The 62582-nt window shown below is 36.9% G+C and overlaps 1 protein-coding gene across 2 annotated transcripts; it reads right to left on the bottom strand.

The window, feature by feature from the left end:
• Positions 1-3807: 3807 nt before the first annotated feature.
• Positions 3808-22358, bottom strand: LOC117333732 (phosphoenolpyruvate phosphomutase). Of its 2 annotated transcripts, XR_004533993.1 has the most exons (10): positions 22145-22358; positions 21247-21305; positions 20359-20455; positions 17834-18046; positions 17105-17205; positions 16775-16892; positions 9553-9632; positions 8132-8308; positions 5160-7068; positions 3808-5107 (listed from the first exon to the last, which is right to left on the bottom strand). XR_004533993.1 is itself a non-coding variant. In XM_033893157.1 (9 exons), the coding sequence occupies exons 1-9, from the start codon at positions 22194-22196 to the stop codon at positions 6985-6987; spliced, it is 981 nt and encodes a 326-aa protein (XP_033749048.1). In that variant the 5' UTR covers positions 22197-22358; the 3' UTR covers positions 3808-6984. The 2 variants fall into 2 exon arrangements, 1 of the variants encoding a protein (XP_033749048.1); XM_033893157.1 differs by having other exon boundaries at positions 3808-7068.
• Positions 22359-62582: the final 40224 nt, after the last annotated feature.

Genomic DNA, 62582 nt, shown 5'->3' on the forward strand with positions numbered 1-62582 from the left:
TGATATACATCAGCTTTGACAGCTTAAGAGGTACCAATCTATATGTCATCTTGTATTTTTTAACCCGACATATACATCATCAGATGATAGGATTTTCTAATCTCCCCAAGTCAATATTGGTCTATGGTCCAAAAATATCCAACACAGCACCAGCAGCAGGAAGCAGTAGAGAGCCATGGCCATTTAGTACTTACTGTCAAGTCTTATCAATCCTACAGCCAGCACACGTCCACGGCACTTTTACGAGGGCGTTGTGCAAAGTGTAGAAAGGAGAATCCAACTGATGATGGGGCAGACCAGCATTACATTCCTCCATAGTGCACTGTATTTTCAAAATTATGACCTTTGACCCTGAAACCTTGTCTGGTGATTACCAAACATAATTGGATATAGAAATTTATAATGGGATTCTTTACTTTGAATGTGAACTTGTCGTGTTCAAAAGGGATTTCACTGTAATACAAAATATTTCTCTAAGGCCAAAACCTGGCACCTCCTTAAATGACCCTGGCTGTTAATAGGAATATAAACAAAAATAAAATAAAACAATAAATGATTACCAAATGTAATCGGATATAGAATTTGATGATGCAATCCTTTTGATGTGAACTTAGCTTGTTCAAAAGGAATTGCACTGCAATACAAAATTTCTTGTACTCTGGCTTTTTATAGGCCACACCATTTTACTGTGATCTGTTGCTGTCTGCACAACTTTTAACTATGATGACTCGCTATGAATGACATTTACGATTCTATAAATTGTCCATCTCTCTACCTGTAGTTTCTATCATACAACTCGTATGAACTTAAAGCTATTTCATTTAAGTACAACATCATTGTCGGTTAAGCACAGATGTCTAAATGTCTGAAAATTAAGACCTCCGTCATCTTCAGTGTAATAAATGCATGATGCACTTTAAGTCTTACATAAATAGAAAATAGAAAGGGGTGATCTTGAATATGTTTGGTTTATTTTGTTTAACGTCATATTAACAGTCTGGCTCATTTAAGAACATGCCACGTTTTGGAGATGTAGGAAAGCCGGAATACCCGGAGAAAAACCATCGACCTACGGTCAGTACCTGGTAACCGCCCACCATTGATTTCGAACTCACAACCCAGAGGTGGAGGGCTAGTGATACAGTGTCGGGACACCTTAACCACGCGGCTCCTTGATCTTTAATAAAACCAGTTTTCAGACAATGTTTCCATAGTAAATGAAGGTTTAGATATCTATATTGCCTCTCTTAGTATATAATTTTCTAAAGAATAATCAGAGTCTATATTGAAATATCTGTAAGGATGTTCACCTCTTTGACAGTGTCGTTTGTTTATAGATTGCTCTGTCATACGTCATGTCGTAAAGCAAATCAAAGTTCGCAAGAAATAATAGTAACTACCAGGTATTATAATAAGTCATTCTTAACAAGTTCTATTATGTTTTATTTTTTATTCTTTATCTATATGAAAATATATCTCCAAATTTTTGATGAACATTAATTTTACAACATTTCAGTTTGTCAAATGAGTTACCTCCCCTGACAGACTCATTTACACTGACAACTGTATGTACATGTAATGGACTTTGTACACGTCTTTGCTAAATGAAAAAGGGTGATGGTGTCCTATTAGGGATAGGTGCACTTACATGTAGGTTGAATACTTTAACTCTATCAAATAAAACACAACCACAAAAGGATGAAATTCCCAAATAATTTTATTTTACCTTCATCCAATGTCAATATGCAAGTCACCATGGTACACACTCTTCCTTCTACATGTAAATGTGAATTTCAGAAATTTAAGAGAAAAAAAAAAGAAAAGTTGTACCATATCATTACATTCATTACCACTCAATGTATTTTGCCAAACTGTCTGTGAACATTGATAACCAGGGTTGATTGTTTTTGGAGTGTCTTAATTTCTTAAATAAAGTTGGATAAATTCAATCAAACATTCACATAAATAAAAGTTGGTTGCTGAAAACACATGTACAATCACATTAGATAAATTGGAAATTGGAAACACTTATTTTCTCATTGTATAAGGTTAAATTGAAGACCTGGACAACCATAATTTTAACATAATAACCTGCAGAAAGAAATTTGTATATTGAAATGTCATTAAGGTAGGAACCAAGGGTCATGTTTTGCCAATTAAAACTCATTTTGAAATAAAATAATACATGAAAATAGAGTTCACAAAAAATGAGTAGTGTACAGTATGTAAGTACTGAGAACTTCCAATATACAAAATGTAATACACATCTAATAATAACTAAATACAGCTACAACAAATAAAAGACACATCAAACTTTGGTATAGACCGGGCAAGTTTATTAATTTCCCTCAAAAATATATATAATGCTGTAAAAAAAACTATTCAAAAAGCAAAAACTGGCTTAAAGTGAATATGTAAAAACTTCTAAAAATTAAGGAAGCTATAAGTTCAAATATCTATCTACTAAAGAGTAAAAGAAATCTCAGCAGTGCAAAATGTAAAGTGTCCACGTGTCCGTTTTATCTGGCAATAAGCTCATTGATTGGTTAACCCTACGCACCATGTGACATCGAGTCAAGCAGCTATATATTTTGGCTTTGATCCCTGCCAAGACTTATTAAAGGACAAATATGGAGCATTTGATCAAGTTAGCTAGCATAAAAGTAATATATATATATATATATAACTGATAATTGACAAAAGAAGACGTTACATTATATAGGTTATATATATATTTATAACAGATCTTGTTAAAAAAAGCAAAAATGAGTTTTATTAACATTTCAAATATTTGATTAATATGTCGTGTAATTATTTTGTCATCTTATTCCTCCATCAAGCTCCTGTTTCTCTTGCCTAATTAGCTTCTACAAATGTATTACATTTTCGACAATTTCTGTTTAAAATCATTGTATCAAATTACAACCATATTATTGGAAAAGACAACACAAAGCAAGGAAAAAATTAGCACCTAACACAGAAAAGTATACTTTTACTTTTTTGAGTACTGAAAATCAAGGTTGAAAGGAAGTTGAGTACTTTTGTAGGTAGCATATATCCTTAAGTTAATCCCAAGGTTTCTGATCGTTTAAAAAAATGGTATTTTTAAAAGGCTGATAAACCATCAGAAACCTTCAGATTCCATAAGTACCACTGGATATACATGTAGATATAAAATGTATATTGTACATGTATCATATTTATAAACTTTTATAAATTGTCAGTAACACGTGAACATGTATAACATTTAGATAATTTGTAGGAAAATAATAATAATGAAAAAAAAGATGTTGAACAAAGGCAGATCTAGATCTAGCCCGAGTTTCCTCTGGCCCTGAAACCATGTGTGGTGTAGGACAATTGGTTTGTTTGTTTTTGTTTAACGTCCTATTAACAGCCAGGGTCATTTAAGGACGTGCCAGGTTTTGGAGGTGGAGGAAAGCTGGAGTACCCGGAGAAAAACCACCGGCCTACGGTCAGTACCTGGCAACTGCCCCACGTAGGTTTCGAACTCGCAACCCAGAGGTGGAGGGCTAGTGTTAAAGTGTCGGTACACCTTAACCACTCGGCCACCGCGGCCCCGGTGTAGGACATGGTGACGGGGCCAGAGGAAACTCGGGCTAATCTAGATCCAGGATATATCCGAACAAAAAGGTGGCCTTTGGTTTGTTTGTTTACTCTGATCTCTAGTTGAGGGTTTAAATGAAGTTGAAGGGATGATTTTCTGAAGCCAATATTGTTGTAACGTGTACATCATCTCAGATATTTGAAATAAAAATTAAAAAAAAAAAAAAAAATACATATAACATAACAATTAATTAACTATATCTTGATTATCTTGATATCAATATATAATTATATGTAATATATATTATAACAATTCTGTATCAAAAACACAAATAAAGATAACAAAACACATACAAGAATTCTTCAAAGCACTAAATACGTTATTGTCAATGTCACAATGTTTTACGGATATGTATGGTCATGAACAGCTGTGTATATTAAAATAATACCTGGTACGTCCTTGCTGAAGCGTACGTCATAGCCATATGTAAGCTTTCTCAATCTCTTTAGCAGAACACAATGGATGATACAAAATTTCTCACAAATTCATATGTGAAATTTTTTTTCATGAAATACAATGGAAACAATACAATAGAATATTTTTCTAACAAATTAATATGTAAATTAGTTTGCGCAGACCTTTATGATGACACAATGGAAATGATACCATTGTATTTCTCAAAAGAATTCATATGTAAATTATAGTTTTCTCAGATCTTTAAACAAAAACGTTGACATCAGAAAATAATAGCTATAAAAGAGAGTGAGTTAAAAAAAAGAAAAACTTTGTTCATATCTCAAATAATCAAAAAAACATAAAGTAAAATTATGTTTCACAAAAAATATAGCAAAACTATCTGCACAGTTGTAAACCTGGACAAACTAAGCAGATGTTTATCAGTTAGAATATTAACTACTATAACATTTCCATGGAGACTATATCCTGATTATAGGCAAAAATATTAATTATTTGGTTCTCAGGCCTTATCTCATTTGCTCCAAGGGCTATTCCATTAAAATATCTACCGGACCCCAGGACTCCACATTAAATCACTTCTATCCATGGTTGGATTGCCTTCCTATTACTTCTATGTAATTTATTAGATAAATTCTATGGGTGGTACCCCTTAACCAAACCTGGAGTCCTGGGGTGGGGTAGATGTTTTACTGGAAAAACCCTGGAATGAAAAAAGTCCTCATCTCATATATTTTCCTGGTTCAATAATAAAAATCTTGCTTAATTTTCTTTGGGAGAAGAATGTGGGGAAAAAAGCATCACCAGCAAACCTTTCACCTGTGATATATCCAACATGTTCATTAATGTGAAACAAAGACGAAAAGTCATGATAAATCATGGTTTCCCACATTTTGAAGCAGTATATTATGAAAATGGATAATATTTGTTTTGAAAAAAAACATACCCTCATCTTTTTCTTCACCAATAAAATGATAAAACAATTAACTCTCTCACTCATCTCTTTTTAGAAAAATTTGCCTGAGAACCAAGTAATTAATTATATTTAGCCTTCATATAATATACCTTGGCCTGAGAACCCAAGTAATTAATTATATTTAGCCTTCATATAATATACCAAGGCAAAGATCAGGAAGGAAGAAAAACTTTTCTGAAAATCAATATCTTCCACACACAAAGTCACACATGACAGATATTCTTTTAAAACTTCAATATTTATATCAAGTTCGACAATATCTTTGTGAATTTTTATCGAGGCCTGTGTTTTTTCCTGAATTAAACCCCGACTCATTTGTAGCGATTTTGTGTCACAATGTAATAAAACCATGTTGTATATACATTGCATGAACATGCATGTAAAATTATGCAAAGAATTCAGGTGGAAGAGCCAACTCTGTTCGTTTTGGTTGGGTGGGTATTAGGTTCCTGAACTCAGCTGGATAGCCAAAGGAATGCAGGGCGATTGAGCAATAGAGATCATTAGGTTAAGTATATGTAACATAATATATTCAAGAACATCTACTCTGCTGGTTTTATGATTGATAAACATACAAAAATATTGTGTGAAATGTAAAAAGAAATTAAAAAAAATTAAAAGTGAAAAAAAAAAGAGAGAAAAATTATAAACTGCTATTAGTATACTATGTACATTAAGAATATAATTTTTCTTTTTTTTTCTTTTTTACCACAACCTCACTTTAATTCATTAAACCCAATATTGAGTTGAATCAAATTCAAGTTCTGACTTAATTAACACAATTCTCTCAAATTCCATTTCAATCTACAAACCTCAACAATACCCAATGTATTTTCATGACATATAAGAATCCTATCCTTCTACGTCATTAGCACTTAAATAAATGATGTAAAACATATGTAATAGCACTATTGTGGCATCATAAGTAATTATGATGTCGTAATAAATATATAACGTCGCACAATTGATTTTCTTTGTAGAGAAAAACATATGGTTCAGGTCAAAAATCCTGTCTTACATAGAGAATAATTTGAGAGTTTTACTATCAAATATTCTAATACATACAATAAGAGTTCTGTGATTTTAAACATAATTTCACGCACCTTATGTCATATGGAGTTGATCAAACTAATTCAATGATTTGATTTGCCGCTCCCCAGAATGCTCGTGGCATATCAAATGACTGAACTCTTTCAATAAATTCCATATTACATAGCCATTCATGTAAGATCCTCGAGCTGAAATATCACTTTAAGCTTGTTTTCAAATCCTATATGATTTGTATTTTGATGTTGTGTGTAAGTACTTGATTATTAATAAAACATCATTTAAACTAAAAATATCACTCGCAATCTATCTAAATGGACCCCATTGATAAAATACCTGGCGAAAACCCCACACATTTAGTCCACATATCAAAAACATGTTTACCACACTTTACTACAAGATATTAATGACCTTAGCTTTTAAAAAGCATATCATAAATTTAAACAATGATTAATATCTGATAAATACAATTTGTATTCAATATATTCATTAGAAAATACATAGTTTTGATTAAAGAACTGCAGCAGTCTTAGAGAATGAGAAAGCTAAATACCAAAATCCCTTCATAACGTAATGTTGTCTGCAAATGCTACATCTCCGACAAAGAGTAATGAGGATCGATTGAAAACGAGAATAGGCTGCTGAATATTTTTACGAACCCAAAACTTATATACTTAAACCTATATTACCACCATCCAAAAATTCATTGCATCATGACGAAATTCTTTCATATGCTTCACCTATATTTTGAAGATATCTTCCGGTCTTATATTCACGATCACTGTCTGGACGAAGAAACTTTTTCTTCATTTGTTAGTCTTGACATGATATTTTTCTTTACCATGGGTGCTATTTTATGTTTTTTATCGACGATGTAGCATCTTAAAGTCGGCCTTGTGATGTTCTGTGGACATGGCTATCACTTCTGTGGAAGGTACTTGTTTTCTGCCTGTACCAGCTCGTCATCCTGTTGCAGTCGGAACACTTCCTTCACCGTCACAATCTATTGGCAAATGTATAAAAATATGAATTGAACAATTTTGACCAAAAAGTTATACTGGTCAAAATATGATTTCAATAAAGAAAATGTAACTTTTTAAAGGGCATTCCTTCATTTGGATATCAGAAACATGCACAATTTTTATTGATGAAATATATGTCGATCGGAACAATGATTATATAAGTGTTCATGCCTACAAGTAATGAAATTAACCCTGAAATGTACAGGAAAAAGGCATATTGTAGACAAATACAACATGTCTTTGTGTTAATTAGTGTTACTTCGGGTCAAATTAAAAAAAATCAGGACTTATTACTTGAAGAACTTTGGTTTATTTTGAGAGTAAAACTGCCTTATTAATGTAAAGATTATAACTTTTACTGCTTGGAAAAAAAACCCATATTTTCCACTAACTTTAATTTTGACAACCTAAACTTTATTCAAATGAAGGAATACTTAAGTATAAGAAAACAAAACAAAGCATAGCTATGCCCAGTACAGACATTTTTTTGTTTGTTTCATAGCAGAAGTGTCAATTTTCAGGAATTATTAGAAAACTTGATTCATATAACATGACCAAACTCATGGGCCTTAATGGTCACCTTATTTTATCACTCAATTTGGCCAATTTTAGCCCCGCTCATCAGCATCTGAGGGTCATTAAAGGTCAATATGAGTATAACCTCAAACCCTAATCCCTTACTGATAATTCTAAACAAATTTTAATTATTTCCAATAGCAATTCAACAAATGACACTAAAAAATGTGATTTCTCCATATAAACTTTAGCAAAATTGAACCCCCTCCCGAGGGGTAAGTGTGATCGAGACCCCAGGTTTACAAAATTCACAATTTTAGTAAATTCCTGTAAAACTGTTTCATCTATGCAATGTATTTGATACTAAAATATCTGAGTCTTGAGAAGATGATTAAAATTTCATTAAATCTCAGGTGACCCAATAAAAAAAAAGTTTCATTTTACAAATGAGTTTTCACGCTCGAAAATCTGGATAAGAATTAATATTCCCTGTGTAGTGGGCTAAGTTGATGAAAGGCAATAACTCACCTTTTTCTCAACATTTTCAAGGGACTGATCTTTGTAGATTTGTGCTGTTGTCTGTTGCATGGCTGACACAGCGGCTCGCAGGTTATGGTTGGCCCAGATCACCATGGAAACGCCCATATCTCTGAACGTCTGTGTTGGGGTCGTGTAGTATTTTGTTGGTACTATTACCACTGGACCCTGCAATTTATGTCATCATGTGTTTAAAAAAAAGTTAATTTTAGTAATATACAGTATTTCAGGCCTCACCTTAAATAATCAAATTAATATAGCTGTATAAAAGCAAAAGCTAGTAGCAGGCCTAGCAAACATACATGTGATTATGTACAGTACTTACTAGTGATGGCAATTGGTTTCATTTTAAGAATTAATAATTCAAAACTTAAAATTGATCGATTAATGATAATATTGGTTTTCTGAATTTTCCACAGAATTGCCATTTTGTAGAAAATGTATGTACATCTTAAGAACACTTATCATACGTCTTAGCTTTTTTTATGAATATTTCTGATACGGAACATAAAGTATTTATCGCTTGTTAATAAAATCTTAATTGCATGTAACCAACAAATGAGTATGTCAGTTAAAGATCAACTACTTCTTGGTTAGATAACATTACACAAATATGCCAAGCTGAAGAATTACGGACACTTCAAGAAATGTCTGATTAATTGACTTTTCAAAATTGTCACCGACAATCTTTCCTTTTTTTTTTAACAAATTTTTATTATTTTCAATCATCCACCCATGTAATAAATGTACTTGAAATGAACATACATTTTCTACACACGGGCAATTCTGTGCTAAATTTAGAAAACTGATTATAATTGAATATCGATTCTGAAAGTGAAACCGATTCCCTTCACTAATACGTCCTGCGCCCTCCAAGTCTGTCAATCTTCTCCACAGTGAAACGTGGACACACTGCCACCATTCCTTGACTACATGTAAATGTACATGTGGTTAACATCAACAAACAAAACTAAAGAGATGTAATGACAAGCTACAATATGCAAATTCCAAGGTTCTAGAATGTAAAAATCATTTGACATGCCAATTATAGTTCTATGTGACACTTTCGTTGAACACCCAAGTATACATGCTTTCTTCTGATATGTGATACGAATTAATTTAATTAACATACCTGATATGTGATATGAATTAGTTTTAATTAACATACCTGATATTTGATGAATTATAAGTTTTAATTAACATACCTGATATTTGATGAATTATTAGTTTTAATTAACATACCGGATATTTTATGAATTATTAATTTTAATTAACATACCTGATATTTGATGAATTATTAGTTTTAATTAACATACTTGATATTTGATGAATTATAAGTTTTAATTGAATGAATTATAAGTTTTAATTGACACACCTGATATGTGATAAATTAAAAGTTCTAATTAACATACCTGATTATTCCAAGCTTTCATAAATGCCTCAATATCAGACGGATCCGACTTTTTACTGTGCATCAAAATTGCATCAGCTCCTGTAAAGAAAATATATATATCGTTAGTAAAGAAAGCAAATTAAATTGGCCCTTATGCACAAATAAGCCCCTGTCCACATATTACATGAATATGCATGCCAAAGTCATGCGTCAAATTAAATTTTGCTGTGTCATTAACCTGAGGTCTCAGGTTAATGGATGCCCTGAAGGCTGGATATAGGCTTTTGTCAACAAATATGCCCTTGTACCCAAAAAATTATAAGCCCCTGTCCACAAATAAGCCCTCGTCCTCATTTTGCTGAATCATCAATTTTGCCAAAAAATAAAGTTATACTTGGATACTAAACTTTTATACTAGTGGATACGGCTTAATTGAGGATAGATATGGTGTTTCAAACAAGAACTGCTTCTGTAATATCGGTTGTCTTATAACAACAGAGCTTATTTCCATAATCTTGGTAATTTTTCAGCTATCAATGCAGTCAGAAGTATGTAAAACAAGTAGCCGACCATAATAACATAAACGTATGACATGGATGTACAAAACTTTCTAACATGGTTTCAGCCATGAATAACAGAAGGAGTTGCCTATATATTCCGGCATACTTCAAAGTGGTACCATGTTTTTCTAGAGAAGAGATCCTGCACAGAGTCTTTCCCTTGCCTGTGACAGAGAAATATCTAGTCTGAGGGGTGATATGGTTAGTTTTCTATCCTAAGTCAGACAGAGAAGTATCTAGTCTGAGGGGTGATATGGTTAGTTTTCTATCCTAACTCTGACAGAGAAATATCTTGTCTGAGGGGTGATATGGTTAGTTTTCTATCCTAACTCTGACAGAGAAATATCTAGTCTGAGGGGTGATATGGTTAGTTTTCTATCCTAACTCTGACAGAGAAGTATCTAGTCTGAGGGGTGATATGGTTAGTTTTCTATCCTAACTCTGACAGAGAAATATCTTGTCTGAGGGGTGATATGGTTAGTTTTCTATCCTAAGTCAGACAGAGAAATATCTAGTCTGAGGGGTGATATGGTTAGTTTTCTATCCTAACTCTGACAGAGAAATATCTTGTCTGAGGGGTGATATGGTTAGTTTTCTATCCTAAGTCAGACAGAGAAATCTCTAGTCTGAGGGGTGATATGGTTAGTTTTCTATCCTAAGTCAGACAGAGAAATATCTAGTCTGAGGGGTGATATGGTTAGTTTTCTATCCTAAGTCAGACAGAGAAATCTCTAGTCTGAGGGGTGATATGGTTAGTTTTCTATCCTAACTCTGACAGAGAAATATCTAGTCTGAGGGGTGATATGGTTAGTTTTCTATCCTAAGTCTGACAGAGAAGTATCTTGTCTGAGGGGTGATATGGTTAGTTTTCTATCCTAACTCTGACAGAGAAATATCTAGTCTGAGGGGTGATATGGTTAGTTTTCTATCCTAAGGCTGTGACAGAGAAATATCTAGTCTGAGGGGTGATATAGTTAGTTTTCTATCCTAACTCTGACAGAGAAATATCTAGTCTGAGGGGTGATATGGTTAGTTTTCTATCCTAACTCTGACAGAGAAATATCTTGTCTGAGGGGTGATATGGTTAGTTTTCTATCCTAAGTCAGACAGAGAAATATCTAGTCTGAGGGGTGATATGGTTAGTTTTCTATCCTAACTCTGACAGAGAAGTATCTAGTCTGAGGGGTGATATGGTTAGTTTTCTATCCTAAGTCAGACAGAGAAATATCTAGTCTGAGGGGTGATATGGTTAGTTTTCTATCCTAAGTCTGACAGAGAAATATCTAGTCTGAGGGGTGATATGGTTAGTTTTCTATCCTAAGTCAGACAGAGAAATATCTTGTCTGAGGGGTGATATGGTTAGTTTTCTATCCTAAGGCTGTGACAGAGAAATATCTAGTCTGAGGGGTGATATAGTTAGCCTCTATCCTAAGTCTGACAGAGAAATATCTTGTCTGAGGGGTGATATGGTTAGTTTTCTATCCTAAGGCTGTGACAGAAATATCTTGTCTGAGGGGTGATATGGTTAGTTTTCTATCCTAAGTCAGACAGAGAAATATCTAGTCTGAGGGGTGATATGGTTAGTTTTCTATCCTAAGTCAGACAGAGAAATATCTAGTCTGAGGGGTGATATGGTTGGTTTTCTTTCCTAACTCTGACAGAGAAATATCTAGTCTGAGGGGTGGTATGGTTAGTTTTCTATCCTTAGTCAGACAGAGAAATATCTTGTCTGAGGGGTGATATGGTTAGTTTTCTATCCTAAGTCAGACAGAGAAATATCTAGTCTGAGGGGTGATATGGTTAGTTTTCTATCCTAAGGCTGTGACAGAAATATCTAGTCTGAGGGGTGATATGGTTAGTTTTCTATCCTAAGGCTGTGACAGAAATATCTTGTCTGAGGGGTGATATGGTTAGTTTTCTATCCTAAGTCTGACAGAGAAATATCTAGTCTGAGGGGTGATATGGTTAGTTTTCTATCCTAAGTCAGACAGAGAAATCTCTAGTTTGAGGGGTGATATGGTTAGTTTTCTATCCTAAGTCAGACAGAGAAATATCTAGTCTGAGGGGTGATATAGTTAGTTTTCTATCCTAAGGCTGTGACAGAGAAATATCTTGTCTGAGGGGTGATATGGTTAGTTTTCTATCCTAAGTCAGACAGAGAAATATCTAGTCTGAGGGGTGATATGGTTAGTTTTCTATCCTAAGTCAGACAGAGAAATATCTAGTCTGAGGGGTGATATGGTTAGTTTTCTATCCTAAGTCAGACAGAGAAATATCTAGTCTGAGGGGTGATATGGTTAGTTTTCTATCCTAAGTCAGACAGAGAAATATCTAGTCTGAGGGGTGATATGGTTAGTTTTCTATCCTAAGGCTGTGACAGAGAAATATCTAGTCTGAGGGGTGATATGGTTAGTTTTCTATCCTAAGTCAGACAGAGAAATATCTAGTCTGAGGGGTGATATGGTTAGTTTTCTATCCTAAGGCTGTGACAGAGAAATATCTAGTCTGAGGGGTGATATAGTTAGCCTCTATCCTAAGTCTGACAGAGAAATATCTTGTCTGAGGGGTGATATGGTTAGTTTTCTATCCTAAGTCAGACAGAGAAATATCTAGTCTGAGGGGTGATATGGTTAGTTTTCTATCCTAAGGCTGTGACAGAGAAATATCTAGTCTGAGGGGTGATATGGTTAGTTTTCTATCCTAAGTCAGACAGAGAAATATCTAGTCTGAGGGGTGGTATGGTTAGTTTTCTATCCTAAGGCTGTGACAGAGAAATATCTAGTCTGAGGGGTGATATGGTTAGTTTTCTATCCTAAGTCAGACAGAGAAATCTCTAGTCTGAGGGGTGATATGGTTAGTTTTCTATCCTAAGTCAGACAGAGAAATATCTAGTGTGAGGGGTGATATAGTTAGTTTTCTATCCTAACTCTGACAGAGAAATATCTAGTCTGAGGGGTGATATGGTTAGTTTTCTATCCTAAGTCAGACAGAGAAATATCTAGTCTGAGGGGTGATATGGTTAGTTTTCTATCCTAAGTCAGACAGAGAAATATCTAGTCTGAGGGGTGATATGGTTAGTTTTCTATCCTAAGTCAGACAGAGAAATATCTTGTCTGAGGGGTGGTATGGTTAGTTTTCTATCCTAAGTCAGACAGAGAAATATCTAGTCTGAGGGGTGATATGGTTAGTTTTCTATCCTAAGTCAGACAGAGAAATATCTTGTCTGAGGGGTGATATGGTTAGTTTTCTATCCTAAGTCAGACAGAGAAATATCTAGTCTGAGGGGTGATATGGTTAGTTTTCTATCCTAAGTCTCTGACAGAGAAATCTCTAGTCTGAGGGGTGATATGGTTAGTTTTCTATCCTAAGTCAGACAGAGAAATATCTAGTCTGAGGGGTGATATGGTTAGTTTTCTATCCTAAGTCAGACAGAGAAATATCTTGTCTGAGGGGTGATATGGTTAGTTTTCTATCCTAAGTCTGACAGAGAAATATCTAGTCTGAGGGGTGATATGGTTAGTTTTCTATCCTAACTCTGACAGAGAAATATCTTGTCTGAGGGGTGATATGGTTAGTTTTCTATCCTAAGTCTGACAGAGAAATATCTAGTCTGAGGGGTGATATGGTTAGTTTTCTATCCTAAGTCAGACAGAGAAATCTCTAGACTGAGGGGTGATATGGTTAGTTTTCTATCCTAACTCTGACAGAGAAATATCTTGTCTGAGGGGTGATATGGTTGGTTTTCTATCCTGTCAGACAGAGAAGTATCTAGTCTGAGGGGTGATATGGTTAGTTTTCTATCCTAAGGCTGTGACAGAGAAATATCTAGTCTGAGGGGTGATATGGTTAGCCTCTATCCTAAGTCTGACAGAGAAATATCTTGTCTGAGGGGTGATATGGTTAGTTTTCTATCCTAACTCTGACAGAGAAATATCTTGTCTGAGGGGTGATATGGTTAGTTTTCTATCCTAAGTCAGACAGAGAAATATCTAGTCTGAGGGGTGATATGGTTAGTTTTCTATCCTAACTCTGACAGAGAAATATCTAGTCTGAGGGGTGATATGGTTAGTTTTCTATCCTAAGGCTGTGACAGAGAAATCTCTAGTCTGAGGGGTGATATGGTTAGTTTTCTATCCTAAGGCTGTGACAGAGAAATATCTTGTCTGAGGGGTGATATGGTTAGTTTTCTATCCTAACTCTGACAGAGAAATATCTAGTCTGAGGGGTGATATGGTTAGTTTTCTATCCTAACTCTGACAGAGAAATATCTTGTCTGAGGGGTGATATGGTTGGTTTTCTATCCTAAGTCAGACATTGAAGTATCTAGTCTGAGGGGTGATATGGTTAGTTTTCTATCCTAAGTCAGACAGAGAAGTATCTAGTCTGAGGGGTGATATGGTTAGTTTTCTATCCTAAGTCAGACAGAGAAATATCTAGTCTGAGGGGTGATATGGTTAGTTTTCTATCCTAAGGCTGTGACAGAGAAATATCTAGTCTGAGGGGTGATATGGTTAGTTTTCTATCCTAAGTCTGACAGAGAAATATCTTGTCTGAGGGGTGATATGGTTAGTTTTCTATCCTAACTCTGACAGAGAAATATCTAGTCTGAGGGGTGATATGGTTAGTTTTCTATCCTAAGTCTGACAGAGAAATATCTAGTCTGAGGGGTGATATGGTTAGTTTTCTATCCTAAGGCTGTGACAGAGAAATATCTAGTCTGAGGGGGGATATGGTTAGTTTTCTATCCTAAGTCAGACAGAGAAGTATCTAGTCTGAGGGGTGATATGGTTAGTTTTCTATCCTAAGTCAGACAGAGAAATATCTTGTCTGAGGGGTGATATGGTTAGTTTTCTATCCTAAGTCTGACAGAGAAATATCTAGTCTGAGGGGTGATATGGTTAGTTTTCTATCCTAAGTCTGACAGAGAAATATCTAGTCTGAGGGGTGATATGGTTAGTTTTCTATCCTAAGTCTGACAGAGAAATATCTAGTCTGAGGGGTGATATGGTTAGTTTTCTATCCTAAGTCTGACAGAGAAATATCTTGTCTGAGGGGTGATATGGTTAGTTTTCTATCCTAAGTCAGACAGAGAAATATCTAGTCTGAGGGGTGATATGGTTAGTTTTCTATCCTAAGGCTGTGACAGAGAAATATCTAATGTTGAGGGGTGATAGGTTATTTCTATCCTAAAGGCTGGACAGAGAAATATCTAGTCTGAGGGGTGATATGGTTAGTTTTCTATCCTAAGGCTGTGACAGAGAAATATCTAATTGGAGGGGTCATCAGGTTAATTTTCTAAGGCTGTGACAGAGAAATATCTAACCGGAGGGGTCATCAGGTTAATTTTCTAAGGCTGTGACAGAGAAATATCTAACCGGAGGGGTCATCAGGTTAATTTTCTAAGGCTGTGACAGAGAAATATCTAATTGGAGGGGTCATCAGGTTAATTTTCTAAGGCTGTGACAGAGAAATATCTAATCAGAGGGGTCATCAGGTTAATTTTCTAAGGCTGTGACAGAGAAATATCTAACCGGAGGGGTCATAAGGTTAATTTTCTAAGGCTGTGACAGAGAAATATCTAACCGGAGGGGTCATAAGGTTAATTTTCTAACCTAAGGCTGTGACAGAGAAATATCTAACCGGAGGGGTCATAAGGTTAATTTTCTAAGGCTGTGACAGAGAAATATCTAATCGGAGGGGTCATCAGGTTAATTTTCTAACCTAAGGCTGTGAGAGAGAAATGTCTAACCGGAGGGGTCATAAGGTTAATTTTCTAAGGCTGTGACAGAGAAATATCTATTTGGAGGGGTCATAAGATTAATTTTCTAAGGCTGTGACAGAGAAATATCTAATCAGAGGGGTCATAAGGTTAATTTTCTAAGGCTGTGACAGAGAAATATCTAATTGGAGGGGTCATAAGATTAATTTTCTAAGGCTGTGACAGAGAAATATCTAACCGGAGGGGTCATAAGATTAATTTTCTAACCTAAGGCTGTGACAGAGAAATCTCTTACCAAAGAGGTTGTTAACGTCAGTTTTCTAAGCTAAGACAGATGAGAAAAAATAATCAATCAACCCCTAGGAGTGCAAATGAGGATCTGCATCCTTGGGGCAAGATTCTTAGCTGCCAAACACTATACAATGAAATACAAACAAGACTATTAACAGTTATAGTGTATTTTTTTCTTAATTTCTAAAATTTTTGATTGAACATTAAATCTTTCATCCCCTTGGGTTTACAACAAGGGAATAGCAACCCGAGGGGAAGATTCTTAAGTTACAAAACACCTGGCTTGCCGAGTATTTGGCAGCTTAAATATAATTTTACCCTGAGGGTTACCCGTTTCATACCCAAGGGGGAGAATGATTATTATTCTCTTACCCTGTTTACCCTCTTATTTATCTAATATGGACGTTACATCAACGCAATGAAATATTGGCATTATCTCGTGATTGAATTGCTGATGTGACTTCATTGTATTGTCGCCGTGATGTCATGGAATTATTGATGTGACGAAATACAATTGTTGCAGCTATAAGGCCAGACAAGAAAATCTCACACTGGTAAAACTGTGGATATCCCTGTCCAGGGTAAGGGAATGTGTTATCACATCCAACTACCCTTTTATATTCTTTGACAAATTGCCAACAGTGGCTATACCTTATTTATGTGTAACTAACCTGCGTTTCTGTAAGCTTCTGCCCGTTTCAGTGCCTCATCGAGTCCCCATCCAGCGATGAAGGCTTCCACTCGGGCCACAATACAAAAGTCTGGATCTGTCTGTGTGTCCTTACAGGCCTACGAAGCAAGGTGTGTAAGATATAGGAACTTTTGTTTCAAATTTGTAAAATTTTTGTAAAAGTTTTCAGTAATATTAAAGCACAGCTTTGTAGAAGTTATACTGTACATGTGCAGTTCATACTGTAGTTAACAAAATCATGTATGTTAATTTCAATCTGACATAGTGCTAAAACTTGTCAGTACTCCAGATTAAATAATTCAACTCTAACCTTAATCTTCAAACAGAACTCTTCAATATCAGCTAATGGTTGTGCCCTCCCATCATGGAGTGAGTTTGTCTTTGGGAACAGCTTGTCTTCCATACAGGCTCCTAGGGAGAAAAATGTAACAGCTTTTCTATTTGACACAACAAAGCTGGTTGACAACAAACCTTATATTTATAAACATGATGGACAACACTTTGGGCAAAAAATCAGCATTAACAGCAAAACTTTTATTGTACAACAAATGTTGACATTTTGCAAAACAAATTTTAACTGCAAACAAATTAAAACAATTTTCAACCAGGGAGATATTCTGCTTTGCTCTCAATATTTAATGAAGGTCAAACAAAAATATTTATGATTCCTGTAAAATTGATCGGAAATAAGTATCAATTGCTTCATCTTAAAAGAATTTTTTCTGCACATTTAGAGAGTAGCTTAAATTTTTATGAAAATCTTGAATCTTAGGGTTCACTTGAGTAAATGCTGGCATTCAAAACTTTGAGGGAATATACATATATAGAAACCTGGAGTTTTGAAGCTCAATTTGAACTCGAATGCATTGTGTGTTTTACCTATAGTTAATTAAGCCTGGTAAAATCACACTGTGTTTGAAGTAATGTGCTATTTATAGCAATTATGACCTCTTAAAGTGACTGACAGTCCTATCCTTATAATTTTAATTTGATTATTTAAATATCAAACCAATTTTTGTATTTTGTGAAATACAATTACCTGCAATTCCTCTATCCTCTAATTTACGGACCAGTCGCCTCGCATTATTGAAATTTCCATAACCTGTGTCTGCATCAAGCAGGATCGGTATGTCTGTAGCGTCGCTCATGAACTCTACAACTTCCACGACTTGTGTCCATGATGCTTCGTTACTGTCGCGTACACCAAGCTGGGCAGACACAGACAGCCCACTGCCCCATATACCTTTGAATCCTGTACACATAAATATATATGCAAGTCTTTATGTAAATTTAAAATTACTTATTGATCTTACAACAAGCACGAAACAAGTTATATCAACTTATACTGATAAAAAAAATTGCTGGTTGAAAGTGAAAAGTTCCTGTAAATACTCTGAGCTGTTCCTTTTATTACCTTGTACATTTTGTATGTGTACATCAAAATCTTGAACTGTGATAGGTAGCCAATGCATTAATTACAAGAGATCCCAGAGGGATCTTGGCGCCCACCACTGAACGATCTTTATAGGTTCCATGTCAGATTGATCATTTCTCTATTTTTCCCTTCCTTTCACTAATCTGTGTAAATTGAGAAACATCCCTCTAGTACTTTTCAAACAAGGCAAAGCTATTTATGAAATTTGAGAAAGATACCTTCAGTACTTTCTGAGAAATAGCGCTAACAATCTTCAATCGTCAAAATCCAAGATTGCTGCCTGTCGGCCATGTTGTTTTCCAATTGGTCTCAAAATGCAAAATGCATAACTAGGCACCAAGGGGAGCCTACATATGAAATTTGAGAAAGATTCCTTTAGTACTTTTTGAGAAATAGCGATAACAATCTTCAATTGTCAAAATCAAAGATGGCTGCCTGTCGGCCATGTTGTTTTCCAAATGGTCTCAAAATGCAATATGCATAACTAGGCACCAAGGGGAACCTACACATGAAATTTGAGAAAGGTCCCTTCAGTACTTTCTGAGAAATAGCGATAACAAGAATTGTTTACGGACGGACGGAGGGACGGAGGGACGGAGGGACCACGGACGCAGGGCGATTTGAATAGCCCACCATCTGATGATGGTGGGCTAAAAACACTGGTGTGATGTGCGGTGGCCGAGCGGTTAAGGTGTCCCAACACTTTATCACTAGCCCTCCACCTCTGGGTTGCGAGTTCGAAACCTACATGGGGCAGTTGCCAGGTACTGACTGTTGGCCGGTGGTTTTTCTCCGGCTTCCTTTCCACCTCCAAAACCTGGCATGTCCTTAAATGACCCTGGCTGTTAACAAACAAACAAGTGATGTGCTCCCTCTTTCAAGTACCGTAAACCAGACATGCTGAGCACTGTGTTCTGCACCCTCTGCAGGTAGTAAGTCACGCTCGTTAGTCTGGATGGAAGAGCATGAGGATTCTTACTGTGGGAGTAAACAAGATTCCCCACAGAAAACCCATGTAGTCGGGCAGTTGACCTCATCCTTTTTCATATTCGAAAGGCATGTGAGTTACTATTGTAACACTCTGCCACCCAACCACCCTAGTCTTTTGTAGCTCTGTAATGGAGGTCATTATATTTAGATATTTTAATTCAATGTCCCCACTTGGGATCAAATGAAGGGCATTTAGTTGTCTAACCCTCTACTGATTGAGCTAAATCAGGAATACTGTCCACAACCAAGTAGGAAGAGGCTAGGATGTTCCTAGGAAATTTAAATTACTAGTCCTAGCTGGGTTTTCCATAGGTAACATTCTGCACGCAACAATGTTTGTGAAGAAAAAATAGAGTATTTTTGTGATAATATTTCCTGTAATCCCTACATGGCTGCCAATGAAGAAGAGGTCCAATGCCTCTGCTAGAGATCAAAGTTGGGACCATTGGCTTACTTGTCTGAAGCACTAACTGAACTGAAGATGATTAAATAATGTATTCGCTCTGGAAAGTATAACCTGTGTGTGTTCTTTGTGTTCTTGTCATCCTGATGTCAAACTCTCAGATAATTCCTTTTCCTCCCAGTGAATTTTCTTTTTCATTTATCTTTCCCCTTAGTTCTGTTAATTATACACTTACCCCCTTAGTGCTGTTAATTATACACTTACCCCCTTAGTACTGTTAATTATACACTTACCCCCTTAGTACTGTTAATTATACACTTACCCCCTTAGAGCTGTTAATTACATATATATACACTTACCCCCTCAGTACTGTTAATTATACACTTACCCCCTCAGTGCTGTTAATTATACACTTACCCCCTTAGTGCTGTTAATTATACACTTACCCCCTTAGTGCTGTTAATTATACACTTACCCCCTTAGTACTGTTAATTATACACTTACCCCCTTAGTGCTGTTAATTATACACTTACCCCCTTAGTGCTGTTAATTATACACTTACCCCCTTAGTGATGTTAATTATACACTTACCCTCTTAGTACTGTTAATTATACACTTACCCCCTTAGTACTGTTAATTGTACACTTACCCCCTTAGTACTGTTAATTATACACTTACCCCCTTAGTACTGTTAATTGTACACTTACCCCCTTAGTGCTGATAATTATACACTTACCTGCCTCCTGGACTATCCTGGCACTTAGACCATTGTGAGCTTCCATAATAAACTCCAATTCATTTGAGTTCAACATTTCCTTCAGCTGGGTGGTCTTCTATAAAAGAATAAAATAAAATGTTTTAAGTTAAGAATAAAAGAATCTTTCACTCCCTTGGGGGTAGACGGGGGATCCATCTCATTCCAAGAGTTAACTATCAGGAGGCTTGCTTAGTGTTATGCAGCTTAAGAATCTTGTCCCATGGGTTGAGATTCTGCCCGTCTCTTTCCCAAGGGGGTTTAATGGCCAACCCTGTTTTTCCTTCAAGAATGCATACATAATAGATATTACATCAGTGGAAGACAATATTGATGTGACATTATTGTCGATGTGATGTTATGGTTTTTTTACCATGATGTCATTTATTCCTTTTGAATTAAAAGGGAATCTGCAACCCACCATCTCAACCCTTGAAATTAAAGATAGAAACTTTTTAAAGTTCAGATACTCTCAGGACTTTTTTGCCCGCTGCTTTGGGACAATCAGGTGGCTTTTTTGGGGGCCTTTTCGTCTCATTTATGGGGGGAAAATGCAAATTTGAAAAGATTTTTTTCATGAGAAAACTGCAAATTTTGGGAAATGGGCCGAAATATGATATAATTTTAATTGGGAATGGGGCCCATCATCTGCAGTCCAGTATTTCTGCTTCACAAATGCAGTTATATTATGATCATGACCTGTGATTTTCTCATCTTAAACTGGCATATCATAGTACAATGCAATAGGTATGCATGTCCTGCTCCATTTTTAATTGTTTCATGCACAATAATAATCGTCAATATGTTAATTAATGTCTCGGGTTACTCAATACAATTAAAATTTAATGTTGCTATATTATAACAACTTACCCTTTTGGTTGAACCTGAAGACTGCCTTTTCTGTGAACACATAGCTGACATTTTTGAACCTGTGAAAAAATGTTGAATGGGGTCTACTGAAATGTTTTGAAGCAATATAGACAGTAATGCATGTACATGTACATGTAGGAAATGAAACAGTAATTGTAGCTCATTGATAATTCATTACACAAGACAAGTGTGTTTATTTGACATATAAAAGTGAGCTTGGTAATTTTTTCACTAGTACAAGCATTGGAATTTCACAGCTAGGCTGGGGCCTGTTCGTTTATGCAGATGAAACGGTTCATCAGTATTTAATTATAATATTTTAAACATATATCTTGACGCAGCTGCAAATAATAATACGGGCCTTGGAAGTCTTTGTCAAGGCTCATTTGAAAACAATATAAAATTCTAAGGTCTGTCTTTTATTACATAAACGAACACACCAGTCCAAACTAGTCTCATCGTATGTACTGTTCGGAACCTTCCAACTATACCTCGTTCAGTATTCCTCAGATTTTATAAACGTTATATACACTGCAGCAGTGAGAAAGTTGAACTTGTACTTTCACGACCACCTCCAATTAAACATACATGTAAAATATTTTTATGTCAGAGTCTTTTTATGTCCATAGATCTAGATAATTTCGTCAAAAGACGGAAAGTTCACGTTACCACAGGCGTCTGAAGTTCTGACAGTAAACCGAGATATAATATATACCATATAAAAAATAAGAGTATCTACTATAAAATAGATACTCTTATTTTTTATATGGTATTATATCTCAGTTTACTGTCAGAACTTCAGACGCCTGTGACGTTACTGAGAAAAAAACCCATCTAAGGATGTAAGTCTAGTTTCTGTAACTTTTACACGTAGCCACGAGCACCTGTTTCTTCTTACCATGACTCATCATTATATTCCTCAAAATTCTTCCAGTATTTTGCAGTGCCATTTCAAGTTAAGACAAATTGTGCAGTCCGTGAATCTTTGTCTATCTGGTCCCTTCACCTTCGCAATACTTGTTTGGCGTCCTTACCTAGCTAGCTTAGATGCAAGAGCTATCACGCCAAATGTTACCGGCGACACGACACACTTTTCAGGCAAACGGAAGTAAGCCGCAGTTTCGTACTCTTGTTTCACTTTCGATTATATCGACCGGGATTCATCATTCGGGCACCATCGGTACTTTCCGTAAACGAGATTTTTTCTGTTTTTATTAAAAAGGAAAGTGCCCATGTATAAAGTTCGGGTACTCACATGTCGAGTGCGGGAAGGACAGCAAAACTCACAGGTGCACGAACGAACATGAAGTCACGTGACAAGACATGTCTGGTATAAATAGATAAAGGCAGATAAATAAAAAAAAAAATAATTAGAGCAAGATATGTTTCAAAATATACCAACTTGAAAGGATAATATTTTAGATATATTCTTCTAAACAAACCCTCGCTTAGGCTTGTCCAGAGACTTGTATACGTCTCTGGCTTGTCACCATCAAACCAAAACGTTTCATCAGACCACGATTTTTTTTTCTGGAATTGAAACCTGCCTGACGTATCTTTATCTTTTTAGTTAAGCTGACTGGGCCACCTTTAGAACTGAGATTATAACATTATCTTTCCTGCATCAAACAACAATAAAATGTATTATCTTATATAAGATTTGTTATCACGATAATATGCCGAAACACAACTAATACAACATAGAATTATAATTTAACTCATTCCCTTATAACAATTATACACAACGAGAATTTTTTTTTTTTTAATATGTGTGTGTGTATTTCGTCACAAATTGCATGAAACTTGAAGGAAAAATAATCTGATACTTTCTCAATTAAGAAAAGTAAAATAAGCGCCTATATCATCTATTGTTAAACGTACATGTAGCGAATGAGCGAATAGTGAAAATTTGAGATAATATCTCATGTACATATTTATATTGCTCATTTAAATATGATTTAAAATTTGGGCATGGTAACATTTAATTTTTTTCTGGGGTCTGATCTAGCCCACCATGCTCCCTTTGGTGCCATTCCTATAAAGGACTACTTACAACCGGAAACCAGGGTAAAGTCTGATTTACATATTTATTACTGTTAATCTTAAAATGAATTATAAAGCATTAACCAAAATAACAGGTCCGGAGTTATATATATGCATTGGAATTTTCCTCACTACATGACAGTTGGTAAGATGCAGAAATGAATCAATACTTTTAAGGAAATCGTTTGCTTTCAAACGTTAGGTGAACGTTACTATACGTATGCTTAGGAATGTTATTGAATATAATGAAACACAGCTTTCTGAACGCAGATGTACAGATTTTGATATTATATATGAACCCTTTGTCTGATCTTCAATGAAATTAGTAAATCAATGTATTTTTAAATCATTAGGTTTGCACACCAACGCTGTCAGGAATGTTTTGCCTTATATATAAAGGCTGCTAAATAGTGGGATTAACGTCTCCAAACGAGACCAAGTGTGGTTTTCCTGGCTTGCCTGGGTTGTCACATGAACACAGTTCCCTGGTAGTTAAGCTTCTGAACTCTGACCCCTATCTGAGAGAGTGTCCAAGGCTCGGCTATATAACCGGAACAAGGACATTAATCCTCGTCAATCAACCCCTATCTGAGTATAATGATAATCGTTATAATTCCAACTTTTAACTTAACTCTAGAACACATGTCGTGCTATGTTATGACCACCGGTACAGTTGAAAGATTCATTTATATTAAATTCAATTCGACTTTACTGGAACTTTTATAACTGCAACTGTATCTTTATATATAAAAAAAATATATGTATGTATATGTATTTATGTATATATATGTGTGTTTGTGTACATAGGTGTGATCAATTTTCATCTTGTTTCTGGCTGGGGAGTTAGTATACTATTGTGTTTTTTTTTTGTTGATGAGAAATACCATTATACGTGTAAATTAACTGTGTGTATTATCATTATATTTATATGTTTGTTTTCTCTTTATTCATATTTGTTCTTCCAATAAGGTTTTTACCTCATCAATTAGGATTAAACATTTCTATCTTTTTATTAGATATTAAATTTCATGTACATTTGTAGGGTATTTAGGATTTGGATACATTTGTCGTGCTATTATGTGTTATGAATACTTATAGTCAATAGACATCTATGTTTTTCTCCTTTTTCATCTGAGCATTATTATTGTTACATTCTTTACACTATTATAGTGTCGCCCCGACCCGGGTCGACGCGAACACATATCGGATCCTCATGCATCTTCTCTTATATTTCCTCCAAATATCTTTTTCCAGTCGACCTGGTTTTTCCTTTGTTCTTTTTCTGTTCCTAATATATCTTTGCTTTTCTCTTTTCTCAAATTTCTGTTATCTCTCTATCTCTTCCTACCCAACAAAACTGATTAATCGGATGGTGCATTACCCTTATGAATATGTAGCTACCTCTGGCCACCTTCACACGTATTTCTCTAGTTATTATTTTTATCCTCCTTAGTGGGTTGTTGCACTGATACGTGGAGGTGTTCCATTGGTACCTTTTACTGTAAAACACATGGTATTGATAAACGGTTATACTTTACCGGCAAGTGTGATTCTTTTTTGATTTGTTTAAAACAGCTGTGTATTCAAGTGCACTTTTCATTTATCTAGCATGTATGCAAGTCTTTGTGAAGCAGAACAGTATAGTAATCAAGAAATGTCTTTTAATATTAATTCTGAAATATGAAAATAAATTAACGAACGAAAGCGTTTTATCACGAATAACAAAACTATATCAGTTTGAATCATTTTTGTTAATAATAAGACTGCATTTAAATCAGGAATATGAATTTAATAATGTGTCATTTAAAAAGATAATCTACTTTTTCAGCTTGCATTCAATCTTATCTTTGTTTCGTATTTAACCGTACATCTGCATTTTGCATTTACCGCATACAATCTTATCTTTGTTTCGTTTTTAACTGCTTACATCTGCATTTTGCATTTACCGCTACATTGACCAATCACATAATTCATCTTGACCAGTAACGCCACCTGTCACGTCATATCCGGGACCAAAAGAAAATTAAACGGCTATGCCGAAAAAATCAAATCTTGCTTCTGAAATTCCAGGATTTGATGCTAAATATAAGGGGACTTGGGACACAAATGAATAGGTCGGGGGGTCAGGGGGGTCAGGGGGCTGTTTAGGCCGGCCCCAGCAGCTTTTGAAGCGATGGCACAAATCATGTGACTACATGTATATGTGTGAATATCAATTTCGATCGCACGTGACTTACATGTACGGAGAAAACAATAACAAGATATGACAGGCAATGTTATGATTTCTTTGTATTGTAGCGGTATCCCCACAGAAGTTATCAAAACTGAGTTTTCATTATGACAGAGTTGAGAAATGATATACAATGTAAATGTATTTGATATGTTAAGAGACAGCTAGGACAGGATTGGAAATTTAACGTTGCTTATAGGCATCAATTATTTTATTCCCGGGGAGCGGACCTGGAATTTTGTGTCAAAAAAAAAAATAAAAAAATAAAACTAAACGTTTTACACAGATCTTTATTTCGATGTGTGATGCATTGACGGTTTTACGATTAACAATTACGAACGAGAGAAGCGGAATATGGTCTCGATCGTGAGATCTGGGAGGGAAGGATAGTAACCGGAGAAAGATAAACTCCATCATACCAAACGATGGGGACATTTTTGTTTGCATCCTCGTTATTTGTTTTTGTTAGTTATTTGGTATGAACATCAACTTTTGATGTCAAACCATGAAGTTTCCATTCTTCAACATGAATTGTTACAAATGGCCAATCACCCGTAGAACCTCGTGGATATAACAGCTCATCACATTGTTTTATTTAGACGTTTAACCGGTTATTTGGCATAGCCGTATAATTATCTTTTGGCCCCGGATATGACGCGACAGGTGGCGTTACTAGTCAAGATGAAGTATGTAGCGGTAAATGCAAAATGCAGATATGCAGTTAAAAACGAAACAAAGATAAGATTGAATGCAAGCTGAAAAAGTAGATTATCTTTTTAAATGACACATTATTAAAATCATATTCCTGATTCAAAAGCAGTCTTATTATTAACAAAAATGATTCAAGCTGATATAGTTTTGTTATTCGTGCTAAAACGCTTTAGTTCGTTTATTTATTTCACCATCAGTTTTACATTTTAACCACCAGCATTAAAACTTTGCCGTTTATCTTTTTTAAAGATATTTATTGTTTAACATGTTCTGGAAAGACCAAATATCTCGCCATATTCCTTGGTAGTACGGAGTCTCGCTTTCCGCGCGTAAGTTTCGAATGTATCGAGTGGATTAACGAGGTGTTATATGATTAAATGATGATAAAAAATCTGCCGTCTGAAACTGCACTGCCGTGATGGTAGATCCTACATTTTTTTCACATTGTTTATTGGTACAATACAACAGTGTCAATAACAAACAGCATTGAGTACCGTCTAGTGCGTCCGCCACGAATTAGCACAGGGGCTTGGCACGATTTTCCAAATGATGGTGAATATATATATGTATTATAGTGTCAAAGCAGCTGCGTTATCTTAATGTTGTAAGGTTTGGTTTGGTTTATTTTGTTTAACGTCCTATTAACAGCTAAGGTCATTCAAGGACGGCCTCCCGTGCGTGCGACATGTATGCGTGTGGTGAGTGCGTATGTGTGTTATGAGAGGCTGCGGTATGTTCGCGTTAAGTCTCCTTGTGATAGGACGGAACTTTTGCCGATTTATAGTGCTACCTCACTGAAGCATACTGCCGAAGACACCCAGCAGGACACCCCATCCGGTCACATTATACTGACAACAGTCGAACCAGTCGTTCCACTACAAATATGCTGAGCGCTAAGCAGGAGTAGCAACTACCATTTTTAGCCCACCATCATCAGATGGTGGGCTAATCAAATCGCCCTGCGTCCGTGGTCCGTGGTCCGTCCGTCCGTAAACAATTCTTGTTATCGCTAATCCTCAGAAAGTACTGAAGGAATCTTTCTCAAATTTCATATGTAAGTTCCCCTTGGTGCCTAGTTATGCATATTGCATTTTGAGACCAATCGAAAAACAACATGGCCGACAGGCAGCCATCTTGGATTTTGACAATTGAAGATTGTTATCGTTATTTCTCAGAGAGTACTGAAGAGATCTTTCTCAAATTTAATATGTAAGTTCCCCTTGGTGCCTAGTTATGCATATTGCATTTTGAGACCAATCGTAAAACAACATGGCCGACAGGCAGCCATCTTGGATTTTTGACAATTGAAGATTGTTATCGCTATTTCTCAGACAGTAATGAAGGAATCTTTCTCAAATTTAATATGTAAGTTTCCCTTGGTGCTTAGTTATGCATATTGCATTTTGAGACCAATCGAAAAACAACATGGCCGAAAGGCAACCATCTTGGATTTTGACAATTGAAGTTTGTTACCGCTATTTCTCAGAAAGTACTGAAGGTATCTTTCCCAAATTTCATATGAATATTCCCCTTGGTGCCTAGTTATGCATATTGCATTTTGAGACCAATTGGAAAACAACATGGCCGACAGGCAGCCATCTTGGATTTCGACAATTGAAGTTTGTTACCGCTTTTTCTGAGAAAGTACTGAAGGGATCTTTCTCAAATTTCATATGTAAGTTTCCCTTGGTGCCTAGTTATGCATATTGCATTTTTGAGACCAATCGAAAAACAACATGGCCGACAGGCAACCATCCTGGATTTTGACAATTGAAGATTGTTACCGCTATTTCTGAGAAAGTACTGAAGGTATCTTTCTCAAATTTCATATGAATGTTCCCCTTGGTGCCTAGTTATGCATATTGAATTAAGAGACCAATCGGAAAACAACATGGCCGACAGGCAGCCATCTTGGATTTTGATAATTGAAGTTTGTTATCGCTATTTCTCAGAAAGAAGTGAAGGGATCTTTCTGAAATTTCATATGTAAGTTCCCCTTGGTGCCTAGTTATGCATATTGCATTTTGAGATCAATCGGAAAACAACATGGCCGACAGGCAGCCATCTTGGATTTTGACAATTGAAGTTTGTTATCGCTCTTTCTGAGAAAGTATTGAAGGAATCTTTCTCAAATTTAATATGTATGTTCCCCTTGGTGCCTAGTTATGCATATTGCATTTTGAGACCAATCGTAATACATCATGGCCGACAGGCAGCCATCTTGGATTTTTGACAATTGAAGATTGTTATCGCTATTTCTCAGACGGTAATGAAGGAATCTTTCTCAAATTTCATATGTATGTTCCCCATGGTGCCTAGTTATGCATATTGTATTTTGAGACCAATCGGAAAACAACATGGCCGACAGGCAGCCATCTTGGATTTTGACAATTGAAGTTTATCGCTATTTCTCAGAAAGTACTGAAGGGATCTTTCTCAAATTTAATATGTAAGTTCCCCTTGGTGCCTAAATGTAGTTATGCATATTGCCGACAGGCAGCCATCTTGGAATTTTGACAATTGAAGATTGTTATCGCTATTTCTCAGACAGTAATGAAGGAATCTTTCTGAAATTTCATATGTATGTTTCCCTTTGTGCCTAGTTATGCATATTGCATTTTGAGACCAATCGGAAAACAGCATGGCCGACAGGCAGCCATCTTTGATTTTGACAATTGAAGTTTATCACTTTTTCTCAGAAAGTACTGAAGGGATCTTTCTCAAATTTGATATGTAAGATCCCCTTGGTGCCTAGTTATGCATATTGCATTTTGAGACCAATCGGAAAACAGCATGGCCGACAGGCAGCCATCTTGGATTTTGATAATTGAAATTTGTTATCGCTTTTTCTCAGAAACAACTGAAGGGATCTTTCTGAAATTTCATATGTGGGTTCCCCTTGGTGCTTAATTATGCATATTGCATTTTGAGACCAATTGGAAAACAACATGGCCGACAGGCAGCCATCTTGGATTTTGACAATTGAAGATTGTTACCGCTATTTCTCAGAAAGTACTAAAGGGATCTTTCTCAAATGTCATATGTAGGTTCTACTTGGTGCCTTGGTGCGCATATTGCATTTTGAGACCAATCGGAAAACATCATGGCCGACAGGCAGCCATCTTGGATTTCGACAATTGAAGATTGTTATCGCTATTTCTCAGAAAGTATTGAAGGGATCTTTCTCAAATTTAATATGTAAGTTCCCCTTGGTGCCTAGTTATGCATATTGCATTTTGAGACCAATCGTAAAACAACATGGCCGACAGGCAGCCATCTTGGTTTTTTTGACAATTGAAGATTGTTATCGCTATTTCTCAGACAGTAATGAAGGAATCTTTCTGAAATTTCATATGTATGTTCCCCTTTGTGCCTAGTTATGCCTATTGCATTTTGAGACCAAACGGAAAACAACATGGCCGACAGGCAGCCATCTTGGATTTTGACAATTGAAGTTTATCGCTATTTCTCAAAAAGTACTGAAGGGATCTTTCTCAAATTTAATATGTAAGTTCCCCTTGGTGCCTGGTTATGCATATTGCATTTTGAGACCAATCGGGAAACAACATGGCCGACAGGCAGCCATCTTGGATTTTGATAATTGAAGTTTGTTAGCGCTTTTTCTCAGAAACAACTGAAGGGATCTTTCTGAAATTTCATATGTGGGTTCCCCTTGGTGCCTAATTATGCATATTTCATTTTGAGACCAATTGGAAAACAACATGGCCGACAGGCAGCCATCTTGGATTTTGACAATTGAAGTTTGTTACCGCTATTTCTGAGAAAGTACTGAAGGGATCTTTCTCAAATGTCATATGTAGGTTCCCCTTGGTGCCTTGGTGCGCATATTGCATTTTGAGATAAATCGGAAAACATCATGGCCGACAGGCAGCCATCTTGGATTTCGACAATTGAAGTTTGTTACCGCTATTTCTGAGAAAGTGCTGAAGGGATCTTTCTCGAATTTAATATGTAAGTTCCCCTTGGTGCCTAGTTATGCAAATTGAATTTTGAGACCAATCGTAAAACAACATGGCCGACAGGCAGCCATCTTGGATTTTTGACAATTGAAGATTGTTATCGCTATTTCTCAGACAGTAATGAAGGAATCTTTCTGAAATTTCATATGTATGTTCCCCTTGGTGCCTTGTTATGCATATTGCATTTTGAGACCAATCGGAAAACAACATGGCCGACTGGCAGGCATCTTGTATTTTGACAATTGAAGTTTATCGCTATTTCTCAGAAAGTACTGAAGGGATCTTTCTCAAATTTAATATGTAAGTTCCCCTTGGTGCCTAGTTATGCATATTGCATTTTGAGACCAATCGAAAACAACATGGCCGACAGGCAGCCATCTTGGATTTTGATAATTGAAATTTGTTATCGCTTTTTCCCAGAAAGAACTGAAGGGATCTTTCTGAAATTTCATATGTGGGTTCCCCTTGGTGCTTAATTATGCATATTTCATTTTGAGACCAATTGGAAAACAACATGGCCGACAGGCAGCCATCTTGGATTTTGACAATTGAAGTTTGTTACCGCTATTTCTGAGAAAGTACTGAAGGGATCTTTCTCAAATTTCATATGCATGTTCCCCTTGGTGCCCAGATATGCATATTGCATTTTGAGACCAATCAAAAAAAAACATGGCCGACAGGCAGCCATCTTGGATTTTGATAATTGAGGATTGTTATCGCTATTTCTCAGAAAGTACTGAAGGTATCTTTCTCAAATTTAATATGAATGTTCCCCTTGGTGCTTAATTATGCATATTGCATTTTGAGACCAATTGGAAAACAGCATGGCCGACAGGCAGCCATCTTGGATTTCGACAATTGAAGTTTGTTACCGCTATTTCTGAGAAAGTACTGAAGGGATCTTTCTTGAATTTAATATGTAAGTTCCCCTTGGCGCCTAGTTATGCATATTGCATTTTGAGATCAATCGGAAAACAACATGGCCGACAGGCAACCATCTTGGATTTTGACAATTGAAGTTTGTTATCGCTATTTCTGAGAAAGTATTGAATGGATCGTTCTCAAATTTAATATGTATGTTCCCCTTGGTGCTTAGTTATGCATATTGCATTTTGAGACCAATCGTAATACATCATGGCCGACAGGCAGCCATCTTGGATTTTTGACAATTGACGATTATTATCGCTATTTCTCAGACAGTAATGAAGGAATCTTTCTGAAATTTCATATGTATGTTCCCCTTGGTGCCTAGTTATGCGTATTGTATTTTGAGACCAATCGGAAAACAACATGGCCGACAGGCAGCCATCTTGGATTTTTGACAATTGAAGATTGTTATCGCTATTTCTCAGACAGTAATGAAGGGATCGTTCTCAAATGTCATATGTAGGTTCCCCTTGGTGCCTTGGTGCGCATATTGCATTTTGAGACCAATCGGAAAACAACATGGCCGACAGGCAGCCATCTTGGAATTTGACAATTGAAGTTTATCGCTATTTCTCAAAAAGGACTGAAGGGATCTTTCTCAAATTTAATATGTAAGTTCCCCTTGGTGCCTGGTTATGCATATTGCATTTTGAGACCAATCGGGAAACAACATGGCCGACAGGCAGCCATCTTGGATTTTGATAATTGAAGTTTGTTATCCGCTTTTTCTCAGAAACAACTGAAGGGATCTTTCTGAAATTTCATATGTGGGTTCCCCTTGGTGCTTAATTATGCATATTTCATTTTGAGACCAATTGGAAAACAACATGGCCGACAGGCAGCCATCTTGGATTTTGACAATTGAAGTTTGTTACCGCTATTTCTGAGAAAGTACTGAAGGGATCTTTCTCAAATGTCATATGTAGGTTCCCCTTGGTGCCTTAGTGCGCATATTGCATTTTGAGACCAATCGGAAAACATCATGGCCGACAGGCAGCCATCTTGGATTTCGACAATTGAAGTTTGTTACCGCTATTTCTGAGAAAGTACTGAAGGGATCTTTCTCGAATTTAATATGTAAGTTCCCCTTGGTGCCTAGTTATGCATATTGCATTTTGAGACCAATCGTAAAACAACATGGCCGACAGGCAGCCATCTTGGAGTTTTGACAATTGAAGATTGTTATCGCTATTTCTCAGACAGTAATGAAGGAATCTTTCTGAAATTTCATATGTATGTTCCCCTTGGTGCCTAGTTATGCATATTGCATTTTGAGACCAATCGGAAAACAACATGGCCGACTGGCAGGCATCTTGTATTTTGACAATTGAAGTTTATCGCTATTTCTCAGAAAGTACTGAAGGGATCTTTCTCAAATTTAATATGTAAGTTTCCCCTGGTGCCTAGTTATGCATATTGCATTTTGAGACCAATCGAAAAACAACATGGCCGACAGGCAACCATCTTGGATTTTGACAACTGAAGTTTGTTATCGCTATTTCTGAGAAAGTATTGAAGGGATCTTTCTCAAATTTAATATGTATGTTCCCCTTGGTGCTTAGTTATGCATATTGCATTTTGAGACCAATCGTAATACATCATGGCCGACAGGCAGCCATCTTGGATTTTGATAATTGAGGATTGTTATCGCTATTTCTCAGAAAGTACTGAAGGTATCTTTCTCAAATTTAATATGAATGTTCCCCTTGGTGCTTAATTATGCATATTGCATTTTGAGACCAATTGGAAAACAGCATGGCCGACAGGCAGCCATCTTGGATTTCGACAATTGAAGTTTGTTACCGCTATTTCTGAGAAAGTACTGAAGGGATCTTTCTTGAATTTAATATGTAAGTTCCCCTTGGCGCCTAGTTATGCATATTGCATTTTGAGATCAATCGGAAAACAACATGGCCGACAGGCAACCATCTTGGATTTTGACAATTGAAGTTTGTTATCGCTATTTCTGAGAAAGTATTGAATGGATCGTTCTCAAATTTAATATGTATGTTCCCCTTGGTGCTTAGTTATGCATATTGCATTTTGAGACCAATCGTAATACATCATGGCCGACAGGCAGCCATCTTGGATTTTTGACAATTGAAGATTATTATCGCTATTTCTCAGACAGTAATGAAGGAATCTTTCTGAAATTTCATATGTATGTTCCCCTTGGTGCATTATTATGCGTATTGTATTTTGAGACCAATCGGAAAACAACATGGCCGACAGGCAGCCATCTTGGATTTTTGACAATTGAAGATTGTTATCGCTATTTCTCAGACAGTAATGAAGGGATCGTTCTCAAATGTCATATGTAGGTTCCCCTTGGTGCCTTGGTGCGCATATTGCATTTTGAGACCAATCGGAAAACCACAACTCCAAACCATTTTGATTTGCTTTTTTTGCTATTTAAAAGGCAAGGAAAAATTTTTTAAAGCCCCCTTTTTTTGCATTTTTTTTAAAAAAAAACCCATAAAAGGACCTTTTAGAAAATTGTTTTTTCGTTTTTCCAAAAATAAAATTTTCTAAACTTTGGGGCCCCTTTAATTTGCAATTATTTTGCATTAAAAAAAGGGAAGGACCCTTATTTGAAATTGGTTTTTTAAAGCTTTTTAAAAAAATCAAAAATTTTTCCAAAGAAATTTAGGCCCTTTGGGGTTTTGGTTTGGTTTAAGGGGTCGGGCACAGGAGTTTTGGGGGTTTTTTTAAATTTTGTTACCCTTTTTGGGTCTGGGGATTTTCTTTTTTAAAATTAAAACCCCGGGGCCTGTTTGAATTGAATTTTATTTTTTAAAAAATCCGAAGGACCTCTTGATTTTCAATTAAATTGTTTTTTTCCCCAAAGGAATTTTTAAAATTAATTATTCCCCGGGGCCTGGTTTGAAAATTGATTTTAAACCAATAAAAAATCCAGGGGGATTTTTCTTTTATTTTGAAATTTTTGCTATTTTAAAAACTGGGGGTTTTTTTCAATTTAAAATTTCCGGGGCAAGATCTTGATTTTAAAACCCAATGAAAAAAAAGGCCAACAGGCAAAGTTTTTTTAAATAATTTTGTTCCTTTTGGAAAGTATAAAGGGGTTTTTCCAAAAAAAATTTGCCCTGGGCTTATTTTTGTTTTTTGGCCCCATCGAAATTATCCGAAGGACTTTTTTTAAATTAAATTTTTTGTTTAGTATGGGAATTTAAAATTTCATATGACCCCTGGGCCTGACTTTGATTTTAAATGGGAAAAAAACATCCCGGGAGTTTGGTTTTTCAATTAAATTGTTTCCTTTTCTAGAAAGAATGGGGATTTTAAATTTTAAAAAAAACCCCCCCCTTTTGATTTGCCGAGGAACGGGAATTTGAAATTGAAGTTTTCCATTTCTAAAAAATTTGGGTTTTTTTTAAAATTCAATTGTTTTTCCTTTGGAAACATAGCGGAGCCATTGGAAAAAAAAAAGGAAAAGCATTTGAAAATTTAAATTTTTATCTTTTTTCCAAAAAAGGGGCTTTTAAAATTTTTTTAATTCCCTTTGGGCCTTTTTTAAATTGATTTTGCCCAAAATCAAACAAATGGGAAAATCTTTGGATTTTAAAATTTAAAAGTTTTTTGCTTTTTCAAAAACAATGGGGGACTTTCGAAAAAAATTTTTGGGGCCCTTGGGCTTATTTGAAATTTATTTTAACCAATTAAAAAACTGGGACCCCAAATTTGGTTTTCTTGGGTTTTGTTAGCATTTTGAAAAAGTACGAAATTTTTCCAAAACCAATTGGTTTTTGGGGTCGCTTTTTTTGGCTCAAAACTACCGAGGACCTCCGGGTTTTTAAAGGTTTGACTTTTTTTGGGAAAATTGGGTTTTCCAAATTTAAAATTTCAGCCCCGGTGCCTATTTTGGATATTGCTTTTGGCCCTGAAAAAAATTTTTTCCCGGAAAGTTTTGGATTTTTAAATTAAGATTTTTTCCTTTTCCCCTTAAAAAAATTTTTTTTTAATTTAATTTTTCCCCGGGGGCCCTTTTTTTTTTGAAAATTTGAAACCTCCAAAGGAGGGGCTTTTTTGTTTTTTTAAATTAAATTTTTTGTTTTTTAAAAAGTTTTGGGGGCTTTTTTTTTTTTAAAATTTCCCGGGCCAGAGGATTTTTTTAAAAAAAAAAATCCGAGGGGGAAATTTTGGGATTTCAATTAAGTTTTTTTTTTTTTTGGGAAAATTTTGAAGGGTCTTTTTTTAAAAGGGGGCTGGAAAAAAAAGGGAAAAAGGGGCCCCAAAAAATGGGGGAAAAAAAAGGAAAAAAAAAATTTTTTTTTTTTTTTTTGGGGGAAAGGGAAAAAAGGGAAATAAAAGGAAGGGGTTTTTTGGGTTTAAGTTTTAAAAATGAGGGGTTTTCTCTTTTTTTTCCCCTTTTGGGCTTGTTATGTATTGTTTTGAGACCAATCGTAAACATCAGGGACGGGCCAGCCATCTTGGATTTTTGAAAATTTTAAAAGGTTTTATGCTATTTCTCAGACAGAATGAAGAATCTTTTCAAATTTCATATTTATTTTCCCCCTTTGTGCCTATTATGCTATTTTATTTTGAGACAACGGAAAAAAAACATGGCGACGGCACCATCTTGGATTTTGAAAATTGAAGTTTTCGCTATTTCTCAGAAGAGGGGGATTTCTAAAATTTAATATGTAAGTTTCCCCTGGTGCTGGTTATGCTATTGCATTTGACCCCCAATGGGAAAAACAACGGGCCCGACAGGCGCCATCTTGGTTTTTTATAATTGAAGATTGTTATCGCTTTTTTCTCAGAAAGAACTGAAGAGATCTTTCTGAAATTTCATATGTGGGTTCCCCTTGGTGCTTATTATGCATATTGCATTTTGAGACCAATTGGAAACAACATGGCCAAACAGGCAGCCATCTTGGATTTTGACAATTGAAGTTTGTTACCGCTATTTCTGAGAAAGTACTGAAGGGATCTTTCTAAAATGTCATATGTAGGTTCCCCTTGGTGCGTTGGTGCGCATATTGCATTTTTAGACCAATCGGAAAACATCATGGCCGACAGGCAGCCATCTTGGATTTCGACAATTGAAGTTTGTTACCGCTATTTCTGAGAAAGTACTGAAGGGATCTTTCTCGAATTTAATATGTAAGTTCCCCTTTGTGCCTTGTTATGCATATTGCATTTTGAGATAAATCGGAAAACAACATGGCCGACAGGCAGCCATCTTGGATTTTGCCAATTGAAGTTTGTTATCGCTATTTCTGAGAAAGTACTGAAGGGATCTTTCTCAAATTTAATATGTAAGTTCCCCTTGGTGCCTAGTTATGCATATTGCATTTTGAGACCAATCGTAATACATCATGGCCGACAGGCAGCCATCTTGGATTTTTGACAATTGAAGATTGTTATCGCTATTTCTCAGACGGTAATGAAGGAATCTTTCTCAAATTTCATATGTATGTTCCCCATGGTGCCTAGTTATGCATATTGTATTTTGAGACCAATCGGAAAACAACATGGCCGACAGGCAGCCATCTTGGATTTTGACAATTGAAGTTTATCGCTATTTCTCAGAAAGTACTGAAGGGATCTTTCTCAAATTTAATATGTAAGTTCCCCTTGGTGCCTAAATGTAGTTATGCATATTGCCGACAGGCAGCCATCTTGGAATTTTGACAATTGAAGATTGTTATCGCTATTTCTCAGACAGTAATGAAGGAATCTTTCTGAAATTTCATATGTATGTTTCCCTTTGTGCCTAGTTATGCATATTGCATTTTGAGACCAATCGGAAAACAGCATGGCCGACAGGCAGCCATCTTTGATTTTGACAATTGAAGTTTATCGCTTTTTCTCAGAAAGTACTGAAGGGATCTTTCTCAAATTTAATATGTAAGATCCCCTTGGTGCCTAGTTATGCATATTGCATTTTGAGACCAATCGGAAAACAGCATGGCCGACAGGCAGCCATCTTGGATTTTGATAATTGAAATTTGTTATCGCTTTTTCTCAGAAACAACTGAAGGGATCTTTCTGAAATTTCATATGTGGGTTCCCCTTGGTGCTTAATTATGCATATTGCATTTTGAGACCAATTGGAAAACAACATGGCCGACAGGCAGCCATCTTGGATTTTGACAATTGAAGATTGTTACCGCTATTTCTCAGAAAGTACTAAAGGGATCTTTCTCAAATGTCATATGTAGGTTCTACTTGGTGCCTTGGTGCGCATATTGCATTTTGAGACCAATCGGAAAACATCATGGCCGACAGGCAGCCATCTTGGATTTCGACAATTGAAGATTGTTATCGCTATTTCTCAGAAAGTATTGAAGGGATCTTTCTCAAATTTAATATGTAAGTTCCCCTTGGTGCCTAGTTATGCATATTGCATTTTGAGACCAATCGTAAAACAACATGGCCGACAGGCAGCCATCTTGGTTTTTTGACAATTGAAGATTGTTATCGCTATTTCTCAGACAGTAATGAAGGAATCTTTCTGAAATTTCATATGTATGTTCCCCTTTGTGCCTAGTTATGCATATTGCATTTTGAGACCAAACGGAAAACAACATGGCCGACAGGCAGCCATCTTGGATTTTGACAATTGAAGTTTATCGCTATTTCTCAAAAAGTACTGAAGGGATCTTTCTCAAATTTAATATGTAAGTTCCCCTTGGTGCCTGGTTATGCATATTGCATTTTGAGACCAATCGGGAAACAACATGGCCGACAGGCAGCCATCTTGGATTTTGATAATTGAAGTTTGTTAGCGCTTTTTCTCAGAAACAACTGAAGGGATCTTTCTGAAATTTCATATGTGGGTTCCCCTTGGTGCCTAATTATGCATATTTCATTTTGAGACCAATTGGAAAACAACATGGCCGACAGGCAGCCATCTTGGATTTTGACAATTGAAGTTTGTTACCGCTATTTCTGAGAAAGTACTGAAGGGATCTTTCTCAAATGTCATATGTAGGTTCCCCTTGGTGCCTTGGTGCGCATATTGCATTTTGAGATAAATCGGAAAACATCATGGCCGACAGGCAGCCATCTTGGATTTCGACAATTGAAGTTTGTTACCGCTATTTCTGAGAAAGTGCTGAAGGGATCTTTCTCGAATTTAATATGTAAGTTCCCCTTGGTGCCTAGTTATGCATATTGAATTTTGAGACCAATCGTAAAACAACATGGCCGACAGGCAGCCATCTTGGATTTTTGACAATTGAAGATTGTTATCGCTATTTCTCAGACAGTAATGAAGGAATCTTTCTGAAATTTCATATGTATGTTCCCCTTGGTGCCTTGTTATGCATATTGCATTTTGAGACCAATCGGAAAACAACATGGCCGACTGGCAGGCATCTTGTATTTTGACAATTGAAGTTTATCGCTATTTCTCAGAAAGTACTGAAGGGATCTTTCTCAAATTTAATATGTAAGTTCCCCTTGGTGCCTAGTTATGCATATTGCATTTTGAGACCAATCGAAAAACAACATGGCCGACAGGCAGCCATCTTGGATTTTGACAATTGAAGTTTGTTATCGCTATTTCTGAGAAAGTATTGAAGGAATCTTTCTCAAATTTAATATGTATGCTCCCCTTGGTGCTTAGTTATGCATATTGCATTTTGAGACCAATCGTAATACATCATGGCCGACAGGCAGCCATCTTGGATTTTTGATAATTGAAGATTGTTATCGCTATTTCTCAGACAGTAATGAAGGAATCTTTTTCAAATTTCATATGTATGTTCCCCATGGTGCCTAGTTATGCATATTGTATTTTGAGACCAATCGGAAAACAACATGGCCGACAGGCAGCCATCTTGGATTTTGACAATTGAAGTTTATCGCTATTTCTCAGAAAGTACTGAAGGGATCTTTCTCAAATTTAATATGTAAGTTCCCCTTGGTGCCTAGTTATGCATATTGCCGACAGGCAGCCATCTTGGAATTTTGACAATTGAAGATTGTTATCGCTATTTCTCAGACAGTAATGAAGGAATCTTTCTGAAATTTCATATGTATGTTCCCCTTTGTGCCTAGTTATGCATATTGCATTTTGAGACCAATCGGAAAACAAAATGGCCGACAGGCACCCATCTTGGATTTTGACAATTGAAGTTTATCGCTATTTCTCAGAAAGTACTAAAGGGATCTTTCTCAAATTTAATATGTAAGTTCCCCTTGGTGGCTAGTTATGCATATTGCAATTTGAGACCAATCGGAAAACAGCATGGCCGACAGGCAGCCATCTTGGATTTTGATAATTGAAATTTGTTATCGCTTTTTCCCAGAAAGAACTGAAGGGATCTTTCTGAAATTTCATATGTGGGTTCCCCTTGGTGCTTAATTATGCATATTTCATTTTGAGACCAATTGGAAAACAACATGGCCGACAGGCAGCCATCTTGGATTTTGACAATTGAAGTTTGTTACCGCTATTTCTGAGAAAGTACTGAAGGGATCTTTCTCAAATTTCATATGCATGTTCCCCTTGGTGCCCAGATATGCATATTGCATTTTGAGACCAATCAAAAAAAAACATGGCCGACAGGCAGCCATCTTGGATTTTGATAATTGAGGATTGTTATCGCTATTTCTCAGAAAGTACTGAAGGTATCTTTCTCAAATTTAATATGAATGTTCCCCTTGGTGCTTAATTATGCATATTGCATTTTGAGACCAATTGGAAAACAGCATGGCCGACAGGCAGCCATCTTGGATTTCGACAATTGAAGTTTGTTACCGCTATTTCTGAGAAAGTACTGAAGGGATCTTTCTTGAATTTAATATGTAAGTTCCCCTTGGCGCCTAGTTATGCATATTGCATTTTGAGATCAATCGGAAAACAACATGGCCGACAGGCAACCATCTTGGATTTTGACAATTGAAGTTTGTTATCGCTATTTCTGAGAAAGTATTGAATGGATCGTTCTCAAATTTCATATGTATGTTCCCCTTGGTGCCTAGTTATGCGTATTGTATTTTGAGACCAATCGGAAAACAACATGGCCGACAGGCAGCCATCTTGGATTTTTGACAATTGAAGATTGTTATCGCTATTTCTCAGACAGTAATGAAGGGATCGTTCTCAAATGTCATATGTAGGTTCCCCTTGGTGCCTTGGTGCGCATATTGCATTTTGAGACCAATCGGAAAACAACATGGCCGACAGGCAGCCATCTTGGAATTTGACAATTGAAGTTTATCGCTATTTCTCAAAAAGGACTGAAGGGATCTTTCTCAAATTTAATATGTAAGTTCCCCTTGGTGCCTGGTTATGCATATTGCATTTTGAGACCAATCGGGAAACAACATGGCCGACAGGCAGCCATCTTGGATTTTGATAATTGAAGTTTGTTATCGCTTTTTCTCAGAAACAACTGAAGGGATCTTTCTGAAATTTCATATGTGGGTTCCCCTTGGTGCTTAATTATGCATATTTCATTTTGAGACCAATTGGAAAACAACATGGCCGACAGGCAGCCATCTTGGATTTTGACAATTGAAGTTTGTTACCGCTATTTCTGAGAAAGTACTGAAGGGATCTTTCTCAAATGTCATATGTAGGTTCCCCTTGGTGCCTTGGTGCGCATATTGCATTTTGAGACCAATCGGAAAACATCATGGCCGACAGGCAGCCATCTTGGATTTCGACAATTGAAGTTTGTTACCGCTATTTCTGAGAAAGTACTGAAGGGATCTTTCTCGAATTTAATATGTAAGTTCCCCTTGGTGCCTAGTTATGCATATTGCATTTTGAGACCAATCGTAAAACAACATGGCCGACAGGCAGCCATCTTGGAGTTTTGACAATTGAAGATTGTTATCGCTATTTCTCAGACAGTAATGAAGGAATCTTTCTGAAATTTCATATGTATGTTCCCCTTGGTGCCTAGTTATGCATATTGCATTTTGAGACCAATCGGAAAACAACATGGCCGACTGGCAGGCATCTTGTATTTTGACAATTGAAGTTTATCGCTATTTCTCAGAAAGTACTGAAGGGATCTTTCTCAAATTTAATATGTAAGTTTCCCTTGGTGCCTAGTTATGCATATTGCATTTTGAGACCAATCGAAAAACAACATGGCCGACAGGCAACCATCTTGGATTTTGACAACTGAAGTTTGTTATCGCTATTTCTGAGAAAGTATTGAAGGGATCTTTCTCAAATTTAATATGTAAGTTCCCCTTGGTGCTGGTTATGCATATTGCATTTTGAGACCAATCGGAATACAATCATGGCCGACAGGCAGCCATCTTGGATTTTGATAATTGAAGGTTGTTATCGCTTTTTCTCAGAAACAACTGAAGGGATCTTTCTGAAATTTCATATTTGGTTTCCCCTTGGTGCTTAATTATGCATATTGCATTTTGAGACCAATTGGAAAACAACATGGCCGACAGGCAGCCATCTTGGATTTTGACAATTGAAGTTTGTTACCGCTATTTCTGAGAAAGTACTGAAGGGATCTTTCTTCAAATGTCATATGTAGGTTCCCCTTGGTGCCTTAGTGCGCATATTGCATTTTGAGATCAATCGGAAAACATCATGGCCGACAGGCAAGCCATCTTGGATTTCGACAATTGAAGTTTGTTATCGCTATTTCTGAGAAAGTACTGAAGGGATCGTTCTCAAATTTAATATGTATGTTCCCCTTGGTGCCTAGTTATGCATATTGCATTTTGAGACCAATCGTAAAACAACATGGCCGACAGGCAGCCATCTTGGAGTTTTGACAATTGAAGATTGTTATCGCTATTTCTCAGACAGTAATGAAGGAATCTTTCTGAAATTTCATATGTATGTTCCCCTTGGTGCCTAGTTATGCATATTGCATTTTGAGACCAATCGGAAAACAACATGGCCGACTGGCAGGCATCTTGTATTTTGACAATTGAAGTTTATCGCTATTTCTCAGAAAGTACTGAAGGGATCTTTCTCAAATTTAATATGTAAGTTTCCCTTGGTGCCTAGTTATGCATATTGCATTTTGAGACCAATCGAAAAACAACATGGCCGACAGGCAACCATCTTGGATTTTGACAACTGAAGTTTGTTATCGCTATTTCTGAGAAAGTATTGAAGGGATCTTTCTCAAATTTAATATGTATGTTCCCCTTGGTGCTTAGTTATGCATATTGCATTTTGAGACCAATCGTAATACATCATGGCCGACAGGCAGCCATCTTGGATTTTGATAATTGAGGATTGTTATCGCTATTTCTCAGAAAGTACTGAAGGTATCTTTCTCAAATTTAATATGGATGTTCCCCTTGGTGCTTAATTATGCATATTGCATTTTGAGACCAATTGGAAAACAGCATGGCCGACAGGCAGCCATCTTGGATTTTGACAATTGAAGTTTGTTACCGCTATTTCTGAGAAAGTACTGAAGGGATCTTTCTTGAATTTAATATGTAAGTTCCCCTTGGCGCCTAGTTATGCATATTGCATTTTGAGATCAATCGGAAAACAACATGGCCGACAGGCAACCATCTTGGATTTTGACAATTGAAGTTTGTTATCGCTATTTCTGAGAAAGTATTGAATGGATCGTTCTCAAATTTAATATGTATGTTCCCCTTGGTGCTTAGCTATGCATATTGCATTTTGAGACCAATCGTAATACATCATGGCCGACAGGCAGCCATCTTGGATTTTTGACAATTGAAGATTATTATCGCTATTTCTCAGACAGTAATGAAGGAATCTTTCTGAAATTTCATATGTATGTTCCCCTTGGTGCCTAGTTATGCGTATTGTATTTTGAGACCAATCGGAAAACAACATGGCCGACAGGCAGCCATCTTGGATTTTTGACAATTGAAGATTGTTATCGCTATTTCTCAGACAGTAATGAAGGGATCGTTCTCAAATGTCATATGTAGGTTCCCCTTGGTGCCTTGGTGCGCATATTGCATTTTGAGACCAATCGGAAAACAACATGGCCGACAGGCAGCCATCTTGGAATTTGACAATTGAAGTTTATCGCTATTTCTCAAAAAGGACTGAAGGGATCTTTCTCAAATTTAATATGTAAGTTCCCCCTGGTGCCTGGTTATGCATATTGCATTTTGAGACCAATCGGGAAACAACATGGCCGACAGGCAGCCATCTTGGATTTTGATAATTGAAGTTTGTTATCGCTTTTTCTCAGAAACAACTGAAGGGATCTTTCTGAAATTTCATATGTGGGTTCCCCTTGGTGCTTAATTATGCATATTTCATTTTGAGACCAATTGGAAAACAACATGGCCGACAGGCAGCCATCTTGGATTTTGACAATTGAAGTTTGTTACCGCTATTTCTGAGAAAGTACTGAAGGGATCTTTCTCAAATGTCATATGTAGGTTCCCCTTGGTGCCTTGGTGCGCATATTGCATTTTGAGACCAATCGGAAAACATCATGGCCGACAGGCAGCCATCTTGGATTTCGACAATTGAAGTTTGTTACCGCTATTTCTGAGAAAGTACTGAAGGGATCTTTCTCGAATTTAATATGTTAGTTCCCCTTGGTGCCTAGTTATGCATATTGCATTTTGAGACCAATCGTAAAACAACATGGCCGACAGGCAGCCATCTTGGAGTTTTGACAATTGAAGATTGTTATCGCTATTTCTCAGACAGTAATGAAGGAATCTTTCTGAAATTTCATATGTATGTTCCCCTTGGTGCCTAGTGATGCATATTGCATTTTGAGACCAATCGGAAAACAACATGGCCGACTGGCAGGCATCTTGTATTTTGACAATTGAAGTTTATCGCTATTTCTCAGAAAGTACTGAAGGGATCTTTCTCAAATTTAATATGTAAGTTTCCCTTGGTGCCTAGTTATGCATATTGCATTTTGAGACCAATCGAAAAACAACATGGCCGACAGGCAACCATCTTGGATTTTGACAACTGAAGTTTGTTATCGCTATTTCTGAGAAAGTATTGAAGGGATCTTTCTCAAATTTAATATGTATGTTCCCCTTGGTGCTTAGTTATGCATATTGCATTTTGAGACCAATCGTAATACATCATGGCCGACAGGCAGCCATCTTGGATTTTTGACAATTGAAGATTATTATCGCTATTTCGCAGACAGTACTGAAGGAATCTTTCTGAAATTTCATATGTATGTTCCCCTTGGTGCCTAGTTATGCGTATTGTATTTTGAGACCAATCGGAAAACAACATGGCCGACAGGTAGCCATCTTGGATTTTTGACAATTGAAGATTGTTATCGCTATTTCTCAGAAAGTAATGAAGGGATCGTTCTCAAATTTAATATGTAAGTTCCCCTTGGTGCCTAGTTATTCATATTGCCGACAGGCAGCCATCTTGGAATTTTGACAATTGAAGATTGTTATCGCTATTTCTCAGACAGTAATGAAGGAATCTTTCTGAAATTTCATATGTATGTTCCCCTTTGTGCCTAGTTATGCATATTGCATTTTGAGACCAATCGGAAAACAACATGGCCGACAGGCAGCCATCTTGGATTTTGACAATTGAAGTTTATCGCTATTTCTCAAAAAGGACTGAAGGGATCTTTCTCAAATTTAATATGTAAGTTCCCCTTGGTGCCTGGTTATGCATATTGCATTTTGAGACCAATCGGGAAACAACATGGCCGACAGGCAGCCATCTTGGATTTTGATAATTGAAGTTTGTTATCGCTTTTTCTCAAAAACAACTGAAGGGATCTTTCTGAAATTTCATATGTGGGTTCCCCTTGGTGCTTAATTATGCATATTTCATTTTGAGACCAATTGGAAAACAACATGGCCGACAGGCAGCCATCTTGGATTTTGACAATTGAAGTTTGTTACCGCTATTTCTGAGAACGTACTGAAGGGATCTTTCTCAAATGTCATATGTAGGTTCCCCTTGGTGCCTTGGTGCGCATATTGCATTTTGAGACCAATCGGAAAACATCATGGCCGACAGGCAGCCATCCTGGATTTCGACAATTGAAGTTTGTTACCGCTATTTCTGAGAAAGTACTGAAGGGATCTTTCTCGAATTTAATATGTAAGTTCCCCTTGGTGCCTAGTTATGCATATTGCATTTTGAGACCAATCGTAAAAACAACATGGCCGACAGGCAGCCATCTTGGATTTTTGACAATTGAAGATTGTTATCGCTATTTCTCAGACAGTAATGAAGGATTCTTTCTGAAATTTCATATGTATGTTCCCCTTGGTGCCTAGTTATGCATATTGCATTTTGAGACCAATCGGAAAACAACATGGCCGACTGGCAGGCATCTTGTATTTTGACAATTGAAGTTTATCGCTATTTCTCAGAAAGTACTGAAGGGATCTTTCTCAAATTTAATATGTAAGTTTCCCTTGGTGCCTAGTTATGCATATTGCATTTTGAGACCAATGGAAAAACAACATAGCCGACAGGCAACCATCTTGGATTTTGACAATTGAAGTTTGTTATCGCTATTTCTGAGAAAGTATTGAAGGGATCTTTCTCAAATTTAATATGTATGTTCCCCTTGGTGCTTAGTTATGCATATTGCATTTTGAGACCAATCGTAATACATCATGGCCGACAGGCAGCCATCTTGGATTTTTGACAATTGAAGGTTATTATCGCTATTTCTCAGACAGTAATGAAGGAATCTTTCTCAAATTTCATATGTATGTTCCCCTTTGTGCCTAGTTATGCATATTGTATTTTGAGACCAATCGGAAAACAACATGGCCGACAGGCAGCCATCTTGGATTTTGACAATTGAAGTTTATCGCTATTTCTCAGAAAGTACTGAAGGGATCTTTCTCAAATTTAATATGTAAGTTCCCCTTGGTGCCTACAGTAGTTATGCATATTGCCGACAGGCAGCCATCTTGGAATTTTGACAATTGAAGATTGTTATCGCTATTTCTCAGACAGTAATGAAGGAATCTTTCTGAAATTTCATATGTATGTTCCCCTTGGTGCCTAGTTATGCATATTGCATTTTGAGACCAATCGGAAAACAACATGGCCGACAGACAGCCATCTTGGATTTTGACAATTGAAGTTTATCGCTATTTCTCAGAAAGTACTGAAGGGATCTTTCTCAAATTTAATATGTAAGTTTCCCTTGGTGCCTGGTTATGCATATTGCATTTTGAGACCAATCGGAAAACAACATGGCCGACAGGCAGCCATCTTGGATTTTGATAATTGAAGATTGTTATCGCTTTTTCTCAGAAAGAACTGAAGGGATCTTTCTGAAATTTCATATGTGGGTTCCCCTTGGTGCTTAATTATGCATATTGCATTTTGAGACCAATTGGAAAACAACATGGCCAACAGGCAGCCATCTTGGATTTTGACAATTGAAGTTTGTTACCGCTATTTCTGAGAAAGTACTGAAGGGATCTTTCTCAAATGTCATATGTAGGTTCCCCTTGGTGCCTAGTTATGCATATTGCATTTTGAGATAAATCGGAAAACAACATGGCCGACAGGCAGCCATCTTGGATTTTGCCAATTTAAGTTTGTTATCGCTATTTCTGAGAAAGTACTGAAGGGATCTTTCTCAAATTTAATATGTAAGTTTCCCTTGGTGCCTAGTTATGCATATTGCATTTTGAGACCAATCGCAAAACAACATGGCCGACAGGCAACCATCTTGGATTTTGACAATTGAAGATTGTTATCGCTATTTCTGAGAAAGTATTGAAGGGATCTTTCTCAAATTTAATATGTATGTTCCCCTTGGTGCTTAGTTATGCATATTGCATTTTGAGACCAATCGTAATACATCATGGCCGACAGGCAGCCATCTTGGATTTTGGACAATTGAAGGTTATTATCGCTATTTCTCAGACAGTAATGAAGGAATCTTTCTCAAATTTCATATGGATGTTCCCCTTTGTGCCTAGTTATGCATATTGTATTTTGAGACCAATCGGAAAACAACATGGCCGACAGGCAGCCATCTTGGATTTTGACAATTGAAGTTTATCGTTATTTCTCAGAAAGTACTGAAGGGATCTTTCTCAAATTTAATATGTAAGTTCCCCTTGGTGCCTAGTTATGCATATTGCCGACAGGCAGCCATCTTGGAATTTTGACAATTGAAGATTGTTATCGCTATTTCTCAGACAGTAATGAAGGAATCTTTCTGAAATTTCATATGTATGTTCCCCTTGGTGCCTAGTTATGCATATTGCATTTTGAGACCAATCGGAAAACAACATGGCCGACACACAGCCATCTTGGATTTTGACAATTGAAGTTTATCGCTATTTCTCAGAAAGTACTGAAGGGATCTTTCTCAAATTTAATATGTAAGTTTCCCTTGGTGCCTGGTTATGCATATTGCATTTTGAGACCAATCGCAAAACAACATGGCCGACAGGCAACCATCTTGGATTTTGACAATTGAAGATTGTTATCGCTATTTCTGAGAAAGTATTGAAGGGATCTTTCTCAAATTTAATATGTATGTTCCCCTTGGTGCTTAGTTATGCATATTGCATTTTGAGACCAATCGTAATACATCATGGCCGACAGGCAGCCATCTTGGATTTTGGACAATTGAAGGTTATTATCGCTATTTCTCAGACAGTAATGAAGGAATCTTTCTCAAATTTCATATGGATGTTCCCCTTTGTGCCTAGTTATGCATATTGTATTTTGAGACCAATCGGAAAACAACATGGCCGACAGGCAGCCATCTTGGATTTTGACAATTGAAGTTTATCGTTATTTCTCAGAAAGTACTGAAGGGATCTTTCTCAAATTTAATATGTAAGTTCCCCTTGGTGCCTAGTTATGCATATTGCCGACAGGCAGCCATCTTGGAATTTTGACAATTGAAGATTGTTATCGCTATTTCTCAGACAGTAATGAAGGAATCTTTCTGAAATTTCATATGTATGTTCCCCTTGGTGCCTAGTTATGCATATTGCATTTTGAGACCAATCGGAAAACAACATGGCCGACACACAGCCATCTTGGATTTTGACAATTGAAGTTTATCGCTATTTCTCAGAAAGTACTGAAGGGATCTTTCTCAAATTTAATATGTAAGTTTCCCTTGGTGCCTGGTTATGCATATTGCATTTTGAGACCAATCGGAAAACAACATGGCCGACAGGCAGCCATCTTGGATTTTGATAATTGAAGTTTGTTATCGCTTTTTCTCAGAAAGAACTGAAGGGATCTTTCTGAAATTTCATATGTGGGTTCCCCTTGGTGCTTAAGTATGCATATTGCATTTTGAGACCAATTGGAAAACAACATGGCCAACAGGCAGCCATCTTGGATTTTGACAATTGAAGTTTGTTACCGCTATTTCTGAGAAAGTACTGAAGGGATCTTTCTCAAATGTCATATGTAGGTTCCCCTTGGTGCGTTGGTGCGCATATTGCATTTTTAGACCAATCGGAAAACATCATGGCCGACAGGCAGCCATCTTGGATTTCGACAATTGAAGTTTGTTACGGCTATTTCTGAGAAAGTACTGAAGGGATCTTTCTCGAATTTAATATGTAAGTTGCCCTTGGTGCCTAGTGATGCATATTGCATTTTGAGATAAATCGGAAAACAACATGGCCGACAGGCAGCCATCTTGGATTTTGCCAATTGAAGTTTGTTATCGCTATTTCTGAGAAAGTATTGAAGGGATCTTTCTCAAATTTAATATGTAAGTTCCCCTTGGTGCCTAGTTATGCATATTGCATTTTGAGACCAATCGTAATACATCATGGCCGACAGGCAGCCATCTTGGAATTTTGACAATTGAAGATTGTTATCGCTATTTCTCAGACAGTAATGAAGGAATCTTTCTGAAATTTCATATGTATGTTCCCCTTGGTGCCTAGTTATGCATATTGCATTTTGAGACCATCGGAAAACAACATGGCCGACAGGCAGCCATCTTTTTTTTGACAATTGAAGTTTATCGCTATTTCTCAGAAAGTACTGAAGGGATCTTTCTCAAATTTAATATGTAAATTCCCCTTGGTGCCTAGTTATGCATATTGCCGACAGGCAGCCATCTTGGAATTTTGACAATTGAAGATTGTTATCGCTATTTCTCAGACAGTAATGAAGGAATCTTTCTGAAATTTCATATGTATGTTCCCCTTTGTGCCTAGTTATGCATATTGCATTTTGAGACCAATCGGAAAACATCATGGCCGATAGGCAGCCATTTTGGATTTTGACAATTGAAATTTATCGCTATTTCTCAGAAAGCACTAAAGGGATCTTTCTCAAATTTAATATGTAAGTTTCCCTTGGTGCCTAGTTACGCATATTGCATTTTGAGACCAATCGGAAAACAACATGGCCGACAGGCAGCTATCTTGGATTTTGACAATTAAAGTTTGTTACCGCTATTTCTGAGAAAGTACTGAAGGGATCTTTCTCGAATTTAATATGTAAGTTCCCCTTGGTGCCTAGTTATGCATATTGCATTTTGAGATAAATCGGAAAACATCATGGCCGACAGGCAGCCATCTTGGATTTTTGACAATTGAAGATTGTTATCGCTATTTCTCAGACAGTACTGAAGGAATCTTTTTCAAATTTCATATGTATGTTCCCCTTGGTGCCTAGTTATGCATATTGCATTTTGAGACCAATCGGAAAACAACATGGCCGACAGGCAGCCATCTTGGATTTTGATAATTGAAGTTTGTTATCGCTTTTTCTCAGAAAGAACTGAAGGGATCTTTCTGAAATTTCATATGTGGGTTCCCCTTGGTGCTTAATTATGCATATTGCATTTTGAGACCAATTGGAAAACAACATGGCCAACAGGCAGCCATCTTGGATTTTGACAATTGAAGTTTGTTACCGCTATTTCTGAGAAAGTACTGAAGGGATCTTTCTCAAATGTCATATGTAGGTTCCCCTTGGTGCGTTGGTGCGCATATTGCATTTTTAGACCGATCGGAAAACATCATGGCCGACAGGCAGCCATCTTGGATTTTGACAATTGAAGTTTGTTACCGCTATTTCTGAGAAAGTACTGAAGGGATCTTTCTCGAATTTAATATGTAAATTCCCCTTGGTGCCTAGTTATGCATATTGCCGACAGGCAGCCATCTTGGAATTTTGACAATTGAAGATTGTTATCGCTATTTCTCAGACAGTAATGAAGGAATCTTTCTGAAATTTCATATGTATGTTCCCCTTTGTGCCTAGTTATGCATATTGCATTTTGAGACCAATCGGAAAACATCATGGCCGATAGGCAGCCATTTTGGATTTTGACAATTGAAATTTATCGCTATTTCTCAGAAAGCACTAAAGGGATCTTTCTCAAATTTAATATGTAAGTTTCCCTTGGTGCCTAGTTACGCATATTGCATTTTGAGACCAATCGGAAAACAACATGGCCGACAGGCAGCTATCTTGGATTTTGATAATTGAAGTTTGTTATCGCTTTTTCTCAGATAGAACTGAAGGGATCTTTCTGAAATTTCATATGTGGGTTCCCCTTGGTGCTTAATTATGCATATTGCATTTTGAGACCAATTGGAAAACAACATGGCCAACAGGCAGCCATCTTGGATTTTGACAATTGAAGTTTGTTACCGCTATTTCTGAGAAAGTACTGAAGGGATCTTTCTCAAATGTCATATGTAGGTTCCCCTTGGTGCCTTGGTGCGCATATTGCGTTTTTAGACCAATCGGAAAACAACATGGCCGACAGGCAGCCATCTTGGATTTTGACAATTGAAGTTTGTTATCGCTATTTCCGAGAAAGTATTGAAGTGATCTTTCTCAAATTTAATATGTAAGTTACTCTTGGTGCCTAGTTATGCGTATTGCATTTTGAGACCAATCGTAATACATCATGGCCGACAGGCAGCCATCTTGGAATTTTGACAATTGAAGATTGTTATCGCTATTTCTCAGACAGTAATGAAGGAATCTTTCTGAAATTTCATATGTATGTTCCCCTTTGTGCCTAGTTATGCATATTGCATTTTGAGACCAATCGGAAAACAACATGGCCGACAGGCAGCCATCTTTTTTTTTGACAATTGAGGTTTATCGCTATTTCTCAGAAAGTACTGAAGGGATCTTTCTCAAATGTCATATGTAGGTTCCCCTTGGTGCGTTGGTGCGCATATTGCATTTTTAGACCGATCGGAAAACATCATGGCCGACAGGCAGCCATCTTGGATTTTGACAATTGAAGTTTGTTACCGCTATTTCTGAGAAAGTACTGAAGGGATCTTTCTCGAATTTAATATGTAAGTTTCCCTTGGTGCCTAGTTACGCATATTGCATTTTGAGACCAATCGGAAAACAACATGGCCGACAGGCAGCTATCTTGGATTTTGACAATTAAAGTTTGTTACCGCTATTTCTGAGAAAGTACTGAAGGGATCTTTCTCGAATTTAATATGTAAGTTCCCCTTGGTGCCTAGTTATGCATATTGCATTTTGAGATAAATCGGAAAACATCATGGCCGACAGGCAGCCATCTTGGATTTTTGACAATTGAAGATTGTTATCGCTATTTCTCAGACAGTACTGAAGGAATCTTTTTCAAATTTCATATGTATGTTCCCCTTGGTGCCTAGTTATGCATATTGCATTTTGAGACCAATCGGAAAACAACATGGCCGACAGGCAGCCATCTTGGATTTTGATAATTGAAGTTTGTTATCGCTTTTTCTCAGAAAGAACTGAAGGGATCTTTCTGAAATTTCATATGTAGGTTCCCCTTGGTGCTTAATTATGCATATTGCATTTTGAGACCAATTGGAAAACAACATGGCCAACAGGCAGCCATCTTGGATTTTGACAATTGAAGTTTGTTACCGCTATTTCTGAGAAAGTACTGAAGGGATCTTTCTCAAATGTCATATGTAGGTTCCCCTTGGTGCGTTGGTGCGCATATTGCATTTTTAGACCGATCGGAAAACATCATGGCCGACAGGCAGCCATCTTGGATTTTGACAATTGAAGTTTGTTACCGCTATTTCTGAGAAAGTACTGAAGGGATCTTTCTCGAATTTAATATGTAAATTCCCCTTGGTGCCTAGTTATGCATATTGCCGACAGGCAGCCATCTTGGAATTTTGACAATTGAAGATTGTTATCGCTATTTCTCAGACAGTAATGAAGGAATCTTTCTGAAATTTCATATGTATGTTCCCCTTTGTGCCTAGTTATGCATATTGCATTTTGAGACCAATCGGAAAACATCATGGCCGATAGGCAGCCATTTTGGATTTTGACAATTGAAATTTATCGCTATTTCTCAGAAAGCACTAAAGGGATCTTTCTCAAATTTAATATGTAAGTTTCCCTTGGTGCCTAGTTACGCATATTGCATTTTGAGACCAATCGGAAAACAACATGGCCGACAGGCAGCTATCTTGGATTTTGATAATTGAAGTTTGTTATCGCTTTTTCTCAGATAGAACTGAAGGGATCTTTCTGAAATTTCATATGTGGGTTCCCCTTGGTGCTTAATTATGCATATTGCATTTTGAGACCAATTGGAAAACAACATGGCCAACAGGCAGCCATCTTGGATTTTGACAATTGAAGTTTGTTACCGCTATTTCTGAGAAAGTACTGAAGGGATCTTTCTCAAATGTCATATGTAGGTTCCCCTTGGTGCCTTGGTGCGCATATTGCGTTTTTAGACCAATCGGAAAACAACATGGCCGACAGGCAGCCATCTTGGATTTTGACAATTGAAGTTTGTTATCGCTATTTCCGAGAAAGTATTGCAGTGATCTTTCTCAAATTTAATATGTAAGTTACTCTTGGTGCCTAGTTATGCGTATTGCATTTTGAGACCAATCGTAATACATCATGGCCGACAGGCAGCCATCTTGGAATTTTGACAATTGAAGATTGTTATCGCTATTTCTCAGACAGTAATGAAGGAATCTTTCTGAAATTTCATATGTATGTTCCCCTTTGTGCCTAGTTATGCATATTGCATTTTGAGACCAATCGGAAAACAACATGGCCGACAGGCAGCCATCTTTTTTTTTGACAATTGAGGTTTATCGCTATTTCTCAGAAAGTACTGAAGGGATCTTTCTCAAATGTCATATGTAGGTTCCCCTTGGTGCGTTGGTGCGCATATTGCATTTTTAGACCGATCGGAAAACATCATGGCCGACAGGCAGCCATCTTGGATTTTGACAATTGAAGTTTGTTACCGCTATTTCTGAGAAAGTACTGAAGGGATCTTTCTCGAATTTAATATGTAAGTTCCCCTTGGTGCCTAGTTATGCATATTGCATTTTGAGATAAATCGGAAAACAACATGGCCGACAGGCAGCCATCTTAGATTTTGCCAATGGAAGTTTGTTATCGCTATTTCTGAGAAAGTATTGAAGTGATCTTTCTCAAATTTAATATGTAAGTTCCCCTTGGTGCCTAGTTATGCATATTGCCGACAGGCAGCCATTTTGGAATTTTGACAATTTAAGATTGTTATCGCTATTTCTCAGACAGTAATGAAGGATTCTTTCTGAAATTTCATTTGTATGTTCCCCTTTGTGCCTAGTTATGCATATTGCATTTTGAGACCAATCGGAAAACATCATGGCCGATAGGCAGCCATCTTGGATTTTGACAATTGAAGTTTATCGCTATTTCTCAGAAAGTCCTAAAGGGATCTTTCTCAAATTTAATATGTAAGTTTCCCTTGGTGCCTAGTTATGCATATTGCATTTTGAGACCAATCGGAAAACAACATGGCCGACAGGCAGCCATCTTGGATTTTGATAATTGAAGTTTGTTATCGCTTTTTCTCAGAAAGAACTGAAGGGATCTTTCTGAAATTTCATATGTGGGTTCCCCTTGGTGCTTAATTATGCATATTGCATTTTGAGACCAATTGGAAAACAACATGGCCAACAGGCAGCCATCTTGGATTTTGACAATTGAAGATTGTTACCGCTATTTCTGAGAAAGTACTGAAGGGATCTTTCTCGAATTTAATATGTAAGTTCCCCTTGGTGCCTAGTTATGCATATTGCATTTTGAGATAAATCGGAAAACATCATGGCCGACAGGCAGCCATCTTGGAATTTTGACAATTGAAGATTGTTATCGCTATTTCTCAGACAGTAATGAAGGAATCTTTTTCAAATTTCATATGTATGTTCCCCTTGGTGCCTAGTTATGCATATTGCATTTTGAGACCAATCGGAAAACAACATGGCCGACAGGCAGCCATCGTGGATTTTGATAATTGAAGTTTGTTATCGCTTTTTCTCAGAAAGAACTGAAGGGATCTTTCTGAAATTTCATATGTGGGTTCCCCTTGGTGCTTAATTATGCATATTGCATTTTGAGACCAATTGGAAAACAACATGGCCAACAGGCAGCCATCTTGGATTTTGACAATTGAAGTTTGTTACCGCTATTTCTGAGAAAGTACTGAAGGGATCTTTCTCAAATGTCATATGTAGGTTCCCCTTGGTGCGTTGGTGCGCATATTGCATTTTTAGACCGATCGGAAAACATCATGGCCGACAGGCAGCCATCTTGGATTTTGACAATTGAAGTTTGTTACCGCTATTTCTGAGAAAGTACTGAAGGGATCTTTCTCGAATTTAATATGTTAGTTCCCCTTGGTGCCTAGTTATGCATATTGCATTTTGAGATAAATCGGAAAACAACATGGCCGACAGGCAGCCATCTTGGATTTTGCCAATTGAAGTTTGTTATCGCTATTTCTGAGAAAGTATTGAAGGGATCTTTCTTAAATTTAATATGTAAGTTCCCCTTGGTGCCTAGTTATGCATATTGCATTTTGAGACCAATCGTAATACATCATGGCCGACAGGCAGCCATCTTGGAATTTTGACAATTGAAGATTGTTATCGCTATTTCTCAGACAGTAATGAAGGAATCTTTCTGAAATTTCATATGTATGTTCCCCTTGGTGCCTAGTTATGCATATTGCATTTTGAGACCATCGGAAAACAACATGGCCGACAGGCAGCCATCTTTTTTTTGACAATTGAAGTTTATCGCTATTTCTCAGAAAGTACTGAAGGGATCTTTCTCAAATTTAATATGTAAATTCCCCTTGGTGCCTAGTTATGCATATTGCCGACAGGCAGCCATCTTGGAATTTTGACAATTGAAGATTGTTATCGCTATTTCTCAGACAGTAATGAAGGAATCTTTCTGAAATTTCATATGTATGTTCCCCTTTGTGCCTAGTTATGCATATTGCATTTTGAGACCAATCGGAAAACATCATGGCCGATAGGCAGCCATTTTGGATTTTGACAATTGAAATTTATCGCTATTTCTCAGAAAGCACTAAAGGGATCTTTCTCAAATTTAATATGTAAGTTTCCCTTGGTGCCTAGTTACGCATATTGCATTTTGAGACCAATCGGAAAACAACATGGCCGACAGGCAGCTATCTTGGATTTTGACAATTAAAGTTTGTTACCGCTATTTCTGAGAAAGTACTGAAGGGATCTTTCTCGAATTTAATATGTAAGTTCCCCTTGGTGCCTAGTTATGCATATTGCATTTTGAGATAAATCGGAAAACATCATGGCCGACAGGCAGCCATCTTGGATTTTTGACAATTGAAGATTGTTATCGCTATTTCTCAGACAGTACTGAAGGAATCTTTTTCAAATTTCATATGTATGTTCCCCTTGGTGCCTAGTTATGCATATTGCATTTTGAGACCAATCGGAAAACAACATGGCCGACAGGCAGCCATCTTGGATTTTGATAATTGAAGTTTGTTATCGCTTTTTCTCAGAAAGAACTGAAGGGATCTTTCTGAAATTTCATATGTGGGTTCCCCTTGGTGCTTAATTATGCATATTGCATTTTGAGACCAATTGGAAAACAACATGGCCAACAGGCAGCCATCTTGGATTTTGACAATTGAAGTTTGTTACCGCTATTTCTGAGAAAGTACTGAAGGGATCTTTCTCAAATGTCATATGTAGGTTCCCCTTGGTGCGTTGGTGCGCATATTGCATTTTTAGACCGATCGGAAAACATCATGGCCGACAGGCAGCCATCTTGGATTTTGACAATTGAAGTTTGTTACCGCTATTTCTGAGAAAGTACTGAAGGGATCTTTCTCGAATTTAATATGTAAATTCCCCTTGGTGCCTAGTTATGCATATTGCCGACAGGCAGCCATCTTGGAATTTTGACAATTGAAGATTGTTATCGCTATTTCTCAGACAGTAATGAAGGAATCTTTCTGAAATTTCATATGTATGTTCCCCTTTGTGCCTAGTTATGCATATTGCATTTTGAGACCAATCGGAAAACATCATGGCCGATAGGCAGCCATTTTGGATTTTGACAATTGAAATTTATCGCTATTTCTCAGAAAGCACTAAAGGGATCTTTCTCAAATTTAATATGTAAGTTTCCCTTGGTGCCTAGTTACGCATATTGCATTTTGAGACCAATCGGAAAACAACATGGCCGACAGGCAGCTATCTTGGATTTTGATAATTGAAGTTTGTTATCGCTTTTTCTCAGATAGAACTGAAGGGATCTTTCTGAAATTTCATATGTGGGTTCCCCTTGGTGCTTAATTATGCATATTGCATTTTGAGACCAATTGGAAAACAACATGGCCAACAGGCAGCCATCTTGGATTTTGACAATTGAAGTTTGTTACCGCTATTTCTGAGAAAGTACTGAAGGGATCTTTCTCAAATGTCATATGTAGGTTCCCCTTGGTGCCTTGGTGCGCATATTGCGTTTTGAGATAAATCGGAAAACAACATGGCCGACAGGCAGCCATCTTGGATTTTGCCAATTGAAGTTTGTTATCGCTATTTCTGAGAAAGTACTGAAGGTATCTTTCTCAAATTTAATATGTAAGTTTCCCTTGGTGCCTAGTTATGCATATTGCATTTTGAGACCAATCGCAAAACAACATGGCCGACAGGCAACCATCTTGGATTTTGACAATTGAAGTTTGTTATCGCTATTTCTGAGAAAGTATTGAAGGGATCTTTCTCAAATTTAATATGTATGTTCCCCTTGGTGCTTAGTTATGCATATTGCATTTTGAGACCAATCGTAATACATCATGGCCGACAGGCAGCCATCTTGGATTTTGGACAATTGAAGGTTATTATCGCTATTTCTCAGACAGTAATGAAGGAATCTTTCTCAAATTTCATATGTATGTTCCCCTTTGTGCCTAGTTATGCATATTGTATTTTGAGACCAATCGGAAAACAACATGGCCGACAGGCAGCCATCTTGGATTTTGACAATTGAAGTTTATCGTTATTTCTCAGAAAGTACTGAAGGGATCTTTCTCAAATTTAATATGTAAGTTCCCCTTGGTGCCTAGTTATGCATATTGCCGACAGGCAGCCATCTTGGAATTTTGACAATTGAAGATTGTTATCGCTATTTCTCAGACAGTAATGAAGGAATCTTTCTGAAATTTCATATGTATGTTCCCCTTGGTGCCTAGTTATGCATATTGCATTTTGAGACCATCGGAAAACAACATGGCCGACAGGCAGCCATCTTTTTTTTGACAATTGAAGTTTATCGCTATTTCTCAGAAAGTACTGAAGGGATCTTTCTCAAATTTAATATGTAAATTCCCCTTGGTGCCTAGTTATGCATATTGCCGACAGGCAGCCATCTTGGAATTTTGACAATTGAAGATTGTTATCGCTATTTCTCAGACAGTAATGAAGGAATCTTTCTGAAATTTCATATGTATGTTCCCCTTTGTGCCTAGTTATGCATATTGCATTTTGAGACCAATCGGAAAACATCATGGCCGATAGGCAGCCATTTTGGATTTTGACAATTGAAATTTATCGCTATTTCTCAGAAAGCACTAAAGGGATCTTTCTCAAATTTAATATGTAAGTTTCCCTTGGTGCCTAGTTACGCATATTGCATTTTGAGACCAATCGGAAAACAACATGGCCGACAGGCAGCTATCTTGGATTTTGACAATTAAAGTTTGTTACCGCTATTTCTGAGAAAGTACTGAAGGGATCTTTCTCGAATTTAATATGTAAGTTCCCCTTGGTGCCTAGTTATGTATATTGCATTTTGAGATAAATCGGAAAACATCATGGCCGACAGGCAGCCATCTTGGATTTTTGACAATTGAAGATTGTTATCGCTATTTCTCAGACAGTAATGAAGGAATCTTTTTCAAATTTCATATGTATGTTCCCCTTGGTGCCTAGTTATGCATATTGCATTTTGAGACCAATCGGAAAACAACATGGCCGACAGGCAGCCATCTTGGATTTTGATAATTGAAGTTTGTTATCGCTTTTTCTCAGAAAGAACTGAAGGGATCTTTCTGAAATTTCATATGTGGGTTCCCCTTGGTGCTTAATTATGCATATTGCATTTTGAGACCAATTGGAAAACAACATGGCCAACAGGCAGCCATCTTGGATTTTGACAATTGAAGTTTGTTACCGCTATTTCTGAGAAAGTACTGAAGGGATCTTTCTCAAATGTCATATGTAGGTTCCCCTTGGTGCGTTGGTGCGCATATTGCATTTTTAGACCGATCGGAAAACATCATGGCCGACAGGCAGCCATCTTGGATTTTGACAATTGAAGTTTGTTACCGCTATTTCTGAGAAAGTACTGAAGGGATCTTTCTCGAATTTAATATGTAAATTCCCCTTGGTGCCTAGTTATGCATATTGCCGACAGGCAGCCATCTTGGAATTTTGACAATTGAAGATTGTTATCGCTATTTCTCAGACAGTAATGAAGGAATCTTTCTGAAATTTCATATGTATGTTCCCCTTTGTGCCTAGTTATGCATATTGCATTTTGAGACCAATCGGAAAACATCATGGCCGATAGGCAGCCATTTTGGATTTTGACAATTGAAATTTATCGCTATTTCTCAGAAAGCACTAAAGGGATCTTTCTCAAATTTAATATGTAAGTTTCCCTTGGTGCCTAGTTACGCATATTGCATTTTGAGACCAATCGGAAAACAACATGGCCGACAGGCAGCCATCTTGGATTTTGATAATTGAAGTTTGTTATCGCTTTTTCTCAGATAGAACTGAAGGGATCTTTCTGAAATTTCATATGTGGGTTCCCCTTGGTGCTTAATTATGCATATTGCATTTTGAGACCAATTGGAAAACAACATGGCCAACAGGCAGCCATCTTGGATTTTGACAATTGAAGTTTGTTACCGCTATTTCTGAGAAAGTACTGAAGGGATCTTTCTCAAATGTCATATGTAGGTTCCCCTTGGTGCCTTGGTGCGCATATTGCGTTTTTAGACCAATCGGAAAACAACATGGCCGACAGGCAGCCATCTTGGATTTTGACAATTGAAGTTTGTTATCGCTATTTCCGAGAAAGTATTGAAGGGATCTTTCTCAAATTTAATATGTAAGTTCCTCTTGGTGCCTAGTTATGCGTATTGCATTTTGAGACCAATCGTAATACATCATGGCCGACAGGCAGCCATCTTGGAATTTTGACAATTGAAGATTGTTATCGCTATTTCTCAGACAGTAATGAAGGAATCTTTCTGAAATTTCATATGTATGTTCCCCTTTGTGCCTAGTTATGCATATTGCATTTTGAGACCAATCGGAAAACAACATAGCCGACAGGCAGCCATCTTTTTTTTTGACAATTGAGGTTTATCGCTATTTCTCAGAAAGTACTGAAGGGATCTTTCTCAAATTTAATATGTAGGTTCCCCTTGGTGCGTTGGTGCGCATATTGCATTTTTAGACCGATCGGAAAACATCATGGCCGACAGGCAGCCATCTTGGATTTTGACAATTGAAGTTTGTTACCGCTATTTCTGAGAAAGTACTGAAGGGATCTTTCTCGAATTTAATATGTAAGTTCCCCTTGGTGCCTAGTTATGCATATTGCATTTTGAGATAAATCGGAAAACAACATGGCCGACAGGCAGCCATCTTAGATTTTGCCAATGGAAGTTTGTTATCGCTATTTCTGAGAAAGTATTGAAGGGATCTTTCTCAAATTTAATATGTAAGTTCCCCTTGGTGCCTAGTTATGCATATTGCCGACAGGCAGCCATTTTGGAATTTTGACAATTTAAGATTGTTATCGCTATTTCTCAGACAGTAATGAAGGATTCTTTCTGAAATTTCATTTGTATGTTCCCCTTTGTGCCTAGTTATGCATATTGCATTTTGAGACCAATCGGAAAACATCATGGCCGATAGGCAGCCATCTTGGATTTTGACAATTGAAGTTTATCGCTATTTCTCAGAAAGTCCTAAAGGGATCTTTCTCAAATTTAATATGTAAGTTTCCCTTGGTGCCTAGTTATGCATATTGCATTTTGAGACCAATCGGAAAACAACATGGCCGACAGGCAGCCATCTTGGATTTTGATAATTGAAGTTTGTTATCGCTTTTTCTCAGAAAGAACTGAAGGGATCTTTCTGAAATTTCATATGTGGGTTCCCCTTGGTGCTTAATTATGCATATTGCATTTTGAGACCAATTGGAAAACAACATGGCCAACAGGCAGCCATCTTGGATTTTGACAATTGAAGATTGTTACCGCTATTTCTGAGAAAGTACTGAAGGGATCTTTCTCGAATTTAATATGTAAGTTCCCCTTGGTGCCTAGTTATGCATATTGCATTTTGAGATAAATCGGAAAACATCATGGCCGACAGGCAGCCATCTTGGATTTTTGACAATTGAAGATTGTTATCGCTATTTCTCAGACAGTAATGAAGGAATCTTTTTCAAATTTCATATGTATGTTCCCCTTGGTGCCTAGTTATGCATATTGCATTTTGAGACCAATCGGAAAACAACATGGCCGACAGGCAGCCATCGTGGATTTTGATAATTGAAGTTTGTTATCGCTTTTTCTCAGAAAGAACTGAAGGGATCTTTCTGAAATTTCATATGTGGGTTCCCCTTGGTGCTTAATTATGCATATTGCATTTTGAGACCAATTGGAAAACAACATGGCCAACAGGCAGCCATCTTGGATTTTGACAATTGAAGTTTGTTACCGCTATTTCTGAGAAAGTACTGAAGGGATCTTTCTCAAATGTCATATGTAGGTTCCCCTTGGTGCGTTGGTGCGCATATTGCATTTTTAGACCGATCGGAAAACATCATGGCCGACAGGCAGCCATCTTGGATTTTGACAATTGAAGTTTGTTACCGCTATTTCTGAGAAAGTACTGAAGGGATCTTTCTCGAATTTAATATGTTAGTTCCCCTTGGTGCCTAGTTATGCATATTGCATTTTGAGATAAATCGGAAAACAACATGGCCGACAGGCAGCCATCTTGGATTTTGCCAATTGAAGTTTGTTATCGCTATTTCTGAGAAAGTATTGAAGGGATCTTTCTTAAATTTAATATGTAAGTTCCCCTTGGTGCCTAGTTATGCATATTGCATTTTGAGACCAATCGTAATACATCATGGCCGACAGGCAGCCATCTTGGAATTTTGACAATTGAAGATTGTTATCGCTATTTCTCAGACAGTAATGAAGGAATCTTTCTGAAATTTCATATGTATGTTCCCCTTGGTGCCTAGTTATGCATATTGCATTTTGAGACCATCGGAAAACAACATGGCCGACAGGCAGCCATCTTTTTTTTGACAATTGAAGTTTATCGCTATTTCTCAGAAAGTACTGAAGGGATCTTTCTCAAATTTAATATGTAAATTCCCCTTGGTGCCTAGTTATGCATATTGCCGACAGGCAGCCATCTTGGAATTTTGACAATTGAAGATTGTTATCGCTATTTCTCAGACAGTAATGAAGGAATCTTTCTGAAATTTCATATGTATGTTCCCCTTTGTGCCTAGTTATGCATATTGCATTTTGAGACCAATCGGAAAACATCATGGCCGATAGGCAGCCATTTTGGATTTTGACAATTGAAATTTATCGCTATTTGTCAGAAAGCACTAAAGGGATCTTTCTCAAATTTAATATGTAAGTTTCCCTTGGTGCCTAGTTACGCATATTGCATTTTGAGACCAATCGGAAAACAACATGGCCGACAGGCAGCTATCTTGGATTTTGATAATTGAAGTTTGTTATCGCTTTTTCTCAGATAGAACTGAAGGGATCTTTCTGAAATTTCATATGTGGGTTCCCCTTGGTGCTTAATTATGCATATTGCATTTTGAGACCAATTGGAAAACAACATGGCCAACAGGCAGCCATCTTGGATTTTGACAATTGAAGTTTGTTACCGCTATTTCTGAGAAAGTACTGAAGGGATCTTTCTCAAATGTCATATGTAGGTTCCCCTTGGTGCCTTGGTGCGCATATTGCGTTTTGAGATAAATCGGAAAACAACATGGCCGACAGGCAGCCATCTTGGATTTTGCCAATTGAAGTTTGTAGTTTCGGGAAAAGTCTAATTTTTTAAAATTTTTTTTCCCTTGGTGCCTATTTGCATTTCCCTTTTCCACAAAAAAAGGGACAAAAAATTTTGGGTTTTGAAATTGAAGTTTTTCGATTTTAAAG

This window comes from Pecten maximus, chromosome 8 (genome assembly GCF_902652985.1).
Source record: "Pecten maximus chromosome 8, xPecMax1.1, whole genome shotgun sequence".
NCBI classification, from domain to species: Eukaryota; Metazoa; Mollusca; class Bivalvia; order Pectinida; family Pectinidae; genus Pecten; species Pecten maximus.

Bases quoted from the DNA above. Each gene is read 5' to 3' on its own strand.
- LOC117333732 (XM_033893157.1), bottom strand. From the start codon at position 22,196: ATGGCACTGCAAAATACTGGAAGAATTTTGAGGAATATAATGATGAGT. The intron at 21,306-22,144 runs GTAAGAAGAAAC...ATTTTTTCACAG, and splicing joins GAATATAATGATGAGTCATG to GTTCAAAAATGTCAGCTATG. The intron at 18,047-20,358 runs GTAAGTGTATAA...TTATGTGTACAG, and splicing joins CAGGATAGTCCAGGAGGCAG to GATTCAAAGGTATATGGGGC.